Source organism: Oncorhynchus kisutch, linkage group LG30 (genome assembly GCF_002021735.2).
Source record: "Oncorhynchus kisutch isolate 150728-3 linkage group LG30, Okis_V2, whole genome shotgun sequence".
NCBI classification, from domain to species: Eukaryota; Metazoa; Chordata; class Actinopteri; order Salmoniformes; family Salmonidae; genus Oncorhynchus; species Oncorhynchus kisutch.
The window spans coordinates 14,768,936-14,839,824 of NC_034203.2; the positions used below are offsets into that span (position 1 = coordinate 14,768,936).

The 70,889-nt window shown below is 44.5% G+C and overlaps 3 protein-coding genes, 1 non-coding gene and 1 pseudogene across 10 annotated transcripts; all 5 read left to right on the forward strand.

The window, feature by feature from the left end:
- Window positions 1-2,910: 2,910 nt before the first annotated feature.
- Window positions 2,911-17,653, forward strand: LOC109874811 (protein phosphatase 1 regulatory subunit 7). The gene is made up of 10 exons (XM_020466814.2): window positions 2,911-3,492; window positions 4,276-4,371; window positions 6,982-7,037; window positions 7,130-7,195; window positions 7,367-7,497; window positions 9,039-9,201; window positions 12,622-12,738; window positions 12,927-13,031; window positions 15,261-15,347; window positions 15,511-17,653. The coding sequence occupies exons 1-10, from the start codon at window positions 3,390-3,392 to the stop codon at window positions 15,685-15,687; spliced, it is 1,101 nt and encodes a 366-aa protein (XP_020322403.2). The 5' UTR covers window positions 2,911-3,389; the 3' UTR covers window positions 15,688-17,653.
- Window positions 17,654-17,930: 277 nt separating this feature from the next.
- LOC109875016 (UBX domain-containing protein 7-like) lies at window positions 17,931-26,855 on the forward strand. The gene is made up of 11 exons (XM_020467139.2): window positions 17,931-18,084; window positions 19,111-19,267; window positions 19,457-19,524; window positions 19,654-19,719; window positions 19,858-19,970; window positions 20,173-20,319; window positions 21,725-21,815; window positions 21,910-22,043; window positions 22,226-22,763; window positions 23,071-23,150; window positions 24,691-26,855. The coding sequence occupies exons 1-11, from the start codon at window positions 17,985-17,987 to the stop codon at window positions 24,850-24,852; spliced, it is 1,656 nt and encodes a 551-aa protein (XP_020322728.1). The 5' UTR covers window positions 17,931-17,984; the 3' UTR covers window positions 24,853-26,855.
- Window positions 26,856-42,079: 15,224 nt separating this feature from the next.
- On the forward strand, window positions 42,080-69,103 carry LOC109874619 (eukaryotic translation initiation factor 4 gamma 1). Of its 7 annotated transcripts, none has more exons than XM_031809792.1 (32): window positions 42,080-42,591; window positions 44,881-44,999; window positions 45,227-45,313; window positions 45,506-45,538; window positions 46,194-46,214; window positions 46,942-47,121; window positions 47,509-47,608; window positions 54,381-54,535; window positions 55,365-55,454; window positions 56,053-56,131; window positions 56,307-57,329; window positions 57,476-57,564; window positions 58,018-58,198; window positions 58,437-58,570; window positions 58,786-58,938; window positions 59,696-60,088; window positions 61,327-61,473; window positions 61,763-61,996; window positions 62,145-62,249; window positions 62,533-62,898; window positions 63,217-63,346; window positions 63,571-63,673; window positions 63,806-64,065; window positions 64,203-64,327; window positions 64,490-64,662; window positions 64,844-64,969; window positions 65,196-65,277; window positions 65,390-65,488; window positions 66,133-66,270; window positions 66,405-66,486; window positions 66,905-67,045; window positions 67,551-69,103. In XM_031809792.1, exons 1-32 carry the CDS (start codon window positions 42,558-42,560, stop codon window positions 67,730-67,732), a joined length of 5,364 nt encoding a protein of 1,787 aa, XP_031665652.1. In that variant the 5' UTR covers window positions 42,080-42,557; the 3' UTR covers window positions 67,733-69,103. The 7 variants fall into 7 exon arrangements, with proteins under 7 accessions (XP_031665652.1, XP_031665653.1, XP_031665657.1 ...); XM_031809793.1 differs by having other exon boundaries at window positions 63,574-63,673; XM_031809797.1 differs by having other exon boundaries at window positions 42,080-42,507.
- LOC116358702 (uncharacterized) lies at window positions 66,547-66,689 on the forward strand (annotated as a pseudogene).
- LOC116358709 (small nucleolar RNA SNORA3/SNORA45 family) lies at window positions 67,113-67,243 on the forward strand. The gene has a single exon (XR_004206473.1). It is a non-coding gene; the product is annotated as a small nucleolar RNA SNORA3/SNORA45 family (small nucleolar RNA).
- Window positions 69,104-70,889: the final 1,786 nt, after the last annotated feature.

A 70,889-nucleotide genomic window follows, 5' to 3' on the forward strand; every position in this document is an offset into this window, starting at 1 on the left:
CCAACACCGTGCAGGACGTTTGGCATTTGCCAGAGAACACAAAGATTAGCAAATTCGCCACTGGCGCCCTGTGCTCTTCACAGATGAAAGCAGGTTCACACTGAGCACGTGACAGTCTGGAGAAGCCATGGAGAATGTTCTGCTGCCTGCAACATCCTCCAGCATGACCGGTTTGGTGGTGGGTCAGTCATGGTGTGTGGTGGCATTTCTTTGGGGGGCCGCACAGCCCTCCATGTGCTCGCCAGAGGTAGCCTGACTGTCTGAGATCCTCAGACCCCTTGTGAGACCATATGCTAGTGCGGTTGGCCCTGGGTTCCTCCTAATGCAAGACAATGCTAGACCTCATGTGGCTGGAGTGTGTCAGCAGTTCCTGCAAGAGGAAGGCATTGATGCTATGGACTGGCCCGCCCGTTCCCCAGACCTGAATCCAATTGAGCACATCTGGGACATCATGTCTCGCTCCATCCACCAACACCACGTTGCACCACAGACTGTCCAGGAGTTGGCGGATGCTTTAGTCCAGGTCTGGGAGGAGATCCCTCAGGAGACCATCCGCCACCTCATCAGGAGCATTCCCAGGCGTTGTAGGGAGGTCATACAGGCACGTGGAGGCTACACACACTACTGAGCCTCATTTTGACTTGTTTTAAGGACATTACATCAAAGTTGGATCAGCCTGTAGTGTGGTTTTCCACTTTCATTTTGAGTGTGACTCCAAATCCAGACCTCCATGGGTTGATACATTTGATTTCCATTGATGATTATGTTGTCAGCACATTCAACTATGTAAAGAAATTAGAATGTCATTCATTCAGATCTAGGATGTGTTATTTTAGTGTTCCCTTTTAATTTTTTTGAGCAGTGTATATTGATTGCAATTGTTCCTGAATGAGTGAGCGTTCATGTGCAAAGGATTAGCATTTCAATTGATATAATTATCACTCTGTAGTGACTTCTTAGTCGACCTCCATTTCCCCTTTAGTCTAACAAGCCGCGATGCCGGTGTAGCCCACTAGGGCACATTCTCCTATCATTTCTTGTAACCATATTTACTGTTTATCCATTTCTGTGAATTACTTAGTTAGAAATAAATGATTTAAGACAATTGATGTATGGATGACTCATAGTGAAGACTGGGTTCGTGCAGATAACCAACAATTTACGATGTTTGGAATAAGACTAACGTGAGGTAAATAATTCATTAATCAGGAGACTATGGATCAGATATGAAAATATCTGAAAGGTTATATTAGGAAATTATAACCTTGTAATCTAAATATTTTTCTTTGGTGCCCTGACTTCCTAGTTAATTACATGATTAATCAGTTGATCACGTATTACTAATTACAGAGAGTCTTTGATAACTATGTCTTCAAATTAATGATAGTAAAGACATGACACAAAGTAGCTAGCAGCTCATACAAAGAAGTGTTCACAGAGCATGATGCATGATCTAAGCGGATAGTATATTATGGTACCCATGTAATACACAGGGAGGTCATTAAAGATTGATTCCACACATGCTTCAGAGAGTTTTGCCACTGTGTGGTTCTGACGGCACTACACTGAGTTTGGTGTAAAGTAGTCCCATTCACCAGCAGTGTGTCTGAAGAGGGCCTATAAAGCCTGGTACGCAGTGGAGGGGAATATTGTTTGGGCAGTAAAGATCTCTGTCAAGATAACAAGAACAGCAGCGTCTCGGTTTCACTCCGTGCACTTTACTTCATATGGAAAACCAGCCTCACACCCTGTTGTAAATTAAAACAGAGGAGATCTAGGGTCTCCCTCTCCAAATTCACAAAGGAATGCGCGCTGTCTCTAAAGACGTTCTAAAGTGAATACTGGAACAATATTTCTCACAGAAAATGTGGGGAATGGTTAGAGGCGAGCTATGGAAAACTATTATTGGTTATTTTGGGATGTCATTAAAAATATTATAGAGGAAATACTGTAACTTAAAGTATATACACTACATGTACGAAGTCTCCGTCCTTTACGTTGTGCATGAAATATGAAAAATGATGAATGTGTTTTTGTTAGGGATGCGGTTTTTGTAGCCATAAGAGATAATTTGTTTTCAAAAACTTTGCACAGTAAGAAGCCACGCCCCGAGTGAGGTCAGAGTGTGTCAGCCTGACGGAACAGTCCCTTTTGACCAGAGTGCATAAAAGGATTGGTAAAGAAATTAACATTCAGAGCAAAGAGGTGTGTAGCTACAGGTCACGTCCAAAGGGGTTTGAACGCTGAAATCTCAACACGAGGTAGAGACAATATCACTGGTACGGCTGATTAGCTGTCCTAAGTTCAAACCATCCATCCTTATACAACTCTTCTCGAATCACTGTATTCTACTACTCTCATCACTCAATGGGAACCAATGACACGGCTGGCTAGCCTATCTTCAAAGAAGAAGAAGTGGGGGGGGGGGGGGGGGGGATCAGAGCATTACAACCAAACCCTTTCCAAGAAGGCTTGGCTTACTCCAAAAGGGAGGCGGTTCATGTGCAAAGTATATGATTACTGTGAGTAGTTTATAAATGTACCAAAGTATTATGTCTCAGTCCCTCTCTCTCTCTCTCCCCCTCTCCATGTCTTTTATAAAAAGCCTCCATATTGTGTCAGTCCGCTAGGGACCTGTTTCTAATGTATTAAGTGTGTATCTTTATCCTGTGTTATCATTTAGTTAGCTAGTAAATAAATAACTAAACCAATATGTGTAGTGCTGAATCAAATGTAAGGCTTTTGTTTTGCAGATGCAAGAGATTCTGATTGTTCAGAATGATGATATGATACAAGGTTAGGATGAACTGTTTTGACTCTTTGATGGGCGTGATTTAATTCGGGTAACTCTTTAAACAATCGCTCTCATGGTGCCCCAAATTCCTAATGAGTTAATTGTTACATGATTATTTTAATCTGGTAACAATTAAACATAGTTGATTAGATAAATAACATTCATCCGATTAATGAAAGGAAAGTCGTGACACCTACTCGGGAAGTAGATTAAGTACATCAACTCATTGTTTTAAAAATATACACCATCCACCTATAGTATGTTTCTGGTTATGGATGACCTTCCCTTAAACACTCTATTCTTATTTTATTTATCTGCCCTTGTTGAAGGGCTATGTATGTCCTCTTGTGCAGGTGTGATTGTGGCGTGCTGTTGTGCAGGAATATGTGTGATTGGCACCATCCTGTGGTCAAAAAGTGCAATTAAACTGCTCTTTGTGATTAGTGTCGCAGTTCTTATATTTTCCAGTTTAAACATTCATGTTTTGTCCATATTTTCGGGATTCAAATGTGATCTTGAATATCGCTAACAAACGGATAAATTGTCTATTGTGGTCAGTGACGCACCCCTTTTGAAGGCAGAGCCCGCATCAAACATGCAGCCTCCTGATTGGCTGAGGAGATTGTCAATTAAAAAGGGAGAGTTATCGGAAACAAATATGGCTACCCTGTCTGTTGGAGAGCCTCAAGAGATGGAAGGTGAGTGACAATTTAAAATATTGCATCACAAATAGTTTTTCATGAGGGTGGTTAAATATATATTTAACTATTTATTATTGAACCTCCCCATGCTGCAGGGGATGTTATTTTGTGCTACTTTGCCCTTCCCTCCGTGGACATGCTATCTAGCTAATGTTGTTAGCCACCAGTGGCAGTAGCTAGCTATTTCATTCAATAAGTTGTTTACGTTCGCTAGCATTTATCTAACTACTAGTACTAGCTAACATGGTTTTTCTGTACCTAGGTAAATGTCATCCTCCTATGTTTTTTGTAGATAGCTAACATTAGCTATATAACAAATAATGACCGACTCATCCACTTAAAGCAAGTTAGCCTAGCAACTGAGTGTAGTTGAAATGGGAACGTCTCATGGTGATTGGTCTATCAAGCTACTCTAGCTAGCTGGTTGGTCGGCCCTTGCTGGCCAGTCAGCTAGCGTGGAAATGTTGCTTTCAATATTGTCGGATTCTTCCAACATCTAATTCAAACTGTCAAGACAGACACATACGAAAATAACCATACTAGCTACTGTATATAGCTAACTTCAAAACAAGGTTTAGCTAAGTATAAATACGTTTCTACTTCTACTGATCAGCTAGCAGTAGTTTGCAGACAGCCATCCATAGAAAAGCGGGTCCGATCATGTGAGCCTGCTACATGGGCACTTTAGTTTTCATGACTCATCCATGGCTACAACTGGGATAATGTTCAAACTACATTGAACTGACCCAGGCTGTTCCTTCCCATCTGTTCTGTGTGCAGTGGACCGGAAGGGAGAGTCAGAGGAGTCAGGAGATGATGAGACCAGGAGGAAGAGCATCAACGGGGAGGTAGACCTGAACCAGCCTCCTGCCACAGGTGGGGCCTACCTGTACATGTCAAGGAGGCAGCTTCAATGTCCTAATTTAAAACTTAACTGAGAACCTAGCAATTAATGTTTGATCACTTAATTTGCATAAAGTCTCTTTTGCATTAGTAGGAAATGTATAGATGTATTGTGACTTTTTTTCTACTTGTTGATGAATCAATGCTGTTTTTGTTTGCTACCTTATGTGAATTTAATGTGGGAAATGCGCTCTGCAAATGAAATATTATGTTATGCAAGTATACAGGGTAAGGTTATACACAAGTAAAGTGTCAAGTCGTGCTCAGTTGGCACAAACTGAACAAAAATATTTTGATTTGAATCTGACAGAAAGCAGGAAGCACCATTGACTAGATTAATAAAAAAGTGGTTAGATGAAGCAGATTCTAAGCTACAGGACTGTTTTGCTAACCCAGACTGGAATATGTTCTGGGATTCCTCCAATGGCATTGAGGAGTATACCATATCAGTCATTGGCTTCATCAATAAGTGCATCGACGACATCGTCCCCACAGTGGCCGAACGTACATAGCCCAACCAGAAGCCATGGATTACAGGCAGCATCAGCACTGACCTAAAGACTAGAGCTGCCGCTTTCAAGGAGCGGGACTCTAACCCATTGTTATTGACTGTACGTTTGTTTATTCCATGTGTAACTCTCTTTGTGTCGCTTTGCTTTATCTTAGCCAGGTCACAGTTGTAAATGAGAACTTGTTCTCAACTGGCCTACCTGGTTAAATAAATAAAAAAATGACCCGGAAGTTAATAGGAAATCCCGCTTTGCCTTCAGACCAACCATCAAACAGGCAAAGCATCAATACAGGACTAAGATTGTATCGTACTAAACCGGCTCTGACGCTCGTCGGATGTGGCAGGGCTTGCAAACCATTACAGACTACAACGGGAAGCACAGCCGAGAGCTGCCCAGTGACACGAGCATACCAGACAAGCTAAACTATTTTAAAAAAAAAATTGTTTCACCTTTATTTAACTAGGTAGGCCAGTTGAGAACAACTGCGACCTGCCCAAGATTAACTTCTATGCTCGTTCGAGGCAAATAACACTGAAACATGCATAAGAGCCCCATCTGTTCCGGACGACTGTGCGATCACACTCTCCGCAGCCAATGTGAGCAGTAGTTTGCAGACAGCAAACGGGTCAACATTCACAAGGCCGCAGGGCCAGGCGGATTACCAGGACGTGTACTCCAAGCATGCGCTGACCAACTGGCAAGTGTCTTCACTGACAAGTTCAACTTCTCCCTGTCTGAGTCTGTAATACCAACATGTTTCAAGCAGACCACCATAGTGCCTGTTCCCAAGAACACTAAGTTAACCTGCCTAAATGACAACTGACCCGTAGCACTCACGTCTGTAGCCATGAAGTGGTTTGAAAGGCTGGTCATGGCTCACATCAACACCATTATCCCAGAAACCCTGGACCCTGATCCTCAACACAGGGGCCCATCAGGTGTGTGTTTTGTCCCCTCCTGTACTCCCTGTTCACTCATGACTGCACGACTCCAACACCATTCAATTTGCAGATGACACAACAGTGGGAGGCCCAAACAACGACGAGACGCCCTATAGGGAGGAGGTCAGAGACCTGGCCTCAATATGATCAAGACAAAGAAGGTGATTGTGGACTACTGGGTAAAAGAGGACCGAACACGCCCCCATTCTCATCGACAGGGCTGTATTGGGGCATGTTGAGCACTTCAAGTTCCTTCCTTGGTGTCCACTTCACCAACAAAATAACATGGTCCAAGCACACCAAGACAGTCATGAAGAGGGCATGACAGCACCTCTTCCCCCTCAGGAGACTGAAAAGATTTGGCATGGGTCCTCAGATCCTCAAAAGGTTCTACAGCTACACCATCGAGAGCATCCTGGTTGCATCACTGCCTAGTATGGCAACTGCTCGGCCTCCGACCACAAGGCACTACAGAGGGTAGTGCGTACGGCCCAGTACATCACTGGGGCCAAGCTTCTTGCCATCCAGGATCTCTATACCAGGCGGTGTCGGAGGAAGGCCCTAAAAATGGTCAAAGACCCCAGCCACCCTAGTCGTCATAGACTGTTCTCTCTGCTACCACATGGCAGGGGTACCGGAGCGCAAAGTCTCAGTCCAAGATGCTTGGGAGTAGAAGCTGTTTAGAAGCCATAAGTCTGCTGAACACCTAATCAAATGGCTACTCAGACTTTTTGCATTGCTCCCCCACCCCCCCCCCTTTACACCGCTTCTACTCTGTTGCATCTATACATAGTCACTTCAATAACTCTACCCACATGTACATACTACCTCAACTAACCGGTGCCACCGCACATTGACTCTGTACTGGTACCCCCTGTATATGGACTCTCTATTGTTTTACTGCTGCACTTTAATTAGTTGTTACTTTCATCTTAATCTTATCTGTATTTTTTTTTTAAACTACAAAGTTGGTTGGGGGCTTGTAAGTAAACTGTTATTAGGCGCATGTGACGAATACAATTTGATTTGAGAACATTTTGTACTTTTGTAGCTAGTACATGCTACTCTAGTTAGGCCTAGATGCTGTGTTGGAAATCACTTCTTGAAATGTCTTTTCTCTTTGTACACAGTTAAAGAGGAGTCTCCCGTTGATATGGATACCATAACCTTGGACCCAGAGGAAGAGGTGATGGAGGGATGGGAATTAGTGTTGCCATAACAATTATGAATGGCGTTCCAATTTAGTTCTCTACCTAACACATCTACCTCTCTTCACAGGATGTTGATCTTGTCCACTGTAGGATTGGGAAGATTGAGGGATTGGAGGTGTTGAGGAAGGCTAAGGTCAGTAGGTTGACTACTGTCAGTCCTTCACCCATAGAGTATGATTTCTAAAAACATCATATAGCTATTTATAGAAAACGTAGATGACAATCACCCTCGGGTAAAGGAGACTGTCTGCACAAACGAATGAATGACTAGATTAATTAACGCTGAATGTTTGCGTGTCTCCAGACGCTCTCTCTAAGGCAGAACCTGATCAAAAACATTGAGAACCTGGAGACGTTAGTGACTCTGAAGGAGCTGGATCTCTACGACAACCAAATCCGCAAACTTGAGAACCTGCAGACCCTCACAGAACTGGAGTGAGTCTGACCCATACAGTACCAGTCAAAAGTGTGGACACACTTACTAATTCCAGGGTTTTTCTTTATTTTTCCTATTTTCTATGTTGTAGAATAATACTGAAGAAATCAAAATGGCCACCCTTTGCCTTGATGACAGCTTTGCACCCTCTTGGCATTCTCTGAATGAGCTTAATGAGGTAGTCACCTGGAATGCATTTCAATGAACAGTTCCTTGTTAATTTGTCGAATTTCTTTCCTTAATGCGTTTGAGCCAATCGGTTGTGTTGTGACATGGTAAGGGGGGTATACAGAAGATGGTTCTATTTGGTAAAATACCAAGTCTATATTATGCCAAGAACAGCTCAAATAAGCAAAGAGAAACGACAGTCCATCATTACTTTAAGACATGGTCATTCAATCTTGAAATTTTCAAGAACTTTGACATTTTCTTCTGTTGCAGTCGCAAAAACCATCAAGCGCTATGATGAAGGACCACCACAGGAAAGGAAGACTCAGAGTTACCTCTGCTGCAGAGGATAAGTTCCTCAGAAATTGCAGCCCAAATAAATGCTTCAGAGTTCAAGTAACAGACAGACTGTGTGAATCAGGCCTTCGTAGTCCAATTGATGCGAAGAAACCACTACTAAAGGACACCAAGAAGAAGAGACTTGCTTGGGCCAAGAAACATGAGCAATGGACATTAGACCAGTGGAAATCTGTCCTTTGGTCTGATGAGTCCAAATTAGAGATTTTTGGTTCCAACCCCCATGTGAACGGATGATCTTGTGTGGTTCCCACCGTGAAACATCGAGGAGGTGTGATGGTGATTTTTGTGGTGACACTGTCTGAGATTTATTTAGAATTCAAAGCACACTTAACCAGCATGGCTACCACAGCATTCTGCAGCGATACATCCGATTTGGTTTGCGCTTAGTGAAACAATGACACAAAATACACCTCCAGGGTGTGTAAGGACTATTTGACCAAAAAGGACAGTGATGGAGTGCTGCATAAGATGACCTGACCTCAACCCAATTGAGATGGTTTGGGATGAGTTGGACTGCAGAGTGAAGGAAAATCAGCCAACAAGTGCTCAGCATATGTGGGAACTCCTTCAAGACAGTTGGAAAAACATCCCTCATGAAGCTGGTTGAGAGAATGCCAAGATTGTTTTAAAGCTGTCATCAAGGCAAAGAAAGGGTGGCTACTTTGAAGAATCTCAAATATATTCTGATTTGTTTAACACTTGTTAGGTTACTACATGATTCAATATGTGTTATTTCATAGTTCTGGTGTCTTCACTATTATTCTACAATGTAGGTTTGTCCAAATTTGACTGGTACTGTACATAAATGCATGCATACACACCAGTGTTTACCTTCCTATCAGCTGACCTTGCGGTTGCCTCTGACCAGCTTTTACTAACCATTAAGTGTCCTCTCCTCAGTTACACTGACAGAACTGAATTAACTTTGTTACTCCATGTGCTATTTTGCACAAAATGTTTCCTCTCAGTAAAGTTGAATTAAACCTGAATGTATTTTGACTCTGCTCTCCAGCCAGCTGGACGTGTCCTTCAATCTTCTGAGGAAGGTGGAGGGTCTGGAGCGTCTGACGGGGCTGAAGAAGCTATTCCTGCTGCACAACAAGATAAGCCACATCGCCAATTTGGACCATCTCACCGGCCTGGAGATGCTGGAGCTGGGCTCTAACCGCATCCGGGTGAGACAGAGGCCATGGGTCAGGGGTTACAGGGCTTGTGCGACCAATTACATATGCTTAGAATTTGTATGCAGAGATGCAAACTCCTTGCTTTTTGGCGATATTCTCAGTTTTGAAGAAAAAAAATACTGTTTCTGTCATCAAAATCATTGACTAAGCACAGAATGCATCTCTGTGTTCTACAAATATAATATCAAACAGTGTGATGTCATATCACGCCTCATCCAATAATCATGTGACAGCTGTGATCTTCCCGTCGCATCCGCTACCAGCCATTACTCACCTGCTTCTCTCTGTCCATTCTTTCTGCAACTGTAACTAGGCCACTCAGGAACATTCAATGTAGTCATTCAGTGTATATTTGGCCTTGTATTTTAGGTTGTCCTGCTGAAAGGTGAACTCTTCTCCCAGTGTCTGCTGGAAAGCAGACTGAAGTTTGCCTGTGCTTAGCCCTATTGTTTATTTTATCATAAACTCCCTAGTCCTTGCCAATGACAAGCATACCCATAACATAATGCAGCCACCACCATGCTTCAAAATATATAAAAATATTTTTTTTTATTTGAATTAACCTTTTTATTTAACTAGGCAAGTCCGTTAAGAACAAATTCTAATTTACAATGACGGCCTACCGGGAACAGTGGGTTAACTGCCTTGTTCAGGGGCAGAACGACAGATTTTTACCTTGTCAGCTCGGGGATTCGATCTAGCAAACTTTTGGTTACTGGCCCAACGCTCTAACCACTAGGCTACCTGCCACCCCAAAACAATTGACAGCGGTGGGATTGAATATGAAGCGTGGTACTCAGTGATGTGTTGTGGATTTGCCCCAAACATAGCGCTTTGTATTCAGGACATAAAGTGAATTTTTTTGCCACATTTTTTTGCAGTTTTACTTTAGTGCCTTATTGCAAACAGAATGCATGTTTTTGAATGTTTTATTCTGCTTCATTCTTTTTACTCTGTCAATTAGGTTAGTATTGTGGAGTAAGTACAATGTTGTTGATCTGTCCTTCATTTTTCTCTTATCAAAGCCATTAAACTCTGTAACTGTTTTAAAGTGACCATTGGCCTCATGGTGAAATCCCTGAGCGGTTTCCTTCCTCTCCTGCAACTGAGTTAGGAAGGACACCTGTATCTTTGTAGTGACTGGGTGTATTGATTCACCATCCAAAGTGTAATGAATAACTTCAACATGCTGAACGGGGACGTTCAATGTGTGCAATGTTGTGAGTCATTGGAAAACCTCCCTGGTCTTTGGTTGAATTTCACTGCTCGACTGAGGGACCTTAAAATTATCTGTATGTGTGGGGTACAGAGATGAGGTAGTCCAGTCAAATCATGTAAAACACTTATTGCACACAGTCCATGCTACTTATTATGTGACTTGTTAAGCTTTTACAAAAAAAAGCATGTAAGTTCTTAATTACACTTCGGATGGCATCCTTCCTAACTCAGTTGCCGGAAAGGAAGGAAACCGCTCAGGGATTTCACCATGAGGCCAAAACAGAGTTTAATGGCTGTGATAGGACAAAACTGATGATGGTTCAACAACATTGTAGTTACTCCACAATACTAACCTAAATGAGTAAAAATAATGAAGCCTGTACAGAATAAAAATATTCTAAAACATGCATCCTTTTTACAGTAAGGCACTAAACTGCAAGAAATGTGGCAAAGAAATTAACCTCATGTCCTGAATACAAATGTTTGGGCTAAATCCCTTAGCTCCACTCTTAATGTTCAATCGTGGTGGCTGAATCATGTCATCGGCAAGGATTGGGGAGTGTTTTATGATAAAAAGCAATGGAATAGCAATGAGCTAAGCACAGGCAAAATCCTATAGGAAAACCTTAGTTCAGTCTGCTTTCCAACAGACACTGGGCGATTAATTCACCTTTTCAGCAGGACAATAGCCTAAAACACATGGCCAAATTTACAATGTGGCCTGTTTTTATTCGGTACACCACCTTGTTCACGAAAATTGATTGCTCCTATAGTCACGTGGCCATGGCTTGCAATCGAACGTTAGAATTGGCCAAACGAATGACCTAAGCGACTTTGAACGTGGTATGATCATGTTGAACCTTGTCATGGATGGGCTGTTACGACCACACCGGGTTCAACTCCTGTCAGCTAAAAAGAAGAAGGAGCGGCTCCAGTGGGTGCGCGATCACCAACACTGGACAATTTGAGTGGAAAAACATCTCCTGGTCCGACAAATCCCGGTTTGTTTTGCGACATGCAGATGCGAGAGTCAAGTTTTGGCGTAAGTAGCATGAGTCCATGGACCCATCCTGCCTGTTGTCAACGGTACAGGCTCGTGGCTGTGGTGAATTTGTGTGTGGAATGTTTTCCTGGCACAAGTTAAGTCCCTTGATACCAATTGGGCAATGATTTGAACGCCGTGTCCCGACGTATTCCGGGCTGATCTGGCGGCAAAGGGTCCGACACAGAACTAAATGGGTGTATCTAATAAATTGGAGTTGCTTCCCAAACCAACATTGAATGTTCCTGAGTGTCCTAGTTAAAATGTTGACTTAAACCGGCTTAAATCTATGGCAAGACTTCAACAACCAACTTGACAGACCTTGAAGAATTGTAAAAATAATCTGCAAATATTGTACAATGCAGGTGTCCAAAGCTTTAAGACTTACCCAGAAAGACTCGCAGCTGTAATCGCTGCCCAATGTGATTCCATGTATTGACTCAGGGTTGAATACTTATCTAATCAAGATATTTGGATTCCACTTTTATTTTAATTTTATAAATCTTTCACTTTGACAGAGTATTTTGTAGATAATTTAATCCTACTTTGTTAAGTTACAATGTGGAAAAAATCTCTAAGGGTGTCACTTATTAAATCCCCTTCCATCAGTGTAGACGAAGGGGAGATGGGTTGAAGAAGGAATTTTAAGCCTTGTGACAATTGAGACATGAATTGTTTGTGTACAATTCGGAGGGTGAATGGGCAAGACCACAAGAGATGGGTGCCTTTGAATGGGGTATGGTAGTAGGTGCCCTGCGCACCAGTTTGTGTCAAGATCTGCAATGCTGTTGGGTTTCTCACTCAACAGTTTGCCGTGTGTATCAAGAATGGTCCAACACCTAAAGGACATTCAGCCAACTTGACACAATTGTGGGAAGCATTTGGAGTCAACATGTGCCAGCGTCCCTGTGGGACACTTTCGACACCCTGTAGAGTCCATACCCAGATGAATTGAGGCTGTTCTGAGGTGGTGTGCAGCTCAATATTAGGAAGGTGTTAATGTTTTTTACACTTATGCTCTGCTTCCTCCAAGTCTACACGTCTCTCAATTGGCAGCCACTTGGAACAGAAAGAGTCATTGTTGCTGCAAAGACTTGATTGATCTAACGTGTGTGTGTGTGTGTGTGTGTATGGCTTTTTGCGTGTTCCAGGTAATTGAGAATTTGGACTCTCTGTCCTCCTTGACGAGTCTGTTTCTGGGCACCAACAAGATCACGCAGTTTCAGCATCTGGAGGGCCTACACAATCTGACAGTACTTAGCATCCAGGTATACACACACACACACACAGTGGCTTAATAGTGTCTGCCACTTCCTCAGTCTTCAGTTTTGTGTTCAGTGGGACAACGAGTCATAGACTGCAGCATTTCTAACACGCAAATGCTTGTGTTTAGTGACCCTATTCAGTAGCGGTACAATATTGAAGACACGTGGATGTTGTGTTGTCTTTCCTCCAGAGTAACCGCATCACCAAGATGGAGGGTCTGCAGGGTCTGGTCAACCTGAAGGAGCTCTACCTGAGTCACAATGGCATCGAGGTCATAGAGGGCCTGGAGAACAACGTGAGTCAACTGCAACCTGTACGGCCATGCACGTTGCCATGGCGACCAATAAAATTAGAGCAGGAATGCAATATTTATGGATCCCTAATGAAGTAATGTGGTGGGAGTCTGCTAGATGACTTGATGTAAATGTTTAGCGGCTTCACTGCATGTAGATTATACAATGTATTTAAAAAGATGTTTTATCTAAAAAAGAATAATGTGCGATTTACATGGGGGTGTCTAAGGCACCCCGGTTTGACACCCTGGTTTGAATCCAGGCTGTATCGCAAATGGCCGTGATTGTGCGCCGCCCTATGGGACACCCAATTGGCCCAGCGCCGTCTGTTTGGCTGTTGTAGGCGTCATTGTAAATAAGAATGTGTTCTTTACTCACTTGCCTAGTTAAAGAAAAATAAATGAACATGTTGAAGTCGGAAGTTTACATACATTTAGGTTGGAGTCATTAACTCGTTTTAACCACTCCACGCGTTTCTTGTTAACAAACTAGTTTTGGCAAGTCGGTTAGGACATCTACTTTGCATGACACAAGTCATTTTTACAACAATTGTCTACAGACAGATTATTTCATTTATAATCCACTGTATAACAATTCCAGTGGGTCAGTAGTTTACATACACTAGGTTGACTGTGCCTTTAAACAGCTTGGAAAATTCCAGAAAATGTCATGGCTTTAGAAGCTTCTGATAGGCTAATTGACATAATTTGAGTCCATTGGAGGTGTACTTGTGGATGTATTTCAAGACCTACCTTCAAAGTGAGTGCCTCTTTGCTTGACATCATGTGAAAATCTAAAGAAATCAGCCAAGACCTCAGAAAAAAATGGTAGACCTCCATCTTTTTTTAAATGGTGGTTTTGGAGCAGTGGCTTCTTCCTTGCTGAGCGGCATTTCAGGTTATGTCGATATTGGACTCGTTTTACACTTTTGTACCAGTTTCCTCCAGAATCTTCTGGTTCATGCTTGGGAGCAATTTCCAAATGCCTGAAGGTACCACATTCATCTGTACAAACAATAGTACGCAAGTATAAACACCATGGGACCACGCAGCTGTCATACCGCTCGGGAAGGAGATGTGATCTGTCTCCTAGAGATGAACGTACTTGGTGCGAAAAGTGCAAATCAATCCCAGAACAAGAGCAAAGGACCTTGTGAAGATTCTGGAGGAAACTGGTACAAAAGTGTAAAACGAGTCCAATATCGACATAACCTGAAATGCCGCTCAGCAAGGAAGAAGCCACTGCTCCAAAACCACCATTTAAAAAAAGCCAGACTACGGTTTGCAACTGCGCATGGGGACAAAGATCATAGTTTTTGGAGAAATGTCCTCTGGTCTGATGAAACAAAAATAGAACTGTTTGGCCATAATGACCATCGTTATGTTTGGAGGAAAAAGGGGGAGGCTTACAAGCTGAAGAAAACCATCCCAACCGTGAAGCACAAGGGTGGCAGCATCATGTTGTGGGGATGCTTTGCTGCAGAAGGGACTGGTGCACTTCACAAAATAGATGGCATCATGAATTAGGGAAATTATGTGGATATATTGAAGCAACATCTCAAGACACCAGTCAGGAAGTTAAAGCTTGGTCGCAAATGGGTCTTCCAAATGGACAATAACCCCAAGCATACTTCCAAAGTTGTGGCAAACTGGCTTAAGGACAACAAGGTCAAGGTATTGGAGTGGCCATCACAAAGCCCTGACCTCAATCCCATATATTTTTGGGGGGTAGAACTGAAAAGGTGTGTGCGAGCAAGGAGGCCTACAAACCTGACTCCGTTACACCAGCTCTGTCAGGAGGAATGGGCCCAACTTATTGTGGGAAGCTTGTGGAAGGCTACCCAAAACATTTGACCCAAGTTAAACAATTTAAAGGCAATGCTACCAAATACTAATTGAGTGGATGTATAAACTTCTGACCCACTGGGAATGTGACAAAATAAATAAAAGCTAAAATAACTCATTCTCTCTACCATTATTCTGACATTTCACATTCTTAGGATCACCACTTTATTTTAACTGACTTAAGACGGGGAATTTTTACTAGGATTTAATGTCAGGAATTGTGAAAAACTGAGTTTACATACACCTTAGCCAAATACATTTAAACTTCCGACTTCAACTGTAGTTATTGTAAAATTATGACTTAACATGTCTGCAAACTAGTTTAATAGCAACTATTTGAAAATATTTAAAGTGGTGACTCAATTTATGCTGTTTGTCCACATACAGAAAAAGCTGACAACTCTGGACATCGCAGCCAACCGGGTGAAGAAAATTGAAAACATCAGCCATTTAACAGACCTACAGGAATTCTGGGTAAGAGGGAAGGAGAGATTGAAAGGAGGGATGTAGCATGGATGAGTCATTTTTTAAATGTAGATCACTGTCAGTTGTTTTAGAAATAGATATGTCCAAGGCTGCAGATAAAGAAGTTAAGCCATATATGAAATCTCTAACACCCCCCCCCTCCCCCTCCCAGATGAATGATAATCAGATAGAGAACTGGTCAGATCTGGATGAGCTGAAGAGCTCCAAGGCCCTGGAGACGGTGTACCTGGAGAGGAACCCCTTACAGAAGGACCCCCAATACCGCAGGAAGATCATGCTGGCGCTGCCCACCGTACGCCAGATCGATGCCACCTTCATCCGCTTCTAACCGGCCCACGCCCGCCGTGCCACATCTCGTACCCCCACCTCAGTGTCCCCCACCTCCCACTCACCGTCCTTCCCCTGCCACTGCAAAATGGATCTCGGCTTACTGCACTAATTCACCACAGACACATACTGATACACACAGACAAGGGTTCCCTTTGTATAACATGTCTACTTAAATACACACATTCTGACCATCACTTTTCTCCTTAACGTCTCACACACAAACACGTGCACGCACGCATGTACACACTCACTCACACTCATCACCTGACCGATGCTATTGTGTGACCGCTTATTAATTTATTCCCAGAATTGGACTGGAAATGGGCTGGTAGGAGTGGGGGCTGCAGGGATGTCAAAAAGACCCCATCTTTCCCCACTGTCCTCCCTCCCTCTCTCCTTCTCTCCTCCCTTTTGCATGTGGAGTAGGGAACGATTGCCCTGCCTGATTGGCCTTTGTCTGGATGATAAAAAAAAGAAGGCAGGCTGTTTTCTCTTTGTTATTGAAATTGCACTGCACTTGGCAGAGGGGGGGGGTGAGGTTATTTTTAGGAAGGTCTACTACACTCAAGATATCAAAGTCTTATTTTTTTTTATATTAAAGAATTTAAAATGATCAAATGTGTTTATAAAAATAATGTGGCCGTATGATACTAGTTTGCCATAGGGATATTTAGAGCATCACAACGTTGGACTGCTTGCATACTGCAGCTGCATTACAGACACTGCCTCATGCACGTGGTATCTTGTTCAAAGTGAAGGCTTGAACTTAATTCACGCCCTGTCACATCAAAGAAGCGCACTCTTTGTGCTCTATCTGAAACTGGTCTGTCTCAGGCCAATAAGGCAAATGTTTTGAATGCATTGTCACCCGAAGGAACAGACCAGGGTTTTTTTTCCATTGATTTCTTATAAAACATATTTGTTTTGAATGGTAATCCTTCGGTAAACATCCCCAGGAGATCGTCTGCTTTTGATTGTAAATAATCTAATTCTCTGAGACTCAACATCCTAATTCAAATGAATCTGCAGTCTGAGCTGTTAATCCATATGTCAATCTTGCTGCTGTGAAATGCAACTAACGTTCAGTGATGGTGGTATTCAGCGCTTCTTTCTTTTCAGGCCATGACCCTCAAATGTTTTAAGATAATGTAAAGACAAATATGACAATCTGTTATGGTATTGCTAAGTCAATAGCCCATGTATATACATGTATGGAGTCACCTACAGTTGAACACTTACAGGGAAAGTTTAACAGAAGTGAACCGTGTTTGTGAACAGAAATGGGCTCCTATGACCTATTAACCTGGATCAGTGGAGTGTGTCTGAGTTAAGGTATGTGGAAGGGAAGGAGTGTTTGTGGTATAAACCACTTTTAACCACATTGCTCAGGACCTTACTAGTGCCAATCAATGGACCAACGGGCTCAGAATTCGCCCCTAACCACAGATCTAGGATCAGTTAACGCTTCTGGACCCCAATCAGATTTGAACTTTAATAGTGTAATGACCCCCCCTATCAGTGGTATATCAAATGTATATTCCCACCTGCAGAGTGAAAGGTGACTCATACAACTGGGGCTTATTCAAGAGGGTGCAACATTTTAGAATGTTACAGATAAAAATGCAATGTATAGAATTTCAACTATTGACTCCCTTTGCCAGACAAGTTGGCAGTTCTATACATGACTTTTGTATCTGCCCCACTAGTCCCAGTCCCTCAGATGGGTTCATAAAACAATGCCACACAACTCACTTGTATTTTTTGCCTTGTTTTTAGTCAAGCTTGGTAGACTGTTCTTGGTCAAGCTTGGTAGACTGTTCTTAGTCAAGCTTGGTAGACTGTTCTTAGTCAAGCTTGGTAGACTGTTCTTAGTCAAGCTTGGTAGACTGTTCTTAGTCAAGCTTGGTAGACTGTTTTTGAACTGAATGTATTATAAGACTAAATAATAAAGTTACTTACATTTACATGTCCCCCCCCCCCCCACAAATGCTTACACCACTAAACTGACATTAGTAGAGATTGAAAGCTACTATTGCATGCACTGTATAAATTAGATTACATGTATTGACTAAAACTGCTGTACCATTGTGAATACTGTGACGAGAAGATAACTGTTTCACTTGAAAGGATACCCTTGTATGGGCCATTGAGCTGTGGTAGGTGCGGCCTGCTACTCAGCCAACGTAGTCAAACCAGAGATAGGGTAATGAAATACATTACCCACAATCCAACAAGTCTGTGTGACGCAGCCATCCAGGCAAAGCTCGCGAGTACAGAACGGCAGTACGCACGCGCATGATTTGTGTTGTTGTTGGTGGCGGTAAGATGGCGGCGCTCGGGGACGCATCAACTCCGGGGGTGAATGGGTTAATACAACAGTTCACATCTATTACAGGTAAAATGTGTTACCTTTTATTGTTACAATGTACATTTTTCATGAGTTAGCTTCCGAAAACAATCATGTCGCCCCAGCATCACAGAACGCTGCGCAGGAAAATCAGACGGGGCATCAGTGCTTACTTACTGCCCCCTCTTGTCACACAAGGGGAAAAAATAACTGGAGATAGCTACGACCGTCAAGTGTGTGGTCACCAGAATGGAACATATAACTTTTAAACATAAAATTACCCCCAGGAAAGACTACTTAGAATTGTCTTGGGATGATGTCTGACACAAAATGGCTTTCTAGAGTTTCCCCAAAAGTCATTTTGAGTATCTAGAGGTGCAATAACTCGCCTTATTTCCTCTCATTTCTGTGGAATGGACGTTGGGTGCAACATTTTCCTCTTGTCGAGCTAACCTAGCCTAGGCTCCACCTTACAATGGCTGAAACATCTCCCGCCTGTCATGTTCAAGCGATCGGAACGGAAGCACCACACCAGCCTCCCTCTGCTAACGTTACTGTTACACAAAGTTTGCATTAAAATTGTAATTTAACGATGCTACGTTTAATGCTATATATATGTAGATGGCAATTTGGCCGAATCATCCCATTTTTTTGTGTGATCGTATCATGTTCTGTCGAGAAGACATGAAAAGTGAAACAGACATGCGCAGTAAACATGACAAACTCTAACCATCTATATATGCAGACATTTTTGCATGCAAGTTTAGATTGCTTGTAAATTGCACATGTCACACAGTTCTTGATTACCATGCATGGAGATAAAACGTATATACATAGTGAAAGTGCCATTATCCTTCTGCCAGTGCGTTCAGCTCAAACAAGAACCGCGCATGCGCATGAGTCCGTTTAAAAAAAAAAGCTTGATCCTAGTTGGTGTACAGATCTCGTGAAACATTTAATAACATGGATTATGTCAACCAATTAAGAAATGATTCAATGCAACAAAATATATTTCAGATGTAATACATCTGGTCGTGTGTGTGTGTGTGTGTGATATTTGTTACATTTCCCCAGGTGCCACAGAGAGTGTGGGGAAGCATATGCTAGAAGCATGCAACAACAATCTAGAAATGGCAGTGACCATGTTCCTGGACGGAGGGGGGATTGCAGAGGAGCCCAGCACCAGCTCCAGTTCAGCAGGGGCATCCAGCAGCAAAGCTCCCCCCGCAGAGTAAGTCAATGGCCTGTTCCACCACACCAACAATTGCAGGGTCATAAGAGATGGGGCCTGTGATGAAACAAACCCAAACTTCGAGAGATCGCCAATCCTGGTCTTGTTGTTTTTCATTTAAAGCACATTCATGAGAAAAAGATCTGCACTCCTGGAATTAAAGTTGAATATTGTCTGTCTGTTTTGCAGTGACGAAGTGCGGGCGCCCATCCCTCAGAAGCAGGACATACTGGTGGAGCCAGAGCCTATGTTTGGAGGTACAGTACTGCAGAGTAACCCCATAATTTAGCCTACCTCACTACAACTTGTAGCTCCCTCTGTCTCCCCCTCTCTGTCTCAGTCCATCTAACAGTCTCTCACTCTCTCTCCATCTATCACTCTCGCAGCGCCAAAGCGACGAAGACCTGCCCGCTCCATATTTGACGGTTTTAGGGACTTCCAAACAGAAACCAGTAAGTTGCCCACATGTGTATGTGTTTGCATATCAAATAGTGCCACCCAGCCTTCAGGCATCTGGCAAAGCACTACTTGTGTTGTGATCTTGGTCAGGTTGTGGTATATACGCTAAAGGCTTCTCTGCCCTCTTTAAGTCCGCCAGGAGCAGGAGCTGAGGAACGGTAGTGCGGCGGACAAAAAACTCAGCACCCTGGCGGATCTGTTCCGGCCCCCCGTCGAGCTCATGCACAAAGGCAGCTTTGAGACGGTGAGGATCCCCCCTCCCCCTGGACACCCAAGCTCCCTTGACCCGGAGGACTGTCAGTCGACCCTCATCCAAACCATTCTGAGCTGAAAGGATTGAATAGGCCTCTAAGCAATATGGTAACAATTCCACCTAGCCTGCCAGAGGGCAAGGTGGAGCTATTACCATATAGCTTAATAGCTATCTGGCTCCTTTCTCTCTCTAGGCAAAGGACTGTGGTCAGCTGGAGAACAAGTGGCTGATGATCAACATCCAGAATGTGCAGGACTTTGCCTGCCAGTGTCTCAACAGAGACGTGTGGAGCAACGACGCGGTCCGGACCATCATCAGGGAGCACTTCATATTCTGGCAGGTACGAATGTGCACTCACACATGAAATGTCACCTTCCCATTCAGAAATAAATACTTTGTTTCAGTAGCTAGGTTTCCATCTAGTTTGCAGCAGATATTCATGCAAATATTATCAAATCTGCATAAAACATATTTTTCCCACCAGAGATGTTTTATATCAGACTTTTTGAGGATAAAAGATTGTGCGTGAAAAAACTTATATTCCCATGTATCGAATGAAAAATTCAAGTTAAATGGGTTTCAGCTCATTTTCAACTCTATTGATGGTTTTGTCATAAACTGTTTTATAGCAAATGTGCCCATTCTGGTCTTGGTACATGTGCTCTGGCCAACAGCTCACAGTTACTGTGTGGGTAGTCTACTTACATTATGTGATTATTATGGACAAGAGCAATATTATTTGTAGTTGTAAAACGGCAGCCAAGCATCGATCAACACCAGACTAAGACCCTCTATATTTATTGGAAATGAGCGTCAAGCTTTTTACCGAGCACTTTCACCACCTTGAAGTTCGTCATGACTTATCTGTAACCTAACAAACTGCATGTTTATTAGGACCACACAACATATCTTGGCGTGACTCCCAAGTTTACTTGGATATGAAGGCTATTATATAAATATCTGCGCATAAAGTAGTTTCCACCGCCATTTATCTCATTTTAAAAACATTCCACCATGTCGAACGAACATTTTGTCTGTCGGGCATTTATAAAATTGTACCGCCATTTCATGTTTCCATCAGCCCGGTTGTGTTTTTTTTTTCGTGTGTCAGGTAATTCATCTGCATGAAATGGTCGGGTGGAAATGTGGTTACTGTGACCATTTTTCTCCTTGTTATAAAATCAAATCAAAGTTTATTTGTCACGTGCGCCGAATACAGCCGTATAGTGAAATGCTTACTTACAGGCTCTAACCAATAGTGCAAAAAAGGTATTAGGTGAACAGTAGGTAGGTAAAGAAATAAAACAACAGTAAAAAGACAGGCTATATACAGTAGCAAGGCTACATACAGACACCGGTTAGTCAGGCTGATTGAGGTAGTATGTAAATGTAGATATGGTTAAAGTGACTATGCATATATGATGAACAGATAGTAGCAGTAGCGTAAAAGAGGGGTTGGTGGGTGGTGGGACACAATGCAGATAGCCCGGTTAGCCAATGTGTGGGAGCGCTGGTTGGTCGGCCCAATTTAGGTAGTATGAACATGAATTTATGGTGGTCTGCTTGAAACATGTTGGTATTACAGACTCAATCAGGGACACGTTGAAAATGTCAGTGAAGACACCTGCCAGTTGGTCTGTCATGCATACACAGTACATACGCTGTCACTTCCACACACACACACTGTGTGCCATAGAGGCGTGTTGAGGGGAGCTGACCTGCTGTGTGTGTGTTTGCGTTGACAGGTTTACCACGACAGTGAAGAGGGACAGAGGTATATCCAGTTCTACAAGCTCAACAAGTTTCCCTATATCTCCATTTTGGACCCCCGGACTGGTGAGGCCTGCTCTGGGTTTCTGAGTGCTTGATCAGTTACTAACACTAAAAAGGTTTTGGAAAGTCTTGCTGACTATGTTTGACCGTTCTGCAGGTCAGAAGATGGTGGAGTGGAACCAGTTGGACGTGGCTTCGTTTCTTGAACAGGTGACGGGCTTCCTGACGGAACATGGCCAGCTAGACGGCCCGGCATCCAGCCACCCGCCACCTGCCAAACGCGCCCGCTCTGTGAGTCACCTCCTACTCTCCTTTTTCAGCTTTCTCTTTGTGTTTTCTTAAATAAGATCCATATTGCTAATTCCAATCACACTGTAACTTTATTCTCTCAATCTGTTCAATCTTTCTCTCTTCATCACTTCTATCTCTCTTTCACACCTCTGTTTGATTTATTCTCCACATCTCTCTCTCAGGAGAGTCTGATAGATGCCAGTGAGGACAGCCAGTTGGAGGCAGCCATCCGAGCCTCTCTCCAGGAGACCCATTATGAGTCGTCCTCCGCCCCCGATCTCCCTGACTCCCCCCACTCTGCAGATGCAGACTCGGATGGAGACTCCGAAGCAGAACCCTTCTCTGACAGCGAGGGCCTAATCTCTGTTGACGGCTCGGACAACGAGACAACAGAACCCCGGGAGGGCAGCTCCTACTCCATGGGCGGACACACCCCTCCAGGACCAGCCCCTCCCACTTCTGCAGCCGCAGCCCCCCAGCCCCCGCCACGGCCGGACAGTCCCCCAGCCCGTCACAGGAAGTCCCCCCACAAAGAGAACAGCCACAGGAAAGAGGAGAGCAAAAAGAACCACTTGGAGCCTCCGGCGGCCACCCCAGCCCGCTCCCAAGCCGACCCAGACTCAGAGCATCGTTCTGGGGAGAACCATCGCACCTCAGCTGGCCAAAGCTCCAGATCTGTTAAGACGGAAACCTCCGACCTCGACTGCCTTGATGACAATGGTATTAAAACTACTGTGTTATTGCGCATCGTGTTTAAGTGTGTGGCTGTGATTGCTACTCTGAGATTGTAGTCTAGCAGGTAGCCTAGCAGTTAAGAGCATTGGGCCAGTAACAAAAAGGTTGCTGGTTCGACTAGGTGAAAAATCGGTCAATGGGCCCTTGAGCAAAACACCTGACCCTAATTGCTCCTGTAAATCGCTCTGGATAAGAGCCTTTGCTAAATGACCAAATGTAAATTGTGTGTATCTACGACTACGTCTTCCTCCATCTCTACCCTGACTGCATTCTTCCTGTATTGTATCGTCAGGTCCCAAGGCCAGACTGATGCTGCGCTATCCAGATGGCCAGAGAGAGCAGATCGCCCTATCGTTCAAGGCTAAGCTTATGGTGAGACTGGACTCTTGTGTTAGGTCTTCGGTTCAATTCATGAGGTGAATTAAGTCCACATAGAAAGTCCTGGTTAGTTTTCAGTTCAATAATTGATTTTCAATTAATCCTGAGTTGAAATGCAACTGACCCAAACTCCCTGGGACATTAACATATAGGACATTATAAAGGATCTTCCATGCCTATAACTACAGTGGCAACAAAAAGTATGTGAACCCTTTAGAATTGCCTGGACTTCTGCATAAATTGGTCATACAATTTGATCTGATCTTCATCTAAGTCACAACAATAGACATGCACAGTTTGCTTGAACTAATAACACAGATGTATTGTATTCAATATAGACACACAAAAAATTGAGAAATTTCAGCACTGTTGCTACTCTCCCTAGGAGTGGCCGACCTGCAAAGATGACTGCAAGAGCACAGCGCAGAATGCTCAATGAAGTTAAGAAGAATCTTAGTGTCAGCTAAAGACTTACAGAAATCTCTGGAACATGTTAACATCTCTGTTGACGAGTCTACGATAGGTAAAACGCTAAATAAGAATGGTGTTCATGGGAGGACAACACGGAAGAAGCCACTGCTGTCCCCAAAAAATATTGCTGCATGTTTGAAGTTCACAAAAGAGCACCTGGATGTTCCACAGCGCTACTGGCAAAATATTCTGTAGACAGATGGAACTACAGTTGAGCTCTTTGGAAGGAACACACAACACTATGTATGGAGAAAATAAGGCACAGCACACCAACATCAAAACCTCATCCCAACTGTAAAGTATGGTGGAGGGAGCATCATGGTTTGGAGCTGCTTTGCTGCCTCAGGGCCTGGACAGCTTGCTATCATGGACAGAAAAACTTGGGAATTAATTTATCAAGACATTTTGCAGAAGAATGGAAGACTATCTGTCGGCCAATTGAAGCTCAACAGAAGTTGGGTGATGCAACAAGACAACAACCCAAAACACAGAAGTAAATCAACAGAATGGCTTCAACAGAAGAAAATACGACTTCTGGAGTGGCCCAGTCAGAGTCCTGACCTCAACGCGAGATTGAGATGCTGTGGCATGACCTCAAGAGAACGGTTCACACCAGACATCCCAAGAATATTGCTAAACTGAAACAGTTTTGTAAAGAGGAATGGTCCAAAATTCCTTCTGACCGTTGTGCAGGTCTGATCCGCAACTACAGAAAACGTTTGGTTGAGGTTATTGTGGCCAAAGGAGGGTCAACCAGTTATTAAATCCAAGAGTTCATATACTTTTTCCACTCTGCACTGTGAATATTTACTCGGTGTGTTCAATAAAGACATGAAAACGGAAAATTGTTTGTGTGTTATTAGTTTAAGCAGGCTTTGTTTGTCTATTGTTGTGACTTAGATGAAGATCAGATCAAATTTTATGACCAATTTATGCAGAAATCCAGGTAATTCTAAAGGGTTCACATACTTTTTCTTGCCACTGTAGTTATCAAGCCGTTATTTAGTAAGCTGTTACCATGACTTGTTACTTAACTTCTTCCTCTGTCCTCCACCCCATCCAGGCTCTGGTGAGACACGTCCAGTCGAAGGGTTACCCCAATGAACGCTTCGAGCTCGTCACAAACTTCCCCCGGCGGAAGCTGGCCCACTTGGACTATGACATCACACTGCAGGAGGCGGGGCTATGTCCACAGGAGACTGTATTTGTGCAGGAGAGGAACTAAGCCCCTGTCTTTTCTATCTCTTCAGGCCACACCCATATCACCAATTCCCCAGGAGGACGTTACAGACTGCAACCTTTTTGTTCTTTTGGAACAGTGGATGGACTCCATTATCCATCATTCGACTGGGACGAAGCTGCTGGCTATGTACTCTGTTAGAGGGCATTTTGTTCACCGTCAATTACCGAAGGCATTCTATTCTGATTTTAGTTTTATTCTGAGGTAATAAACCAATCGGAGTAGAATACATTAGAGATACAGTTAGACATAAGCTGAGGGCCCGGATAATGATCAGAGCTGGCATCAGAGTTAGCAGACAAAATACTTTTATCCCCTGAGTTGTTAATACTTATTTTTTTGAGTCATGGACACCTACAGCCAGGTAAAGGAGGGGCTTGAACTCTGACCCTGAGCGCCGATGGGTCCCAAATTTGCTCTTCTCCGCGTTGTTTGGGCGAGGAGCTTTTGCAGTAGTGACCGTGAGAAAGGGGGTGACTTTGAATATGGGAATCAATGAGGGGGGGGGGGGGTGAGGGATTTTTGGGGAGGGGGTGAGGTGTCCTTAACTGTCAACCTGCACTGTACAGGGGTGGTGTAGCGATTGACATGTAGTCTAGTTTTTTTCTTATTTCATTAATTTTTTTATATGCTGCCCCATTTCCAAGAAAAGATGCTGATGCTTAAATATAATCATCAAAACAAAGGGAACTTTGGCTTGTTTGTTCTATTCAATTTCTACCATGATGTGTATCTGCAATCTGTCTAAATTGTGACCACGAGCTCAGAAGTATAGTTTTGGTGATGATGCATTGAAAATGGCCACAAAGAACCCCAAATTGACCCCTTGAATCTACAATATCACTCAGGTATTTCTTGGTACCCCCGCCCCAATGACCTGAAGGATCTTGTGTAAACAATGGGATGTGGTATTATCACTCTTTCTAGCCCAGAGCTGTTAATTGTTGGTCCTGTAGGGCCAAAACACTTCTGCTTTTCATCCTTTCCTTCTGATCAGGGACTAATTCAGACCTGGGACACCAGAGTGGTATACTTAAGCAATAAGGCACCTCGGGGGTTTGTGATATATGGCAATATACCACGGCTAAGAGTTGTTCTCTGTCCGACACAACGCTGTGTGCCAGGACACAGCCCTGAGCTGTGGTATATTGGCCATATACCACATATGCCGGAGGTGCCTTATTCGTATTATAAACTGGTTACCAACGTGATTAGAGCAGTAAAAATACATGTTTTGTCATACCCGTTGTATATGTCTGATATACCACTGTCAGCCAGTCAGCATTCAGGGCTCAAACCACCCAGGTTATAGTACAAAGCAAGCTAGATCTACTCAGGCTTTTTAAAAGCTAGCCAGCTTCAGTTTGTTTCACATTCAAGGTCAGGCTTTATCCGTACTGCGAAGGTGGATATTTCTCGTCAGCCTCGCACGTGGATAGTCGAACGCTGAACTCTTCATTGAGACAATGTTGAAACATCGATTCATCGGCGAGTCAGTGCCACATTTGACATTTTGTGGCGCAATGAAAGAAAAGTCATCTTGTGAATTCAGCAGGCTATGGTGTGAAATAGGCTTTTAGAAGTGATGTCTTTATTTTATGGACATCTTTGGTGTGCTTATCAATGCACAAGCACCTTTTCCCCACTCCAATCACTCCTTCTGTCTGTGGAACAGCTTGTTGCATTGTGGCCATAGACATATAATCCATAGAAGGGTTTTTGAACCTCTAACCCTGCCAGTTTGACTGTTAAACTCATGGGTACACTAGCAATGGCTGCCAGTCTTGACTTGAATGGGTACTGCCATCCTATGGATTTTATGTCTATGGTTAGTTGTGGCTTTGGCAGATTTTTAAATCCAATCGGGCAGAAAAACGTACAGTTTGGAAACCAAATGCTGTCATTACTAAATGTGTAATGTGATAGGTATTTTAATAGTAAAAACAATTTTTAACACAACATTTGATTAATAAAATATTTAATCAGTTGTCTTTCTCAAAAGAAAGGGATGATAACACAATATTTGCGCGAGGGAGGGTATCTAATTTCATTGGTACTCAAGTTATGGCTCAGACACTACTAAGGATCGATTGAGTTAGCCTGCCCCAGAACAGGTTGGTTCTAAAAGGTTTGTTGCCTTTGAAATTTACCTGGCTACAACGTGAGCCACTTTCCTGGTATCGGTTATCCCGAGTTGAATTTAGCCAGATAACTTTGGTCAATTCTAGCTCCTCTAACCTGATTCATAGTATAGGACTCAGTTGCACTCACCTATCTATCAGGTAGTATGATCTAGCCCAGTGGATGGTTAGCGAGGGGGAGCTGTTACAACAACTAATATCTATGTAGTCTAGTCAGATATTAGAGGGAGAGATAACAAGTAGTTTGGGATTGGGACCATGTACAATATTGCTAATCTAACTTTGACCCTTATTCATAGTTTGGATTTGTCTGTCACAGGGTTCCTCAACTTTGCAGTAAGCTAAGAATCTTAACAGTGGGGGAGATATCAATCTGTTGAGTTCTGATCTGAGTCAGTAGTTCAACATGGGGTCTTGTTGCATACAACTGTCTTGAATAAATGTTGGCGTATTTGTATGGTGATTTCTAGATTCCCAGAACCAATGAATCCATTTAATTTCATCCAAATCGTCTGGAGCTTCATGAAATGGGTTTCCATGGCAGAGCAGCCGCCGACAACATAAGATCACCATGCGCAATGCCAAGCGTCGGCTGGAGTGGTGTAAAGCTTTCCGCCATTGGACTCAAGCAGCGAAAACGCATTCTCTGGAGTGATGCATCACACTTCTCCATCTGGCAGTCTGACAGACTAATCTGGGTTTGGCGGATGCCAGGAGAACGCTACCTGCCCCAATGCATAGTGCCAACTGTAAAGTTTGGTGGAGGGGGAATAATGGTCTGGGGCTGTTTTTCATGGTTCAGGCCTCTTAGTTCTAGTGAAGGGAAATCTTAACGCTATAGCCTACAATGACATTCTAGACGATTCTGTGCTTCCAACTTTGTGGCAACAGTTTGGGGAAGGCCCTTTCCTGTTTCAGCATGACAATGCCCCCGTGCACAAAGCGTCGTCCAAACAGAAATGGTTTGTCGAGATCGGTGTGGAAGAACTTGACTTGCCTGCACAGAGCCCTGACCTCGACCCCATCGAACACCTTTGGGATGAATTGGAACGTCGACTGCGAGCCAGGCCTAATCGCCCAACATCAATGCCCGACCTCACTAATGCTCGTGGCTGAATGGAAGCAAGTCCCTGCAGCAATGTTCCGATATCTAGTGGAAAACCTTCCCAGAAGAGTGGAGACTGTTATAGCAGCAAAGGCGGGACCAACTCCAAATTATTGCCCATGATGTTCGAGGAGCAAGTGTCAACATACTTTTGGTCATGTAGTGTATATATACAGTGGGCTCTAAAATTACTGGCACCCCTGACCGGCAATGCACAAACAATACTTAAAAAAATATAAACAATATAATTATAGAGAACTCAGAATACAAACATGTGAGAAATACTGTACTTTCAATGTTTCGATGGAACCAAACAAAATGATTTAATTAAAAATCAATGTCCTCCAAATCAATGTTTCACAAGTAATGGCACCCTTAAAGGTTATTGTAAATAACATTCCAAAATTAAACCAGGAATTAAATTCCACTTATTTAAGTTTATCTAAGTCTTAAGGAACTATATTGAGCCATTACATCACTGTTTCACTAGTGTATAAAAATGAGGTAACACGCATGCAATATCCCTTTGTCATTCAACACCATGAAGAAAACAAAAAAACTGGCAGTTCAAAAGAGACAGATGGTCGTAGACCTTCATAAATCTGGTAGTGGCTACAAGAAGATCCACAAACTATTGAATATACCACTGAGCACTGTCAGGGCAATTATTAAAAAGATATGGAACAGTTGTAAACCTCACGGGCAGAGAAAGCATTTTGCACCCCAGGATAGGGAGGAGGATGGTGAGAGAAGCAACCACATCCCCAAGAATCACTGAAGGAATTGCAGGCCACAACCACGGGCTCTTTTGAAGGGTTGCCAGAAGAAAGCCCTTTCAGACCCCAAGACACAGACGCAAGCGCTTGGAGTTTGCCAAACGTCATTTAAATTATGACTGGTAGAAGGTGCTCTGGTCAGATGAGACACAAATGGAACGTTTTGACCAGATACAGCGTCGAAACAGAGATGCATACAAGGAGAGGCAGAGGTGGTTGCACTAAGTACTAAATGAGGAGTGCCAATAATTATGAAACCTTTATTTTGGTGAAAGGATTTTGGTTGGTTCCATCCTAACCTTAACCGTTAGGGGGATAGTATTCCACATCAGCGGCAAGGGTCAATTTAGTTATACGTTCAGTGCAAGGCAATCAGAGTGATTTGCATGAAGTAGGTAGAGGTTACAAACTCCGGTTTCAGTGTTGACAAGCCATGCACTACACTCGAGCAAAAGGCTAGCTTTTGGCTCGCACCTTCGGGAATCTCGTCTTTTGCTCCAGGTCCTCGCTTACGGGACATGCAGGTGTCTCCCCATGGCCTTTCATCGGCAAACAGTCCCACATTTTCCTGAGAGAAATGGACAGGTGAACACTGTTAGGGTAAAAGGTCAATGAAGTGCATCACATGTAACATGCTTTCCACAAACTCGTGGCTGTATGGTGTCTATGTTATTGATATCTATTTGCCAAGAATAGCAGAAGGATATACTACAAAGCAGCATCAAGGAGACTAGCTAACTTGCCTAAATATTCTCCTATTACTTAAAAAAAATGGAAAAACAAGCTGGAAATGGGCATGGCCTAATTGATTAAACAAACAAGAACTCATATTTAATTTGAGCTTTAACCAGAACATCCGTAGTTATTTCTGGTTGCTTATCAAATTAAGCTGGCTAACTCATGATCTTGCTCTGTAGTAGACCCCTCTGGTGCGGTTCGCCTTGCTGAATACACAGTATGGCTGGCATTTGCATTATCATAACATGCATACAGCACTCCCGACATCGATCACAATATATCTTTGCTGATAAGCATATACGGTTCTGCACAGTCAGAAAGGCCTAGTTGATCCATACTGTTAGACCCTCCTCTCCCACTCTGCCTAATAGTTAACCAGTGGGATGATGCAGAAATTACCCTTCATTATTTGCACATGGACATGAACCAAAAGTTGGTGTAGATGAAGAATAAGAAGGAAGCCAGTGAATCCTTCAGTGAAACTCGAGTTCTGTATATGGTGAGGCTGTTCTCCATATTGACCCAGAGCACCAATTAATGCTGTGAACTTGTGCAACTTGGCCCAGTAACTAACATAAGTCTTTATTGCTGGATGTGTACCAGGAGCTGTCACTGCACTCTGACACTGCTGACTCAGAGGTCACAGGGTCAACGTTCACATGATACTGTGTGTGTCAGAGAGAGAGTGTGTGGATGTGTGTTTCCAGCTGTGATTATGCATTTGACCAGCCACTTGGTTCAAATCAATGGTCATGTCCTTGTCAGAATGTTTATAGTTTCCGAGTGTTTCTTTCTCAGCGTGCACTGCAGACAATGTCATCCCAACCCCTGAGACACACCCATGGAAAGGTTGGCGCACAAGGTCAGTTGCAGTGCAGCGCGCATAGTGCAGTTTTGGCCCTTCGCATTTAGGATTTAAACTAGCAAACCTCAGATTGCTTGCTCTAAATTTTAGGCTACCTACCTTGGACTGAAGATCCCTGGATGTCTCTAATTTCATGGTAGACATAGGGAATGGGTAAATAAATACAGTATCTGTGGCCACTGGCCACTTTTGAATATTGAGAAGCCAGAATGGAAAGCCCTGTCCCATTTCAGCTGCCCATAGGTTGCTGATCTAGGATCAGGTACCCCCCTGTCCATATAATCCTAAAATGCTAAACTGATCTTATATCAGCACTCCTACTCAGAGACTCTTTTTGATTACAGGGCCATAAGTTGTTTTGGTGAGGGGGTTGTTTGTTTTGTTGGATTTTTTGGCAGCAGACTTGGAGATTCCAAAATGTCACCACTTGCTGCTCATCCATCCCCTCCCAATACACTCCAACACTTTCTTATGATAAAGATCTAGGAAATAACGGCACTTCCAGTCAGGGGAGGCTACAATAAAACTGACCTGTTGTGAAATAATGCTTGATTTTAATAAGTAACAAGTGATTTGACTGGTGCAGGCCGTCAAAACAAAGGCACTTCGTCCATATAGTCATTTTTTGACGAAAATGAAAACGTGTCAGTTTGTAACCTTCACGAGGTTGGAGTAAAAACATGTTCAACTACTTAAGACATTGGCTCGAATCTAGATTGTGTCTTTAGGTTTCGAGACAATTAACAGCAAAGGAAGAATTTTTCACTTTTCTCATTGACTTCTCAAACCCGACCTTGTCTGTTTCGCAAGCTCTTCCGGAAGTCACACAATGATGCGCCTCTGGGTTTAGGAACTCCATGGTAGGGGTCGGGGTTTTTAGGGTATGGAGGGCCCAAAGTATTCCGGATAGGCCGACCATTTCTTCTGTCCTCAGCTACAGCGTAGGCTGCCCCAGCTGAAGGAAAGTCGAAATGGTGTTGAAAATTTGGACCACGAGCTGAAGACATGCAATGACTTTTGCAATAGCAGCTTGTTTCATTTATGCATTTCATAGTTGACATATTCTTTTGAGGGATACTTCCTTGGAGTTAGGGCAAAGGTTCCAATTAGCCACAGGAATAATTATTTTCAGCCCAGCACCAGTTGAGATGCTTGCTTAAAATAAACGACAATGTGAGGCGCACATCTAGCGTTCTTTCTCTCTCCCTCACTTTCTCACTCAACGTCTCTCTCTCTCTGTCTCTGCCAGGCAGGTGAGGCCGATGCCATCACTCGTGATGGAGGAGCCAAGACCGAGCTTAGCCACGAAAAAGACTATTAAATTAGTTGATTATCGAAAGGATCTTTGGTTTGTAAGTGAAGTGCTCTGAACCTAACTAGGATTTTGTTGATTATCGAAAGGATCTTTGGTTTGTAAGTGAAGTGCTCTGAACCTAACTAGGATTTTGTTTCCCCTTTCTTGAACCGGCCAAGTGCCATTCTTTGAACGTAAAATATTTCATTAGGATTTTTACAACTTAAAAAGCCGACTCGTCCTCCTCCTACTCTTCCACCCCACGCTACCACATAGATTTGAACCCCTCTGAACCGATCACGTATGTTTCTTTCTTCCTTCCTTCCTTCCTTCCTTCCTTCCTTCCTTCATATGTTGTTTCCCTCCTCCCCACAACGTAAGAGGCAGCTGCGATGGATAGTGGGGAGATGTTCACTGCTGGAAAATGTGGTCTGGTCCCTGCCAAGGTGGAACAGTATGACGCAGGTATCACACACACAAACAATACTTTCCTAGATGTTCTTCTCCCTTTCTATCCCTCTGCTCTGCCTCCACTGTTTACGTGCAGCATTCCTCTTTGTCTCCTCACAGGTCTGTGGAGCTTCCCTGGGGGTAAGTACACTTGTTTAAATCTACTCCCTCACAAAACATCCACCATGCTACAGTATTGCTAAGGTAACATAGTATAAAGTATTAATATACAATTTTAGTACTGCTGTCTTAAACCTCTTCCTTTTGTGTCTGTGTGTCCCCTCAGAGGTGTCATCGTACCATGTGGTGGCGGTAGTGAGGAAGGACTCTGGATCTGTTTTGTTACATCCCTTACCCAGCTCAACTGTTACCTTCTCAAAATGTTCATCGGCTTCTCCGGTCAGTGCTCACTACCTGTATATCGATGGGCGGTGGTGGACAGAACCCCTAGATAACGTTCTAGTTCTGAAAACTCAGCTCACACAGAACTGGTTGGGGTATTCATTCAGACACACACCTCTTTCACACTGGAGCTAGTCCCCTGACAGCTCTCATTCACTCCGTAGTTAATAGTGATAAGAGATATTATCTAAATCCTCTTACTATCCAAATTTCAATCCTCAGCTTATTATCCACATTTCAAATCAGCTTAACACGTCCTTTCCACACTCACACAGCTCTCACATCCCCATTCACTTAGTACTATTCCCAAACGCACTCAGTAATCTCCCTTATTACCATCTCTGTGCATTTTCAACGATTCTCGTCGTTACTTGCTATACATATAAAATAATATCACGTGCTCAATAACACCTTGTGCTATTTGTAGTGGCTGCAGACCACGTAGACACTTCAATAAAGGCCTACAGACAGCTGTCAGCGGGACTTTCCATGGTACCGTTACTCGCCCTCGCTCTAGTCTTCTCACCATAAGACTAGTTAATAGCCTTCTCATTAGACTATGGGTACCTTTTTATTGTTCAATTTAGTTGGTTTTATGATATACAGTACCAGTAGAAAGTTTGGACACACCTACTCCTTCAAGGGTTTTTCTTTATCTTTACTATTTTCTACATTGTAGAATAATGTATGCTGGGCACTTGTTGACTGCTTTTCCTTTACTCTGCGGTCCAACCCATCCCAAACCATCTCAATTGGGTTGAGGTCGGGTAATTGTGAAGGCCAGGTCATCTGATGCAGCACTCCATCACTCTCCTTCTTGGTCAAATAGCCCGTATACAGCCTTGAGATGTGTTGGGTCATTGGCCTGTTAAAAAACAAATGATAGTCCAACTAAGCACAAACCAGATGGGATGGCGTATCGCTGCAGAATGCTGTGGTAGCCATGCTGGTTAAGTGTGGCTTGAATTCTAAGTAAATCACTGACAGTGTCATCACCAAAGCACCCACACCTTCATGCTTCACGGTGGGAACCACACGTGCGGAGATCATCCATTCGTTCACCTACTCTGAGTCTCACAAAGACACGGCGGTTGGAACCAAAAATCTAAAATTTGGACTCATCAGACCAAAGGACAGATTTCCACGATCTAATGTCCATTGCTTGGGTTTCTTTGCCCAAGCAAGTCACAACTTATTGGTATCCTGTAGTGGTTTCTTTGCAGCAATTCAACCATGAAGGCCTGATTCACAGTCTCCTCTGAACAGTTGATGTTGAGATGTGTCTGTTACTTGAACTCTGAAGCATTTATTTGGGCTGCAATTTCTGAGGCTGGTAACTCTAATGAACTTCTGCAGCAGAGCTAACTCTGCGTCTTCATTTCCTGTGGCGGCCCTCATGAGAGCTAGTTTCATCCTAGCGCTTGATTGTTTTTGAGACTGCTTTTGAAGAAACTTTCAAAGTTCTTGAAATGTTCCGCATTGAATGACCTTCATATGTCTTGAAGTATTGGACTGATGTTTCTCTTTGCTTATTTGAGCTGTTCTTACCAAATAGGGCCATTTTCTGTATACCATCCCCACCTTCTCACAACACAACTGATTGGCTCAAACGCATTGAGTAAAGAAATTATACAAATGAACTTTTAAAAGGCACACCTGTTCATTGAAATGGGTTCCAGGTGACTACCTCATGAAGCTGGTTGAGAGAATGCCAAGAGTGTGCAAAGCTGTCATCAAGGCAAAGGGTGGCTGTAAAGTAGACACTGGGAGTTAAGAAGCAGCTGGTACATTTAATATAACAAGTACCATTGACCAATACAATGTAGGAGTAGAGTCTAGACATGAACAACAGAAAAATGACTGCCTGGGAAAGGAACCTAAGGGAGTGCCAGATAAAGGGGAGGTAATGGAGTCCAGGTGTGCTTAATGATGAAGCGCAAGTGCACGTAATGATGAAAGCCAGGTGCGCGTAAGGACTGGTCCCAGGATCCGAGATTAGTAAACCAGCGACGTCAAACGTCGGCGGGGAAGAGCGGGAGTACACATGACAGTGGCTGCTTTGAAGAATCGCAAATATATTTGTTTAACACATTTTTGGTCACTGCATGATTCCATGTGTTTTAAAAACCCTGGAATAAGTAGGTGTCAACTTGACTGATACTGGATATTTATCAAGTAATATATTTTGTTTGTCAGACATGGTACCCAGCTATGGTTTCTCAATATTAATTTAATCTTGTCATGATTCATTTAATTTTATACACATGTGACCAAATAAATAAACCCATAACAAAATGCACATTTAAAGATGCCCTAACTAGGGATGCTTCTACATTAATATCGTAATAATTTTTTACCTTGGTTTCATCTGGCTGTGAACACATTGGACAATATTGCATACAGAGTCATTGTGCCTTGGATGTTTTTCAACTACTGCCAACCTCACTTGGATTTACTCTTTTGGAATCTCCCGCGACCCATTGTAACACTTGCCACCCACCCAACTTTCCACCGGCCTGTACAGGAAACTACATCCCCTCCAAGGTTCTTCTCTCCTGGCTGTCATACTGGTTATCCGCTGTTTTGATGGGCCCCTGCATTTCAATGCATTGAGTAAGTCACCGCCCTCTCCTTGCTGTTATGCTGGTGAGTTTTGTGCTTTGGTTGAGTTTGTGTCCTAGTGCTGGCTGGATTCTAGTCTGTGGTTTTGTTCTGCCTTGCTGCCAATAACTGTGGTGAGCCTACAAACTGTGATTCAATCTAACTATCACACTGTGTGCATTGATTTACTTGTCTGATTCCTCACCAACTTATTTTATTTGCGTGGATTTTAACAGAAAAAGAAAATGCTGTCTACCAATTTCCACCATAATGTCACGTTGTGTAATGATCGGAGACAATTGCAGGAAGAGTTATTACTCCACCCAAAAATACAAGTCATGGAAAAGGCATGGGGACAAAGCCCAAAACAAACACGTATATATAATACACAGGAATGTAACCCCCCAAAAAGAGCGAGGTTTAAACCTCTAATAATTACACGGGACGAGACCCGTAATAACGACTACACAATACACGCAGCACGAAAGCCGAAACAAAGCACAGGTACTCACAAGACCAATGGAAATGGGAACAATAACCGACAATGGGGAACAGAGGTTACATATATAACATACTAATCAGGGGGGAATGGGAATCAGGTGTGCATAATGAGACAAGACAGCCCGGGGATGGTGGTAATGAATCCAGCTCAGTGACGCCTAGAAAGCCGGTGAAGCAGACCTCCAGAGATGGTGATTGGAATGAGCAGCAGTATGGGGATCCGTGACAAATAAGGTGAAACTGTCTTCTTCCAGATTGGCAGCAATGGGTCCTCTGTCCTTCATCTCTCGTTGGTCCTCAAGGAGGCTCAGAAAAGGCCAGACGTCCACAGCCACTCACCTTCCTCCAACCACTCACCATTGGTAGTTCCATGGTGAGCCACATCTTGGTCCCTGGAGCAAATACCCTGTGCAACCCGGGGGCTACGGTGAAGGATATCACAGTGCTTTTAGTTCAAGTTTCAAGTTTTAATGTCATATGCACAAGTACAGTGAAATGCATTTATTGCGAACTCAAAACCCAACAATTCCATAATCAATAACAATGTAATACTAGGGAAAATAACATGAGAAATATGAAGAAATATGAAGAACACAGCAAGTAAGCATACCGGTACTATATACAGGGTCAGTTCCAAAACCATATTTACAGTGTGCAGGGATACTGGAGTGACAGAGGTAGTGATGTAAGGGGGTAAGGTGACTAGGCAACAGGATATAAGATAAACAGAGTACCAGCAGCTTGTATGTGAGTGGGTGTGTGTAGAGTCAGTATACATGTATGTGAGTGGGTGTGTGTAGAGTCAGTATACACGTATGTGCATATAATGTGTGAGTAAGCAGATGATGGTGTGAGGTTGTGTATGAGTGTGTAGGGCCCTATGTGTGTGTAGGGCCCCATGAGTGTGTAGGGGCCTATGAGTGTGTAGGGCCCTATGAGTGTGCATAGACACAGTGCAAAATCAATAAAGATACAAGATTACCTCAGTCCGTGTAGCTATTTCTTTGTAGCTATTTATCAGTCTTATTGCTTGGGGATAGAAGCTGTTCAAGAGTCTGTTGGTGCCAGGCTTGATGCACGGGTACCGCTTGCCGTGCAGAAGCAGAGGGAGTAGTCTATGGCGTGGGTGGTTAGAGTCTTTAATGATTTTTCGGGCCATTCTACCACACCGCCTGATATAAATGTCCTGGATGGCAGGGAGCTTGGCCCCAGTGATGTACTGTGCTGTCCACACCACCATCTATAGCGCCATGCGATCGAGAGCGGTGCTATTACCATACCAGGCAGTGATGCAGAAAGTCAAAATTCTCTCAATGGTAGAGCTGTCAAACTTTTTGAGGATTTGAGGGGCAATGCCAAACAATTTCAACCTCCTGAGGGGGAAGAGGCACTGTTGTGCCTTCTTCATGACTGTGCGCCTGTGTTTGGACCCATTTAAGTATTTTTTTATTTGGACACCGAGGAACTTGAAGCTTTTGACCTGTGGATGGGGGCGTGCTCTCCCCCTGTTTCCTGTAGTCCACGATCAGCTCCTTGCTCTTACTAATGTTGAGGGAGAGGTTGTGAATTCCAAAACCCCCTCGGGTTTCAAATCACGTAGGTGGATTGGGCTGTTGCATGATAGCAACCAAAGCCCGTGCAAGTAAATGTATAGCATTCCATCATTGGTTACTCTGAAAGTTCCTCATATTGACATTGGCTGCGGCCTCAGGCCCTATGGTGCTAACCTTGGAAAAGTAATTCAATTTTCTTCTCCTTCCTTTATTACTAATAGAGATAGACCAAATGGTGCAGCTCTATGCAATCTTATAGCCATACCAACTAGATCAATATCAACCATCAGACAGGGCCTGCAACCACCTATTGAACAAACCTAACTCGTTTGAGTTTCCATGTGACTTTGAAAATCATAAAGATCTTGGGTTGATGCAATTGCACGTTAGGAGCTTACTTCCTAAACTGGATTACATCAAGATCTGGGCTATGCAGATGAATCCGGATATTCTGGTATCGACTGAAACTTGGCTCTCTGGGGACGTTCTGGTCTCTGATATTAATATTGAGGGCTATCATGTGTTCAGAGCTGACAGACAGGGTAGAGGTGGTGGAGTGGCTATATTTATTTAAAATAATTTCTCTATCTCTTTACTGGAATCCATTTCCCTTGCCCCAAAAAATATATAACTGCTATCTTTAAGCTTTTCTCTGGGCAAACATTTATCCATAATTGTTACAGGGGTCTTACCATCCTCCATCGGCTAACCTTTTATGCACTCAAGGAGTTAACTAGCTTGTTGTCTTCTTTTACTAAATCAGAAGTTATTATCCTGGGTGACCTAAATTATGATTGGGAAATGCAGGCTTCAGACAATCTAAAATACATGTGTAAGGATCTAAACCTAAACCAGCTCTGGTGACTAAGCCTACATGGCCCAAACCTAGAGATCCTTAAATGTAATCTCTGATTGAACTTATTTTAACGAATAAACCAGAGAAATATGTTTCTACCGGTGTCTTCGCCCAAGATATTAGTGACCATTGCCCAGTTGTTTGTGTTGGAGATGTGAGAATACAAAAATCGAAGCCTCTTGTCATCACAAAGATTATCTTTTATTTTAGTGACCCTGATTTGTATTTCAGTTATCCCTGAACTTGATTTATCTTTGACCCTTTTTACAGATGTCTTGAATACTATTGTGGATAAACACGCTCCCTTTAAAAAATTAAGGGTTAAATGTAGATTGAATGCTTGGTACACTCCGGAATGATCAGAAGTCATTCACCCAAGAGATGATGCTTTGGTCAAGGCCAGGAACACAGACTTAGGCCCAGACTGGCAAGCTTTTAAGCAACTGAGGAATCATTGTAAAACAAATGAGAAAGGCTAAATCTTCTAATTATGTAACTGCTCTTTCAGATTGTAATGAGAACCTGGCTAAATTCTGGAAAACTGTCAAATCCTTGAAGGGTTCTACTTCCTCCTCTCTGCCACAACAAATGAATTCAGACATTGGCCTCATTATGGGGGAAAAATGCCATCATTTATGCATTTAATCACCATTTTATATCTGCAGGCTATCTCTTTGAAATAACTTCTAACCTATTCACAATGATATTGGGCTGGATGCTGACACAGGAAACTTGATGAATGATCAGAGAAATAATAGTCAAAGCTTTTCTTTAAGGCTATTTACAGAAAAATAAGTCCTGGATGCTTGGCTAGCAATAGACAACAAGGGGCAAACAAATTGCATCCTGGTCTGCTTAAGTGTTCCGCGCCCATCATTGATACCTCAATAACCCACATTTTTTATTTAACATTGTTATCAGGAAATATTCCAAAAGTATGGAAATCATCTTGTGCTGCCTGCCACTCCTTAAGGACAGGGATAGTAGACATCTTGTCACGTTCTGACCTTAGTTCCTTTGTTTTGTTTTTTTGTTTTAGTATGGTCAGGGCGTGAGTTGGGTGGGTTGTCTATGTTAGTTTTTCTATGATTTTCTATTTCTGTGTTTGGCCTGGTCTGGTTCTCAATCAGAGGTAGCTGTCAATCGTTGTCCCTGATTGAGAACCATATTTAGGTAGCCTGTTTTCGATTATGTTTTGTGGGTGGTTGTTTTCAGTCTTTGTGTGTCTGTACCAGACAGCACTGTTCCGGTTGTGTTTTTGTTGTTTTGTTATTCAGTGTTCAGTTTTCATTAAATAAGATGAACACTTACCACGCTGCGCTTTGGTCCTCACCTTCTTCCCGCGACAGCCATTACAGATCTTAATAACGATAATCCCATTTCAAGGCTTCATTGTTTCTTGAATCCTTGGTAAATGTACAAATTTGCTCTTATTTTTTGTGTGTGAATCAATCAGGGTTTATGCCTGGGCATACCACTATTTCAGAAACCACTTCAGTTGTTAATGATCTCGTCAATGCTTTAGACAATAAAATGAAATGTGCTCCTCTTTTTGTGGACCTGTCCAAAGCTTTTGATACTGTTGATGATGCTATTTTATTGAGTAAGTTGTCCTCGATAGGCCTGAGTTCTAACACCTGTTCATGGTTTCATGATTATCTTCGTGACAGAACTCAGGCCTTCATGATGGATGGGGTTAAGTCTGAATTTCCTGAAGTACATAAAGGTGTACCACAGGGGTCCATTTTGGGACCTGCTCTCTTCACTATTTATATAAACACCATTGGTCAATCTGTTAAATAAGAAATGTCATCTGTATTTGGTTGATACTATTATGTATGCTATTGCCCTGACTGTTGATCTGGCTGTGTCAAAACTCTAGTCAAATTGTAGAGCAATGCAGGAATCCCTTGCTGATTTAAAACTTGTGCTTAATACAGGCTAAACGAAAGACGTGTTGTTTTTAAACTCTTGTAAGAATGTTTCCGATGAATTACATGTTCACTCATTAGATGGTTCTCCAATCTAACGTGTTCCCCCATATAAATACTTCAGCATTTGGATTGATATGGATTTGATGTTTAAAAAATATATTGATGAGCTGGTTAAGGTAAGCTTTAAAGTTGGCTTTTTCTACAGAAACAGAATGTGCCTTTCTCTAATCAGTAGGAAGCAGATTATTCAGTCAACCTTTTTATCTGCTCTTAATTATGGCGATATTATTCATCAAAGTGCAGCTGCTACTACTCTTAAACCTTTGGTTCCCCTCTACCATAGTGCCCTTGGTTTTGTTACCGGTTACAATTTTGATACTCATCACTGTATCCTATATCAAAAGCTTGGCTGGACTTCGCTAAAGACCCGCAGATCTGTACATTACTCCCTTTTTTTTCACGGCCCGACTCCATAACCTTCCGTCTTATCTAACTTTGCTGTGGAAGGGAAAACACCGGACATGCCTAACCCGTTCACAGGATTGGTTAACTCTTGAGGTTCCTAGGGTCTCCACTGAGCTAGGTAACTCTGCTTTTAGTTTTAATGCACGGTATTGCTGGAACAAAATTCTAAATACATTTCTTCTTGGTGTTCTGGTGCCGTTTGGGCAATTTATAGTATTGATTGGGGATTTATTTGTGGATGAATGTAACAGTTTTTCTGGGTAATTTGTGATGTTTTATTTGTGCTTACCATGACTGTGTTTTTGTATTCTAATGTGTATATATATTTGTATTTATTGATTTTGTGTTTAATGTGTATTTTATATTGTATTATACAGGGCGCATTTGGAAAAGAAACCTAGGTCTCAATATGTCTTCCCTGTCAAAATAAATAATACCAATCTGACTCATAATCTCTGAACGTTGAACAAGTTCCTCTGAAGATGATGAATGTGATTGTGACTGAAGAACCAAACCTGTATGGGTGTCTCAAGAACTGTTGTGTGTGCTCTGGGGCCATATGGGGCAGCAGGGTAGCCTAGTGGTTGGAGCGTTGGACTAGTAACCGGAAGGTTGCAAGGTCAAATCCCCGAGCTGACAAGGTACAACTCTGTCGTTCTGCCCCCGAACAGGCAGTTAACCCACTGTTCCTAGGCCGTCATTGAAAATAAGAATTTGTTCTTAACTGACTTGCCTAGTTAAATAAAGGTAAAAAATTAAAATATTTATCAAGTCTGTCAATGAAGGAATGCCTTTTAGATTCATCCACAATTAATAAGATTACATGGACAAGGGGATACATGATCCTAGATCAGTGCTCCTATTCTGAGACACTTTGATACATACAGCTTCTGGTGTTTCTCACGTGTTTGAAGCACCATGCTCCAATCCACTGAGCCATTCGAGAGCACAGTATGAGAGGAAATCATTTTAAAATCTTCAGGTCAAAAGCAACTAGGCAAGTGCTACTTATTTTGTTCTCCAGAGGCTAAGTGGGTACAGTCAAGTTAAATGACCTTTATTATTTCAATACTGCAGTTGGAAATCCATTTGGCTTCACAGGTTTGTGTGACCCCTGAGAAAGATTGAAGGATACACATCAACCACCATTCATTGACACATTCTTATCACTATTTACTTCTGCATTGTGCCACCTCTTCATTGAAAAACTCCTGTATTATATCAATTAATAACGTATTGATTGACTAAATGACATATTCTTATAGAATGTATCAGACATGTCAAGTTATTGGCCTTGATCAATTACAAACAAATGTCTACTCTTGAGATTGTCATTTCCTTGTTTTCTCACAATAATCTAGGGAGTGTAAGTGACAAAAGAATACAACATTATGCAAAAATAGCTCTTAAAAATAATTTATACAACACGCATATGAAGTTTGTGTACAGAAGCGGAAAAACGCTAATGTTCGTGTCCACTGTCACATGACGGAGGATGCGTCATCAAATAATGATTTTCCCGGAAGTACCCATGCGACTTACCAGGCGCACCGTCCGGCCGGCTCCAGCGGACGAGAATGCATCGCAACATGGCCTCGCTGTAAACCGAACGAAACCCCAGTAGATTGTGTATTTGACCGGCAATCCGTCACCATCGGCGCCTTGATCATGGACCTCCGGTCCAGAGGCTTTTTCCGGAGGCATTGGAGTTGTGAATAATAATCTTCAAGTGCTATATTAATACATTTTATGCCCTACTCACTTTTGCACGCTCCATGGATTTAAAGAACAAGTGACAGCAATAGCACTCACCCCAATAAGGGCACCACTTTCCATTTGGAGGAGAGGACAAGAAACTACACTCCAATTTTTAAGTAACGGACGATCGGGTGTAATATATATTTTCCACTGTTGATTCCAGTCTTCGCTCATATCCCTCACAGACACAATTCATAACCGGTAAGAATCCAGTGTGCGCTACCTGCTATCGATCTTTGAAAGACAATTGGATGAAGGCCCTGCTCTTGTCAGTCCATTTACAAGGTTAGCTAACCTAGCTAGCTAGTTTAGAAGAGTAGCTAATGTTAGCTAGCTACATGTAAAACCGCTGGCTAGCTAAAATTGAATATTGGCTTTGGCTGTCTGTGCTCGTCAAAACGAACTTGATAAGCTAACCTTTTGAGTTTAAACTAATGCCAGTTCATATCGGTGTTTTTAAGTGGGTGAAGGTATTGGTAAATTAGTTAGCGAGCTAACGCTAGCCTGGAATGTTTCTAGCTTTCTAATCTTCCCTCTTTTGAACGTTCAATATGACAGTTCCCATCGAAACAAAGTGACTAACTATCTAAACCATTTCGTTAACCTGTGTTTTACTTCAATGCCGGTCTGGCGATTTACTCTTGAGTTTCTTAAATCACACTTTTAAAATATCTAACGTTGGTTAATCCGACCTGTCAACATAGCTAAATCTAGGTAAGGCAATTGTCATGCTGGTTTTTCTATGTGTGAGGCTTGGTTGGGCCTACAACGAATTAATTCTGATCGCAAGACTAGCATACCAATTAACATATGAAAGTGTATCAACTATTTCAATTGGATACCAAGAAAGTAATGTCTTTAATATTGCGATGCAGAAATGATGTGTCGACATGTCACTGCAGAATGTATCAGTCACTCGACATTACTATGAGAGACACGTAGAACTACCACACAGGCTAGCTAGCTAGCGTGCGTTAGCTAGTGGGGTGTGTTTGACATCCACCATCATTGGCATGCTAGAAGGCCTTCCCTGCAATTTGACCCATCAGTAATGTTAGTTGTACCGAATCAAACCACAAACCGATCGTGTTATCATAGGGTTATTTCATGGTCTTTATTTGTATTTAGTGCCTAAAATGTGTTTAATAAATAATGAGCTAGCCACAGATGGGATAACATGGCTAACACCGGGTACTTGCTAGCTAGTAGTTAGCTAGCCATATGACACGTCTTCCTAATGTGGGATCGCCTCTTTAGACCATGTGATAACAGTTTGACACTACTTCTTTTCATGCTTGAATTAATGGCAACACTGTAGCAATAAGTAATGGGAATTTGCGGAACCTCTTACATGTCTCAGTAGACCCATTCCTGTCTACAACCCACACCACTCAAATGTGGAATATATTGCTTAACAGTAAAAGTATACAGAAAATATAGAGAATCTCAAACATTGTAACCACTAACCAGCACATATCTATAAAAAAAAAATGGGGAAAATCTGTTACAATCAGAGGCTACTGGCAAGTGAACTTTGACCAGAAACAATACATTCTCTGAAACTAGCTAACCAGTTAGTTCAATTGAGCATGAGTGAATGTACCAGCTCAGGCCAGCGTGAGCCTAATCCCCAAGAACGGATGCAGAGAAGTGAATATATATTTTAGATTTTTATTTAACCTTTATTTAACAAGGCACGTTAAGAACAAATTCTTATTTCACAATGACTGCCTACCCCGGCTAAACCCTTCCCGAACCTGGAAGACGCTGGGCTAATTGTGTACCGCCCAATGGGACTCCCGATCACGTCCTCTAGCACTGAGATGCAGTGCCTTATAGACCGCTGCGCCACTCGGACCCCATGACCCCATTAACTGTTTTTTCTCCATTTCTAATCTGCATCCATGTGTCATGTCAAATTCATCTCCCCATCATTATGTGAGTTGACGATAGTCATGGTGCAACGTGTTTTTTTATTGTTATCATCTGCCAGGAGGATCAATAGATGGTTCAACTGCCCCTAAAGTGGAGATATGGTAATTACCTGTAACCCAATTCAAACCCAGGAGGGATGTGATCTCTCTTGTTTCAGGCCTAAATAGCGGTTAAGAGGTATATGCAACTTTCCCCAGCTGAAATAGGCTAAACCTAGAAGACTAAGTGGAAAGTGAAGGAGGGATATAGGGAGGTGAAAATACGTGTGTATTGGCGCAAGGGTACAGGGAGGAGGCATTACTGTTATCAGGGCAGGGTCAGTAAACACCACCCTTGCTGCTTGGCGGGACAACCTTTCTATAGCGCAGACAAACCCACTAACCCATTTCCAATTTTGGAACTCGCCTCAACAACAATGCTGTCACAAGTTCTGACATCCCTGTTAGTGGAAGCCCATGAACTTCATAGGGAGTTAACTTGAGGCTGCTCGATCACCGGTCAGTGGGCATGGTGTCCAGGTTATTATTGTATATCTAGTCTACTCACCCTAGTCTGACCTACCCAGTATCAAAATGTAGATTGTAGTCTTCCATGATTTTTGTTGTTGTTGTTTTGCTAACTCTTCCTCTTTCTCCTCAGATCGGCTGGCAAGTCAGCGCCACCCTAATGCAGAACCAAGTGAAATGAACAAACCACCGCAGCCTATAACGGGACCCACCTCTGTCCCACACCCCTCCCCCTCCCCTGGACTGACACAGGTGAGAGCCATTGACAAGACCCAGTGTGTGCTGACTGGTCAGGGTAGCGTTCATTAGGACAAAAACACGTGAGAACGTTTTGAAACTGGGACATTGCTACCTGAACTTGTCCAATAAGGATGCACATTTTTGTTTTATTACATTGTACCCTATTGAACACAACCCATCTCTGGCAGGAAATTATCTAACTAACGCAGTTGTGTTTCTCTCCCTCCCTTCTCTCCCAGGCTGCCTATGCCCCAGGTCAGCCCCCTTCTCTCGTCTTCGCCACCCCACCACCTCAACAAATGAACTCTTCACCGCAACCGCGACAGGTATTGCCCTCTCCATCTCTCTCATTCTATTTCCTGCTCTTTTGCTCGCGCTCTCTAAATGTCCAAGCTTCTGTTACGCTGTTAACTCCAACTCTTGCTCAACTGTAACGCTTTGGTCCAACCTGTTTGTGTTTAAGTGTCTCTGGCTACCAACCTTGATCTCTTGCTCTCTTTTGCTGTCCTCCCTCCCAGTTCGCCGCAGGGCCTCGTGCTTTACACCAACAGGTACTAACTCCCCTCACCTTCCCCAAAATGTCTGTCATCTCGACCTGAAAGTAGACCGCTGTGCGTGAATGCAATTTAACTTCAGAGAAAGATGAGGCTAAACAGCCATTCTAGTTCTGATCAGACCCAGCGGTAACTAGATGTAAAACCACCTGATTTTGAGTGAAATAAGTATCAATTCAGGCCATGAGTAGAGTGCCGTGCTATAATCCTCAGCCCCTTTGTGGCTCTCCAGGACCAAGGATTCCAGTAGTGATGTGTTCAGGCTGCTAATTACATAGGTTGCCCTTGGTTACACCTGATTCCACCCACTGTAGGACTATACGGTAAAGTTCCTAGGCACCAGGGTCCATCGGTTTTTACATTTCACCTGTTCATGTATAAATTAGTTTCCCTAATCAGGCAAAGTGCCAGCCAACCCATCAGCCAGGCCTACGATCAACGGTAGTTCCTTGTGGATTTCACTCTCTAGCTTTATTTTTCCTTGATGGCTTCATATTTTCTGGTAGTCAGCAGCAAACTGTTAGTGGCTGAGTGATATACTGCTTCTTCTCATTCTCTCGTTCCTTCTGCTCTCTCTTCTCTTGTCCTCCTCCTCTCACCCCCCCCCCCCCCCCTCTCTCTTGCTCTCTGCCCGTGTGTTGTGCGGCTGAAGGGCGGATACAGGGCACTGCAGGTAACAGCTTCTTTTCCTTCTCACCCTCCTCTCGGTCCGTCGAACCTAGCCGTAGTTTAGTCTGAGTCTATAGAACTAACGTCCAAAAGTTGACTCTCGACCCTTGCCCGAGGGCTGACAATAATCAGTGATCATTGGCAAAATACTTTTGTTGGGTAGGTGCTAGCTATGATCATTGTCGAAACTTGTAGCTGATCCTGCTTCAGTTTAATCCTGCTCCGTCCTATTATAGCCTAGTTCCCAGTTTGACCACCTTTTGAAATACTAACCAGAGCCTGTGTCCACAAAGTGTCTTTTGACTAGGAGTCCTGATCTAGGATTTGTCCATAGAATTGTATTCAATATTATTGAAAAAGCCAAACGGATCCTAAATCAGCACTCCTACTCTGAGACGCTTTGGAAATACTGGGCCAGGATGGATATAGCGCCTCCCTGTTAGTCATGGGGGATTCTCATACTCGCTACTCTATGAACATGCACCCATGAGGTGTCCAGTAATTCACAACACAGGCTTGTAAATCCCAAACTAAACCCCCCCCCCATGGCAGTCATCGTGTGTGCAGTGTGTTCAGCTCTCTGGAGTCTCGACCGACCTCCATCATCTGACAGTTTCAACATGTGACATTTTAACACAGCAGTACACACAGCTCACCATTTCGCTCATACACACACTCAAATATACTGTAGAAATATACTGACAGTTTCTCTCTCCCCTCCATCTCTCTAGCCCTACTATGCCAACAGGGCCACCATGTCCACCAGTGCCCCCCGGGTCCAGACCAGCAGCGGGCCTCGTCCGGTGGGTCCCACCCACGTCTACCAGCCCAGCTCCCAGATGATGATGATCCCTGGGCAGCAGCTGTCCTTTGCTGGCTCCCCTCAGGGCTACTTCATCCCCCCTGGACAGGTGCCACAACCGGTCATGATGACTTTATGTTAATGGTTAACTTCACTTGAATATAGGGTTGCAAGATTCCATAAAATTCACAGCTTTCTGGAATGTCGTGGAAGTTTTGGGAATTTTAAAATGTAAATCGTATAACACCTCTCGTTAAGTATTCCAGCACAAAAAAGTCTAAAATCAACATAGTGTTGTAGCTATACCGAAACGCAGCAAACAAGAAGCTTGACCCCTTTAGGACAGGTAACTCAGTCCTATACCTTTAAACAAACAAGAAGCCTGACCCCTTTAGGACAGGTAACTCACAGTCCTATACCTTTAAACAGTTCTAAGTGTCCAGTCTGCCCCCCCCCCCCCCCCCCCCCCTCTCTCTCTCTCTCTCTCTCTCTGTAGTACCGGGCTCCCTACATGCCACCCAGTCCACAATACCCCGTGACCAGTGGCACGGCAGGCTTCTACCCAGGAACCAGCCCGGCTGAATACCCCACCTATGGTAAGGGGCTCCACTCTGGGCCATGGCCCAACAGCCAAGCACAACCATGACCACAACCACAATTTGGATTTGAACCACAGGCACGACTGGATCAGCAGTTGGAACTCGAACAAAAACCTAGTGTTGAACTGCAATCAGATGCTCTTTGTCATGGCATAAATGTAACTTTTTGGTCCACCAGCCACTGTGGCAGGTAGATTAAAAAAAACAATACATTTTACCAGCCAAAATATTTTTGGGCCTGCTAAAATTACACCAGCAAAACACAAAAACGAACAAGCATGCTTTGTAATGTTTCTAGAACAATACATACAACAATACAATACATTACTAGTAGGGATGCAACGGACAGTGGGCCCACGGTACGGTTTCGGTATCTTTATATTTAAGAAACATAACACAGCACCGTTTAAACAATGAACTCTTTATTTTGCCTATAGACAAATAGAACTTTCCATTGGGAAAAATGGCAGCATGACTGACTAGGCCTGGTTTCTGTCTCTACTGTATGAAGTCAAGGGGAGAAAAACCTTCACATTAAAATAGCTTCTTAGCTTTGACGACCTGTAGGTTCTTTGCCTTCTCTATTTTAAATAAACAGGGTACATACTTGTATAGGCAATATTTAAAAGTAAAAATAACAAAGTGCAACATCAAGTTGGTACCCTGTATGAGATAGAGGTGGAGAAAACGCTCTCACTTACAACAGAGGTTCCTGGGACACCGAGACTGTTGTGCAAGTTTTGTAACATGGGGGAACTTTGACTGGTTTGTTTTCCACCACACAAAAGGATCAGCATCCACATGAAGGAAATCTGCAGCCTTGTATGAGGTTACCACCTCAATCAATTTGGGAAAGGGCTTGGTCTGTTCCTCTGCTTTGAAAAGCTCCCCAGATAACTCTGCCATGGCGATCTTCTTTTGAGGAGGGGATAATGATGGATGTTCTTCCTCTGTGGATGGCCCTGCTTGAAACTGCAAGAAAAATGGCTAGTAATAATAATACAATTATTATTAAGTGACACATATCTCATCACATTAACGCACATAATAAAAGCAATATCATGAGAAATCGTTTAAAAATAGATCAAATACCTGATGTTTATGCGTCACAATTTCTTTGAGGACCTTGTCGACTCTGTCGCAGCAGGCTGGGCAGGGGTTTAAACCTTGGATCAAGGGCTGTAGATCTTTGAAGGTAGTCCAGAGGATCCCGGTCTGTGTATCTTCTCTCCAAGTCCTGAGTGATGGCTGCCTTGGTCCTCCCTGATGGTTGCACTGTCCTCAGGACCCGGTGCCATGGATTTGATAATCATTGTCTTTAGAGGGATCATTGATGAGGTTTCACTGCTCATGAGAGTTGTCATTGTTTTCAGGGGGTTGAGTAGCCAAAATGAGTTCTTCTGCCAGCTTCAGTTCAACGTCAGTCAGCATGGTTCACTGTCAGTCAGTCTTTGACCGACTTCTTCACCGCCTACTCCAATACAGCAGAGTAGCTGGCCGGTTGCTGTTCCACAACGTTCCAGCATGTCATGAATGGTATTCCAACGGGTTGTCATGGATTCATTTGTGCTTTGGTATATCTAGCATCTCTTGCTTGACTGTCAACTTGGTGAGCGGTGGTGTTTTTGTGACCTTCCCCAGGAGGCGGGACACTGCCTTGGGAGAGAGACTGCCCTCTTGGCTGCAAGGTTCAGGATGTGTGCAAAACATCCAATGTGGGGGCCCAAACCCATCAGCTTCATGGATGGCATTCACTATCTGTTGTGCGTTATCTGTAGTGGCTGGGATTGTGCTATTTGGTCTTTCTTGCTTCCACTCTGTCACAGCGTTCAGTAGTTCAAGGGCTACCCCTTCGTCAACCCAATCCAGTACATAGTGAACCGTCACAGTGAGGTAGCCTTGAGTTGCTCTGGAAGTCCAACTATCAGTGGAGAGAGTTAGATAGGGTCTGTCAATTCCTATCCAATTTCTCTCTGATGATTCATGGAGTTTGGGAATTACTTTGCTGCTGAAAAATGTGTGGGAGGGGACATTTTTCATCAGGTGATGAAGTCTCGAGTCAGTAACTACGAAATAGAGCTGCAATCTTTGGCTGTGAATACTCCCACTGCTTTCGTTATTTCTTTATTTTTCTGAATTTGTCGCAAATTGTTGTTGGAAGGCAGCAGCAAGAGGTTGTTGTGTTTTCACTAACGAGTGGACTCTCCTTGCTCCAGCTCCACCTGCAAGGGATACTGCCGGGTGATGGCGACTTAAATTACTCATGTTAGAAGTGTTTCCACTCGAGTCGCCGACAGTGGCAAGGCAATGCTTGCGGATTGTACTTTGTTTACGGTCTTCTTACCCCCATCATTGTATTGAACGCCAAAATGTTCCCACACAGCGGATTTGAAAGACTGCTGTGCCTCTTCAAATTTGCTTCTCTCTGTTTCGCTAGCGCTCGCCATTGTCACATTGGAGCTGAGAGAATATTTGTTTTTAATTTCCTCTCTCTTCATGGGGCCGCTTTAGGGAGGTTTCCTACTGAGATGTCATTGCAAATCGTCCATTGGTTGTTTTAAGGGGGGGGGGGGGTTGCGGTCACTACGGTTGCCACATTTTGAGCCATTGCTGTGAGGTAAAGTTTGTCAGCCCTCAGAGGTCCCCTAATGTCCTGTGGCCCCAATAATTTACCTGCCAAGCCTGTTCTCAAGTTGTGCATCTGGTTCTGTGGATCTAAATGTACAACGTGCATGTAGTCTGCAGCGCAATAATTACATTTGGAAATTATAGGAAAATGACAGGCATATCGTAATTCTGCGGTTCACGTGTGCCTATTGAACTGTAGGGGGTGTACTGAACGGTTCGACAACATACTGTCTCATTGCATCCCTAATTACTAGTAAAAAGTAACTAATGTGGTATATTAAATAATATTTTGTCACCTGAGCCCTTAATTTTCCCCCTGGAACATGACCCGTCAAACCGCACTTGTTAACACCCGCTCGCTTGACCCGGAAGCCAGCAGCACCAATGTGTCGGAGGAAACACCTTTCAACTGGTGACCGAAGTCAGCTTGCAGGCGCCCGGCCTGCCACAAGGAGTCGCTAGAGCGTCTTGAGCCATGTAAAGCCAAACACTCCCCTAACCCGGACGATGGTGAGCCAATTGTGTGCCACCCTATGGGACTTCAGGTCACAGCTGGTAATGACACAGCCTGGGATCGAACCCCAGGCTGTAGTGATGCCGCAACACTGCAATGTGGTGCATTAGACCGCTGTGCCGCTCGGGAGCCTGTGACCCGAGTCTTAACCAAAATACTGTATCACAGATGAGACAAATGCTCACATGCCCCTTTAAGGGTGGGAGGTTACTGTGGTAGCGCAACTCGTCATGTTTGTGCCTGTGAGATTGAGTCTGACTAGTAGAAGCGTTTTCTCTTCCCTAGCAGTTGAAACTCAAAGAGAGAGAAACAACCTAGCTTGTGAAGAAACAAGGGCATTCTCACTTCGGTGGACTTTAGTTTCAAGTAAATTAGACCCATTTTTATGCCTGTGGGTAGGCTTCTAAAAATGAATCTTTGACTCAGATCTTCACATGCACAGAGGGCCACAGCAAGGCTGTGTTGCAGCGCAAGTGGAATGAGCTTCAGTTGACATCGGAAGTTTACATACACCATAGCCAAATACATTTAAACTCAGTTTTTCACAATTCCTGACATTTAATCCTAGTATGAATTCCCTGTCTTAGGTCAGTTTGGATCACCACTTTATTTTAAGAATGTGAAATGTCAATAACAGTAGAGTGATTTATTTCAGCTTTTTATTTCTTTCATCACATTCCCAGTGGGTCAGAAGTTTACATGCACTCAATTAGTATTTGGTAGCATTGCCTTTAAATTGATTAACTTGGGTCAAACATTTCAGGTAGCCTTCCACAAGCTTCCCACAATAAGTTGGGGGAATTTTGGCACATTCCTCCTTTACAGAGCTGGTGTAGCTGAGTCAGATTTGTAGGCCTCTCTGTTCACACACGCTTTTTCAGTTTTGCTCACAAATTTTCTATAGGATTGAGGTCAGGGCTTTGTGATGGCCACTCCAATACCTTGACTTTGTTGTCCTTAAGCCATTTTGCAACAACTTTGGAAGTATGCTTGTGGTCATTGTACATTTGGAAGACCCATTTGCGACCAAGCTTTAACTTCCTGACTGATGTCTTGAGATGTTGCTCATGATGCCATCTATTTTGTGAAGTGCACCAGTCCCTCCTGCAGCAAAGCACCCCCACAACATGATGCTTCCACCCCCGTGCTTCACGTTTGGGATGGTTTTCTTCGGCTTGCAAGCATCCCCCTTTTTCCTCCAAACATAACGATGGTCATTATGGCCAAACAGTTCTATTTTTGTTTCATCAGACCAGAGGACATTTCTCCAAAAAGTACGAACTTTGTCCCCATGTGCAGCTGCAAACTGTAGTCGGGTGTTTTTGGAGCAGTGGCTTCTTCCTTGCTGAGTGGTTCAGGTTCTATCGAAATAGGACTCGTGGATATAGATAGTTTTGTGCCGGTTTCCTCCAGCATCTTCACAAGGTCCTTCGCTGTTCTGGGATTGATTTGCACTTTTTGCATCACAGTATGTTCATTTCTAGGAGACGGAACGTGTCTCCTTTCTGAGCGGTATGACGGCTGCGTGGTCCCATGGTGTTTATTTGCATACAGATGAACGTGGTACCTTCAGGCGTTTGGAAATTGCTCTCAAGGATGAACCAGAATTGTGGAGGTCTACCATTTTTGTTTGGGACTGCTGATTTCTTTTGATTTTCACATGATGTCAAGCAAAGAGGTACTGAGTTTGAAGGTAGGCTTTGAAATACATCCACATGTACACCTCTAATTGACTCAAATTATGTCAATTAGCCTATCAGAAGCTTCTAAATTCATGACATTTTTGGGAATTTCCCAAGCTGTTTAAATGCACAGTCAACTTAGTGTATGTAAACTTCTGACCCACTGGAGTTGTGATACAGTGAATTATAAGTGAAATAATCTGTCTGTAAACAATTGTTGGAACAATTACTTGTGTCATGCACAAAGTAGATGTCCTAACCGACTTGCCAAAACTATAGTTTGTTAACAAGAAATTTCTGGAGTGGTTGAAAAACGAGTTTTAATGACTCCTACCTAAGTGAATGTAAACTTCCGACTTCAACTGTATATAGGCTTCGTCGTTCTTTGACTTTGTGCGATTACATTTTCCAGCTATAGTTTGAAAACAACAGTTACAGCAGAATTAATTTCACTATAAAAGTTTTCACACTTGACTATATTTGTTAACAAATGCGAGTGAAATGCTTGCACTGTTGAGCCCTGACCAACGTTGCTGGTGGAGTCTTACCTGCCAATGCCGAACTCTACCCGCATTTGGCAGGTGGCGAGTGTTAATTTTAGGGCCTGATCTTAGTTGATCTTCCAGTTGGTCAGTCAGTTGATCTTAGGTTCTTTACCGTATGGCTTTGCTGGTTGTTTGTAGTGGTTTTGCCTGGCAGGTGTTTGTGTGTATGGTGGTCTTTGTTTCTCTTAGGACCAAGCCTGTGTGTGTGTTTTTTCTGGCTTTGGTTCGGCTCTATCAGTCTGTGTTCTGTCTTCTCACCTACTGCCTTAACACCCTGCTTACCTCTGGTTCCCTTCTCATTCACTCACTCTGCATCTCTCTTCCTGTCCTCTCTCTCTCTCTCCTTTTTCTCTCTTCCCTTCCCTCGCTTCCTTCCTCTCCTCCCCCTGTCATGTTCAGAGCCCTCTCTGGCTGCGAGGGAAAGGCGGGGGGGTGGGGGGAGAGGGGGCGGGCGAGAGAACGGGCGTCTCTCTCTCCACGGCGCTCCTCTCACCTCCCAGCGCTACCCTGGTGAGTAAGTGTGTGTTGCACGGTGTGTGCGGGGCTGCATCTTTATCTGCATGTATGGTTTGTAGTTTTGTGTGTTTGGTTTGTAGCTGCCCCCTTATGTATACATAGTTTTATTTTGCTCCGGGTGCATGTGGGTCAGGGCTTGAAACAAACCTTTTGGTCCCCCAGCCACTTAACCCCCCTCCCCCCCAAACCTGGAGGAGCATGCTTTGTAATGTTTCTCAAACAAATGTATTACTAGTAATCAGTGATGTGGTATATTGCTCAATGCTATTTCATTATTTGTGGCATCGGCTACATCTTAAAATATCTCGGGTCTTCGCTAGCAGTTGAAGCAGACACATTGGAAACAACCTGGCTTGTGAACATTGAACATTGTAATAGCCAAGGAACACAGTCTCACTGTAGTAGACTTTAGAGTGAATTAGACCAACATTTATGCCTGTGCTCAGCGCTTCTAAAAATCAGTCTTACTTCAGCACTTCAATCCCAGTGCGCACAGCTCCCCAGCCAGGCAGTGTGGGAGCTGGCATGTTTTAGGGTTGGTCGTTCTTTGTGCGATTTAGCTGCCAGCTCTTTATATTGCTGTAAATGTGCTCGTTCTTCACTTCTAACTCTCTTCTTATTCGCAAATGCGAGTGAAGTGCTTGCACTGCCAACGTGGCTGGGGAAATAGACGTCTTACCCACCAATGCCAATCTACCCGCATCTGGCGGTTTTTATTTATTTTAGGCCCTGTTGTGGTTATTTTAACATGTTCTATTTCAGTGTGTGGTTATTTCAATGCTTGTTTAGTCTGTATGGTATGTTTGTGGTCATTTTAGTGTGTGATTGTGTGTTGCTTTTCGTGCTGTGTTTGACTTGCCTCCCTCCTCTCCCCCCCCCTACAGCAGGTGCCTACTACCCAGCCCAGCCGCAGTACAGCCACACACCCCCTGTCCAAACGGCGCCTGTCATGATAAGCCCCGCCCAGCCCCAGCAACAGGCCCTGCCCCCTCAGCCGCCGCCGAGCCAACCACTGGCACCCAAGAGGGAGCGCATAGCGGTACTGTACCACAAACTAATCTTGTTTTTCCACTTTAAGACTGTACCCCTGGTGTTTGGCCTGAAGACGCAGGCTTTTGACCCTGACATGGGGCCAGACTGTGACTTGGGGCGTGAACATGGCAAAGGTTAACTGTTAGCATATAAATTGGGCCTGTTCCTTATAAAAAGCAACTGTTCAGGGGATTCAGAAGTTGTTGATGCTGCTTTTAACAAGTCGTTAGTGTCAGCCCACACTGTTGAGAACACTTTCTCTAGTATAATACCAGGGTATATATTAGGAGTGGAAAAGCCCTATAAAGGTCAGAGGGCAGCTGGTATACTATGACCTCGCTGCTGAGGTCAATGCAGTGCAGGAGTAGTACATCTTGCCCCTTAGCGCTTATACGGGGTCAGACACGGATACCTTCTCTCCCTCCCCCCCTTATGGTTAAAGATAGAATCAGGGGGATGGTAATCTGTTCCTATATCAGAATTGGACTTGGGGTAATGTGACCCTAGAAATGTGATTAAAGGCAACTAACCTCATGACACAGATGGAGATTGAACAGCGGGCAAGAAGTATAGATTAGTTTAGATGGTAGGAGGGATGACTGGAGAAGAGAAAAGGGGACTATCATTTATTTAGGCCTATTTGAACTAGGGTTGTATTCATCAGTATATACCGTAGCAAAACGTTTTGCAATGGGGAAAAGAAAACGGATAGCCAGTCCCTCCCGGTTTCGGTGCGTTTTTCATCTGTTGGCGTCTAGTGAATACTGCCCAGGCTAGTCGATTTTTAATGTGAAGTAGTCTGACTGTCGGTTGTTCAACTTCCTCCTTCTCTTCAGATCAGAATACGAGACCCCAACCAGGGGGGCCGCGATATCACAGAGGAGATCATGTCCGGGGGAAGGGCCACCTCCACCCCCCCATCACAGGTATGCCTCGCTACCCACTGGGGCCTGCCTGTTCAGGACAATGTAACCTCACAGACCATTCAGAAACGTTGTTGTCCAATGATTAAAACTCTATTGCTGTTCACATCCTGAAACTTTGTGATTGGTATTTATCATATGAGGACATCAAATAAACTATGGGGGGGGGGGGGTTTATCATGTAGAACAGATACGAATGTTTCAGACAGAGCCGTGTCAGCTCTATACATTCTAGTTCTATACATTCAACTCTAAATGTTTCGCATCCCTCAATACATCCCCTGGTTTCGCCACCTCCTTGAGATCGTTCCCAGTGATGAGCTCACAATGCAAGTTTGGAATCTTGTGTCTTTGAGATGATTCCACAGAGATGATGTCATAGAAGAGACCAGGAAGTTTGGAATGGAAGCCAACTGTTCCAGAACGGTTCCATTCAGTTAGTGTTTACTTTTAGGTTGTTGTGTCTAGTCTCCAACTCGACTGGTTTTGATCAAGGCAATAGGATAGCGTTAGAAAACACTGTACAACATATTTGTGATTATTATTTTTTAAATCTAGTGTACGCTAGTTTTTTACGGTGCTCCTCGTTTTCTGCCACTAGTCCTCCACTACAGAGGGAGAAGGTCTTTCCCAGACCAACGGAGAAGTTACAAAGCCCGTCACCATGATGACGAGAACAGGTGAGTGTCCTCCCAGGTCTTGTGGTACTACAATGTCTTTACATGGTTATATTTGCCACATTACATAGAGAGTAGGACAGCATGAAGTAAATGATGAACTTGATCTTCAATGATTGAATGATATTACGTAATAGTTCCAAAACGGTTCTGAACTGATTATTGTGTATTTTTTCAGATGATAACACGGAACCTGCAGAAACAATGGCCGCCATGACCCCGCCTCCTGCGTTGGTGACCCCAGAGCCTGCCACCGCCACCGTCTCAACTGAGGCCAAGCAGGAAAAAGATAGCCAGGCAGCCCCACCTACCAAACAGGTCGTCAGCCAATCGACTGTCCCCACGGCTGCGGGGAAGGCCGAGGAAGCCATTCCGCCAGAGGAAGACCAGGCCCCTCCCCCATCCCCCTCGCCCCCGGCAGCTCCTACCTCCCCTCCCCCTGCAGAGGTGCAGACACCACCCCCCATCACCACCATCGCTCAGGTCAGTGACACGGTGGATGCCGGTGTGACCCTGGCGGGAAAGGCAGTGACTCCTGAAGCTCCTCCCATTGAGGAAGAGCCTTCGGCCGCCCTAGCAGCCGTCGAGAAGCCTCCTGCTCTGGTAGCGGAGAAAGAGGAGGCAGAGAATAAAAAGGAAGAAGTAGTGGTGGAGGAGGAGATTGTAGAGAAGGTAAAGGAGGAGCCTGTGCTTACCACCAAGCCAGAGGTAGTGGCGCCTGTTACGGTGGCGGTCGCTAAAGAACACACTAAGCCCGCACCACGACCTTTGACCCCCGTTGCCACAGCAACGATCAAACACTCTGCCCCGGCTGTGAAGCCGGTGGTGTCTGTGGAAGCTCCCACTAAAACTGAGAGCGTGGTCGAGCCGACAGCGCCGAAACAGGAAACTGCTGTGCCCGTGTCTGCCCCCGTTCCTGCCGTCACTCCCTCTGTCCCGGAGGCAGAGCCCGCCATGGCCCAGAAGAGCGAGGCGCAGACGCCCCTGTCCAACGGCCTCCCCCAGGAGTACCCCGACGAGGTAGACGCCCCCGTGCCCGCACAAGAGCGAACTGCAATGCCCAACACCGAGCCTGCCGTTCCCACACCTCAGGAAACTGCTACCCTTGCAGATGCTGCCGTGGCAGAGGAGGGGGAGAAAGAGGAAGATGCAGCCACGGTGCCCTTGGCCAGTAGCCCTTCAGAGGACACGTCTATGCAAGGTGAGAGGGGAAGGTTTTTACTGGTCGGGATCACTTGGTCAGGAAGTACTGTGTGCACCAAGGGTTTGGCTGGTGCAGACGGGTTCTGGATGGTGTGGCTTCAGGTTTTGACGTAACAACTTCTGGATGTAACCCTCATCTCCTAGCTGCTGTGTCTGTGCCAAAGAAGAAGAGGAACATGAAGGAGCTGAACAAGAAGGAGGCCATAGGAGACATGCTGGATGCCTTCAAAGAGGTGCGTTTGTATCTACTCATGTGCCTGCTTGCATAGAGCAGAGTGGCCTTCTAAAGTCATGAGCTATTCTGAACAGTTGTCTGTGACCACTTGAAGGTGCACCAGTGGTAAACCTTGAAAAACGTGTAAGATTGTTACTCCCAGCACTGCAGTCCAGCTGCTACTCCGGGTTTGGTCAGTGCAAGAGCAACTTTGCATATGGCACCGTTGGTCTTTGTGCCTGGAGTCCTGGTATATCTGTCGAGACAATCATTTCACTTTCCAGCCAGTTTTCGTCAAACTTCCCGTAATGCGAATTTGAAACTTGTATTCTCTCACAACAACAAAATAAAATGTAGCAAAAAAGATTGTCACCCAAAATCCTGACGGCATTATAGGGGTCTCAAATTCCTTCTACTCCGTCTTACCCCTCCAATTGTCCTGTCCCTTCTCCCAACTCTCTCATCCATACAGGAGAAGGAGGCGGCGGCTGCCCCCGAGCCCTTGTCCACTCTGGCGGAGCCCAGCCCTGTGGCCCCTCCCTCTTTGGTGACTGCCGACGCGCCAGACGAGACGTGGGAGGAGAAGGAGGACAAGCAGAATGCAGACACGCCCCCGCTCAAACCAGGCGACCTCAAGTACCAGTACAAAGGAGGTGGGTGGCCCCCTAGAAATAAATTTGTCTGTAGGTGACCCAATTCATCTTTGTTGACGCCGACTATTTGAATGGTCAACGACCCCATTATGCAGGTGTATGGCCAGCGTTATCTCTCCCGAAATGTATGTCTCTTCAGGAGCAGTCTGATAGATTTGTCCCAGCAACGGTTAAGCAGTATGAAAGAGTCCGTCGCCCGTTCAAACTCTCCCACTCCTCCACCCTTTCCTCCCAACAGAGCAATGGAAGCCTATCGACCCGGAGGATAAGAAGAGGTACGACAGGGAGTTCCTGCTGGGCTTCCGGTACATTGGTGCCAGCATGAACAAGCCCGAAGGCCTGCCTCTTATCTGCGATGTGGTGTTGGATAAGGTAAACTATGTCATTGAAGGAAAGAAATAACAATTTAATGAGCCAATATGGGTATATATATATATTTTTTTTATAGGCATCCAGTTTGAAGTGTATTATTCACAACTAAGTGACGTGATTATGCTCCCGTAGTTCATTCGTGTGCTTTTCGAGTCTGTCCCGAATACTAATTTCAATGTCAAATTCATAGGTTCTTAATCCTCTCCTCTCTGTAGGCCAATAAGACCCCCATGCGCCCAGCGGAGCCGGGTCGCAACATGATGAACGCCGGGCCAGACTTCACCCCCGCCTTCATGGGTAACCTGGGCAGACAGTCCTCCGGAGGTGGGGGAGGGGGACCACGGGGCCCTGGAAGGGACCATATGGGAGTGAGTATCGCAGTGTGGGTCCGTGTATGGAGTTATATAGTGGACACTTCAAAAAATATATTAATTTTTTTATGGGGTAGATCATATTTAATATGGCAGATGGATGGAGGCTTAAGTGGAAAAATTGGTCTCCATTTCCAATCCCCCATATTTTGTTCTTTGTAAATATATATATTATTTTGAATACACTATATATATATATATATATATATATACACACATACACACACACACACACACACACAAAGGTATGTGGATTCGGCTATTTCAGCCACACCCATTGCTGACAGGTGTATAAAACCGAGCACACATCTTTGCTAAAACGGGTTATATCCATCCAGATGCCTCTGTAAGTTTTTGGTCACGTGTGGGCTGTTGTCTCTTGGAAAGCATTAGTCACAGTTCAAAGTATGTCATTACCTCACTCTCCACATGATATAAATCAATCATTTGTCACACGTTGCTTGAAAACAAATGGTTTAATTGGTCGACAACCAGTAATTTATTGTGAGCATTTAAAGATGACCATTGAATAGTGTTCTAAGACTTCCATTGAGTGGAACTGGTGCTGCTCTCTACCTTGTTTATGTCTAAAGCTGGGCTCAAGTTGTGAATAGATTGACAGCCCAGTTTGTTTGAAGTTCATAGACATCATTTCCCTCTTATCTGCTCTACATGATGTTCTTTCTCTGTTTTATCCCTCTACCCCTCACCCATCTTGCTTTCCCCCCTTCGCTCTCTCTCCTCCCCCCCCCAGCCCCCAGGACCCCGGCGCTCCCAGCAGGGCCAGCGCAAGGAGCCCCGAAAGATCATCATCTCCTCATCGCTAGGCGGCGACGTGGAGCTCAACAAGGCAGAGAAGGCCTGGAAGCCCGCGGTGAAGATGGCGGGGAGCCGCGGGACCGGCCCCGAGGAGGAGGAGAGCGACGACCCCGAGCAGGCCAAGACCCAGGAGCTGTTCAAGAGGGTCCGCTCCATCCTCAACAAGCTGACCCCTCAGATGTTCCAGCAGCTGATGAAACAGGTCACAGAGCTGACCATCGACACGGAGGAGCGGCTGAAGGGAGTGATCGACCTCATCTTTGAGAAGGCCATCTCCGAGCCCAACTTCTCCGTGGCCTACGCCAACATGTGCCGCTGTCTTATGGGGGTGAGTGACGTGACTGACGACGTTTGGGAATTTTGTGTTTGTCTTTTTTTTCTTTCGTTCTCTCTGCCTCTACTTTGAGCCATGTGTTTGGACCAGTGCAGTAGGGAGGTAACGCGTCACCAGTACGCGTTGGTACCTGATTCAAATGTTAAAGATACAAGTGCATCAGTCAGAAAGTTGATTGAACCGTTATGAATCGCCGGTTAACAAAAATAAATGTTGCTCATTACATTCTGCCTGCTGAAAATACCTCCATAGTTTGTGACAACCGAGTTGTGCTGTTCATTGGCTATGTCATCGCTCATTTTGTAAACGATAACTATTGATACATTACTAGCTCAAACAGTTAATGTGCAAAAAATACATGACAAGTTCTTGTAGTGGGGGGTGGTAGATGCCTTATCTCCTTTATGGCTCAGATCAGGTGCCTACGTACATCATTACACACACACACACACACACACACAGACACAGAAGTCAGCTCAGACCGGTCCAGTTGAGAGGCCCAGCTCATGAGCTCCATCAGCAGCAGACTTTTACGTCCTCCGAAACATGACCCGACTAGCCGCTCTTCTTAACACCCTTCTGCTTCACCCGGAAGCCAGCTGCACCAATGTGCCTTAGGAAACACCGTTCAACTGATTACCGAAGTCAGCCTGCAGGCGCTCGGGCCCGCAGCAAGGAGTCGCCAGAGCGCTATGAGCCAAGTAAAGCCCCCCCCCCCCCGGCCAAACACTCCCCTAACACGGACAACGCCGGGCCAATTGTATGCTGCCCTATGGGACTCCCGGTCACGGTCGGTTGTGTGACAGCCTGGGATCAAAGCCGGGTCTGTAGTGACACCTCAAGCAATATGATACATTGCCTTCCACTGCTGCGCCACTCGGGAGGCCCTAGCAGATTTGAATTTAGAATGGAAAATTAATGTTAGTGCATCAAACTGAATCACACAGGATCGTTTCAAACTAAAAATGTATCATTTCGGGGCCCATGTATCTAGGTGTGTGTGGTGTCGTCTTGAAAGGGAAAGATGCACATCCATACACTGCAGTATAGGGATGGAAATGAAGAACTCGAGGAGCTGAGAAGCCCTCTTTCGTTCCTTTTCTCCCCCTCTGTTTTAATTCTGTCTTCATCCATTTGTTTGAGTGTACTTTTCTAAGCCACTGAACATAAACTAAACTGACCTTGAACTAAACATGACTTGTTCCTTGTTTCCTTTCCTTGTGTCCTCCCAGTTGAAAGTGCCCACCACAGACAAGCCGGGAGTGACTGTGAACTTCCGTAAGCTGCTGCTGAACCGCTGTCAGAAGGAGTTTGAGAAGGACCAGGACGACGACGTGATCTTTGAGGCCAAACAGAAGGAGATGGAGGCCGCAAAAGAGGTACGACATCACATCCTGTCTACACAACAGATGCGTTCTGTTATATTCATATCCAACCCTTGTTCATATTGCCAATATCACAAGATTGGTCTGTATCCTCATAAATTCTAAATCCATGTATTTGACTATTCATTTGACTTGCTGTTTTTCACTTTTGCCGAGGTCTGTGGTTGAACTAGCAAAGATGGAATCACATTCTGTTCCGTCCCGAACCCTCAAAGAGCAGGTGCATTTTGGGCAATAGAGCTTTCTTTACTTTCAAATGACCTTTTGACCTCTCGCCTCCCAGGAGGAGAAAGCCGGTCTGAAGGCGGAGCTGGAGGAGGCGAAGGACAAGGCGCGCCGGCGGTCGCTGGGTAACATCAAGTTCATCGGCGAGCTGTTCAAGCTGAAGATGCTGACGGAGGCCATCATGCACGACTGCATCGTCAAGCTGCTGAAGAACCACGACGAGGAATCGCTGGAGTGCCTCTGTAGACTGCTGTCCACCATCGGCAAGGACCTGGACTTTGAGAAGGCCAAGGTATGCAGAGAGAGAGATACAGGCACATAAAGGCATGTACGCATGCCAATGCACAGGGACACACATACTGATACCAGACATTTTCTCTGCAGAAATGTGAATGGCCACACACACACCAGTCTGAGTGTCCCTCTGTTTGTCCCTACAGCCCCGTATGGACCAGTACTTTGCCCAGATGGACAAGATCATCAAGGAGAAGAAGACCTCGTCCAGGATCCGCTTCATGCTGCAGGACGTCATCGACCTCAGACGGGTACAACTACACCTCCCTCCATCCCTCTCTGTGCAATGTTTTCTAATTTTTCTCTCCCTCCATCTTTCTGTATCTTCCTCTCTCTTTCTGTCCTTCACGCCATCCCCTCCTCTCTCTCTCTCCTCTTCAGCGCTCTCTTTCACTTCTTCTTTCCTCTCTGTCTTCTCTGCAATAGTATCATTACAGTCATGGCGTCACAGTAATGACCGTACTCTAATTCATCATATGGCTCTAAAGCCTTTGCTAATTCTTAAACTTTAAAAGAGTTCTCTCCCTCCACCAGAGTGGCTGGGTGCCCCGGCGAGGGGAGCAAGGCCCGAAGACCATAGACCAGATCCACAAGGACGCTGAGCGAGAGGAGCAAATGCAGCTGGTCAAGGTCCAACAGCAGTTTATGTCAAGGAATGACAGTGGTGGTGGTGGAGGAGGTGGTGGTGGTGGAAGAGGAGGTGGTGGTGGTGGTGGTGGAGGAAGAGACGGCAGGGGGGGAGACCGAGACAGAGGAGGAAGGGATCAGGGGGGCCGTGGGGGCCAGCACGGCGGCCAGGGGGCTAGGGGCAGCCAGCCCCAGGACGAAGGCTGGAACACAGTGCCTATCTCCACCAAGAACAGACCCATCGATACCAGCCGGCTCAGCAAGATCACCAAGGTAAGCGGTGGTTTTAAAGTTCGCAACTAACAAAGGAACGGTTTTTTAATTACTAAACCAACACAAATCGGTTTCCTAATTATGAGGGGGAAGGTAAGCAATAGTGTGTATTGATTGTATTTCAGTAGCTCATAAGGATGCTTTTTTGCGATCACATGACCAGGTGAAGAGTTTGTGTTCTCAGGGATTTCACTTGTCACTTAAGTAGCCATTTTTCGTCATTTTGTTTTACCAAGTCGAGTCCCCATTGAGATGGATATACTTATGTCATCACCTCTGCTCTCAAACTTTTAACCTTTTGACCTCTCCGCCCACTAGCCTGGTGCTCTGGACTTCAACAACCAGCTCCTTGCGCCCCAGCTCGGGGGTAAGGGCATGTGGGGCAGCTGGGGCAAGGGCAGCAGTGGAGGCACCACAGGAGCCAAGCCTGCCGCCGGAGCTGAACCGGGTAGGGCCACATATGATGGCGCGTGCCGAACACAGGGAGTTGGGTAGAAGCCTACTTCATACAAACACACACCGACATCCCTCACACAAGTGCAAAATACCCAACAAATGTGTCACACTGTACTATACACACTTATAGTACACACTGTACTATACACACTTGGCATTTGTGTGATATGCGTGTATTGATCTCTCGCTCATTCCTTCCTTCCTTTTGTTCTCTAGCAGCGGAGACTGGCCGTCCGGCCACTGGCAACCGTTTCTCTGCCTTGCAGCAGTCTGTTCCACCAGCGTCGTCCTCGGACGCTGACCGCAGGGTACCCCAGAGGTCAGTACATCTGTTGCTGTTTTGCTTTCCGTTTCCCCCTCATTCTTCCTGATCTTTCTCTCTGCCCCCCGACTCTCACTTACACACCTTAATTTTCTACCCGCTCTCCAATATCGCTCTCCTTCTCTGTAGGTCCAGCTCCAGTCGTGACCGCGGCGGGGACCGGGACAGGTTTGACCGCTTCGAGCGGCGCGACAGTAGTCGCGACGCCCGCCCGCCTGTCACCAAGCGCAGCTTCAGCCGCGAGACAGAGGAGCGTAGGAGTGATAGTCGCACCCCTACGGAACCCCCCGTCCGGCGCGTAGCCAGCATGTCTGACGACCGGAACAGAGGCAGCCGTGACCGGGGAGGCAGCGGTAGCCGGGACAGGGCTCCTAGCAAGGAGGCTGTTGGTAAGAGACTACACACACACACTTCTACTGCCAACACATGCATCATTCACACACACGCTGGATACATGTGCACACACCGTAGTGTAATATGTTTTTGTGTACAATAGTGTGTGTGTAACTGTGTTGTATCTGTACAGTGAAGCGTGAGACAGGCCCCACCCTTCCCCCCGCTGCTCCGGCCAAACCGGCCATGACCGAGGAGGAGCTGGACAAGAAGTCCAGCGCCATCATCGAGGAGTATCTCCATCTCAACGACATGAAGGTACACACAGGCCACATCGACAACATGAAGATGCACACAAAGACACACACACACACACACCATCAGTTTTGTGTCCATGACAAAGGTACACACACACAGAGGCGATTGCATAGCTGACTGCTGTAATAGTAAACCCCTGTCCTTCCCCCTCCGGCCCTGTAGGAGGCGCTGCAGTGTGTAGGGGAGCTGAACAGCGCCCCGCTGCTCTTTGTGTTTGTGCGGAACGGCCTGGAGGACACTCTGGAGCGCAGCGCCATCGCCAGGGAACGGATGGGCCTGCTGCTGCACCAACTCCTCAAGGCCGGCACCCTGCCCACAACACAGTACTACAAGGGGTGAGAGGCAGAGAGAGTAGTGCCCTAAAGACCAGGTTGTGTGCGTTTCTCAAATGGTGAAAGAAAGTGTGTGTTTTGAGGAAGCACGCAATCCTGTCCACAAGATAGTGATTACTTTGCCTTGTTTTGTGGGTGAGAGAGCACTGAATAAGGTCTTTACCTGGTTATGTTTTAATCAAAGGCTCCAGGAGATCCTGGAGGTGGCTGAGGATATGGCCATAGACATCCCCCACATCTGGCAATACCTGGCCGAGCTCATCACCCCCATGCTCCATGACGGAGGCATCCCCATGGGACAGCTCTTCAGGTGAGGCCCAGGCTCTATATAGGTTGCATAGGCCCCAACTCCCGGCAGTCACTTGCATGTAACCGCGTTGGTTCCAGAAAGGCTTTGACTGACGCTTGACTTTGTGGATGAATAGTGAAGAAGTGCTAGTCAAGAAAATATACAGTTTGAGACGGATGTAAAGAATGAATGAGAAGTTTAAAGGAACGCTCGGTAACCTTTTGCTACTGTGTGTGTGTTTCTCCAGGGAGATCTCCAAGCCCCTGGTTCCCCTGGGTAAGGCTGGTCTGCTGCTGGTGCAGATTCTCAACTTACTCTGCAAAGGAATGGTAAGTGTCTCTGTGCAAGCAGCTCTTTGGGGTTTGTGTATGTCCATAAAATATTTTGGGTGTGTGTAAATTAATTGTGTATTAATTATTTGTAAAAATGAATGATTTTCAGACCCATAAGAAGGTGGGTGGTCTGTGGACGGAAGCAGGGCTCAACTGGAGAGACTTCCTGCCAGAGGATGAGGACGTCAATAAGTTTGTGACTGAACAGGTCAGTGTGGGAGAAGGGGTTAAACTTTACAAAAAATAATAATCATATTTTTTTTTGTGCCACTCGATCTGAATGCCATGTAAGATTTAAGATCGATGGACTGAACATGCGACTGCCCTAAATAAATGAGAAGATTTTGTTGTTTGTTGTTTTGGTGAAGGGGGTTTGCTTTCTCGTTCTATAGGTGTGTTTAGCAACGAAACCGATGTGTGCAAAACGGACCTTGTTGGCTTAGAATCAAAGGATCATTGACAACAGCGTGAACTATATTTTGTCTCCAAATGTTTATTGAAAACATACAAAAAGATTGCACAATAAGCATTGGTTGACTCCAATTGCGTTGTCACAGTTGTTGGTTAGCTAGCTAATTTGAGCCATATTTGCATAGACGTGACATAAGTCCTAACACCTCGAGACGCGATCTCAAGAACAAGACACAACTAACTGAAACAAGCCACCTACGGTTCCCCACACGGCCACCTCTTATCATTGTAGATGGCTATTTGACCTTTCAGAATCATAACACGCTGCCTCTGCAACGCGCGCGTATCAATTTTCGTGACGTGGTCAGGCAACCTGAGGGATCGGAGTGTGCCTTCTGTAGAGTTCCTAATGTAATTCTATGGTGTGTTCGCTCTTTCCAGAAAATGGAGTTTACCCTGGGGGAGGAGTCGGATGAGACCAATCAGAAGAAGCCCATGAGCGGGGAGGAGCTTAGCAAAAATCTGGACAGACTGATCCAGGACAGGGCTAACAACCAGCGCATCAGAGACTGGGTCGAGGTGTGTGTGATGTGCATATGCAACTTTGTGTATCAGCAGGTCAATTGAAAGTTTAAACACGCTATCTACATGTAACTTTTGGGAAAGCAGGCTCTGTGTGGTAACTACTTATTTATTTACCCTCTCACTTACAGGCCAACCTGGACGAACAGCAGGCGGCTGCCAACCAGTTTGTGCGCGCTCTGATGACCTCCATTTGCCAGTCAGCTGTTATATGTGAGTACCGCGAAGCCCATATCTGTCCCTTCTGTTTGCATACCTTAAAGATGCTTCCAACCTCCTTTCTTGGCATGCTGTTGCCGTGTGTGTGTGTGTGTGTGTGTGTGTGTGTGTGATGGAGAGAAACCAAGGACAGTGCTATGTATTCGGTGCCAGAATGTTCCCGACTTCTGGTTCTATGCTCAATCGCTGGTACATTCTGATATCTGTCTGATTGGCAATGTGGGCATCATGTTGGGTGTAGAATGAGTGTTGGTCGTTTGGTGCTACTCTAGGTTTATGGGTCTGGGTTAATTTTCCTATGAATCGGGTTGGAGACTACGTTGTAAGAAGAATGAGGGTGGAACATGTATCCATCTTTTCTCTCTCCGCCTTCACTCACTCTAACACGCTCTCCCTCCTTCCCTCCGTCCAGGTGAGAACCCGTACAAGGTGGATGTGGAGCAGATTACCCAGAGGGCCAAGCTGCTGCAGCGGTACCTGAGTGACGAGCATAGGGAGCTGCAGGCCCTTTACGCCCTCCAGGCCCTCATGGTGCACATGGAGCAACCGGCCAGTGAGTACAGTACTGTGGTGTGTGTGTGTTTCGCCTCAGTTCTGTGAGGTTGTGTATGATTGTGGGTAGCGAGGCTAGAGTCACGCCTTTACAACCTCATTGTCCTGGTGTGCTAGAGTGCTCGCAGAGTAAACCTCTTTGCCTATTCATTGGCTGTAGTCTCTTGTGGCCCAGCCAATCACCAGCTCAGATACAGAACCTCCGTTTTGATGTTTCTTTTTGTCGTGAACATCCACAGCACTGCAGTTGATTCCCATTCCGTGTAGATTTTGTGATTGTCGTTCACATTCTGCCCCACTGGCATTGTCTTCTGTCTCGCAAAAAAAAAAAATGATGTAAGATGAACTTGATTGTTGGTGTGAATTAAAATGTTTGCTGAAGGCGTATGTATTTATCCACATTTCTCTATCAGATGGTGTTGTGGCTAGATTCATAGTTCAGGAATCATGATTATGGCTGTGCATCTTAACTACCCTCTCTGACTGTGGCATCTTCCCTTCGCCAGATCTGCTGCGGATGTTCTTTGACGCACTGTACGACGAGGACGTGATCAAAGAGGAGGCCTTCTACAGGTGGGAGTCCAGCAAAGACCCCGCAGAGCAGACCGGCAAGGGCGTGGCCCTTAAGTCGGTCACCGCCTTCTTCACCTGGCTCCGCGAGGCCGAAGAGGAGTCCGACAAGGACTAAATGTCCTCTCTAAAACCACCACCGCCCTCTATGGCTAGGGAGGTGTATTGCAAGGGGAGCCCGAGGAGAGAATTGGACTCTGTGGCCCTTTTTTTTTAATGTGGCGGACTGATATCGATCCTCAACAAGGCTTTTTAGAGAGGGACCTGACATGCAATCACTTTCTCTCTTCTCTCTCTCTCTCTCGCTCACTTCCTCATTCTCTTTTCCCTCTTTTGTGATGGCGTGTGTCCGCCGAAAATGAAATAAATGATTGAGACGGATTTTGCTTGTGTAAACGCGTGGAATAACTACTACGGTCACTGCGTATAAAACCCTTTTGACTTGTTGTTCTTGAGAAAACAATGACAAACCAACACGCTGCTCTTTGTGGTTGTAGACAAAATTATATTATGCAACATACTATATGACACGCAAACGCATAGGAGACAAGGTGTCATGTAGCATGTTTTTCCCTTGGAGTGGGGTATCATGCCATGCGTGTGTGTGACGTCCGATCGAACACAGAGCTCTGTCTTCTCTTTTTTTGTGTGTGTGTGCGCAGCATGGTTGAAGTGTGTTTCTTTTAATGATGTAGACGAGGTATGTTTGCTGACCAGCTGACATCAAGCGTATGTTGCCGACTATAGAGGCTCTGAATGGCTTTCTGAGCGACGGTTCTTTTCCTTATTTCCACTTCCTGTTTACCGCAGTACTGGGACTTTGAGGACAGAGAAACAAGATGGGGGATGGATTGTGACCTTTGACCATTAGCCTCTGACCTTGGCTACTGGAGGACGGTGGGGGTCTTCTATATGCTTCCTTAAAGCCTACCTTTCACTTCCTCCCCCAGTAGTCAATCCTGACTGAGATACTGCGTCTTTTACCTCTCCTGTAGTTACATGATGAACTGTTGGGTGCGTTCTCTCTCGACCCCTGTCGAATGAGAAAACAAACCCCATAACTAGAGGACTCCTTAATGACAAAAATCACCATTAAAACTTGAAACCTACAGAAATCAACTTGATGAAATAAGAAAAACAGAAATGATCCGAAAGCCTTTTCTACTCTAAGTGGAATCACATTTCAGGAGCGTTCTGTACATATATATTAAAGTTGTTTTTTTGGTCAGTTTTATTTTTCAGAAATAATAAAAAATAAATGACTGATGTAATGTAAACTATAAAATGCTGTATCATTTTCCAACAGAAGTGGCAGTTTGTCCAGATGCAGAGAGGGGGGCTTTAGGTCATCCATTGATTTAGTTTTATTGGACTTTTGTAAATATTTTGTTGCTTTCTTTATTATTTAAGGAATTACTGCTTCTTTTTGCATCATAAACTGGAAAAGATGAGGAAACCGAAAATTGCAAATAAAAGACTTATCAAGTTGCTGAGCGGAGTTTGTACATGCGTGTCCCAGGTCTTGCGTTAAGGGTAGTGCAGGGCTTTTCAAACTTTTCTTGCCCTGGTAAAGTCGGCAACCCAGGGACCCCCATCATATGATAGCAACAAAAATAATGACTTGTATTATCAGGGGTATGAGAATGGCAGGTAGAAGTAATCCATTTCAAAATGAATAGATTTGATAGACCGTTTCATTATTTTCACCTTCTCACAGTTCATTGGAAGAGGAAGTGTTAACTCTAACAGCCTGTTAGCTAGAAGGGTATATTGGTGGTGAAGAGAATTTTGCTGTTGTAAATCAAATTTTCAGCAATGAAAGATTGTTGAGCTGAGAGAAGTTTGCAGTTTTGAAGCAAGCTATCTGTAATTCTATGCATGTTGTCATGGCTGTTATTTGAGTGTTAGTCCTCAAAGATGGTATCGTTTTAAAATATGTAGTTCAATATTGTTTCTGCATGCTTTTCTTCTGGTGTTGGTCGTTTCAGTTCACATAAACTGTTTATCTATCCTGAACATTACCACAGCCTTATACAGAAAAAATGTTTTTTGTTCCAATTACTAATTTCCGCCATTATTAATTTCTAACCTGTTGGTGCTTGTATACATAGGCTTTATTACACCTACAACCCTTATGACATCCTTATGTCACATGAACATTTATGAATTTAAACAGGTGTCCATGTGCAATTCAGGCACTGTGTTTGGATGAGGATTTCTACTTTTAATGAGACGGACATACTGCTCATCCCGGACCAGGCACAAAGCCTTGACACACGAAAAGAGACGAGACCGGCGTGTAGAATACCGGACGAGACTACGTTGGCGAGTGGATAAACCGCCTCTACCCTCCGTTCTATTGGCGGACGTGCAATCACTGGAGAATAAACGGGACAATCTCTGTTCAAGACTGTCCTAACAATGTGATCATGGAAAATTTAATTCTAGCTCTGTTTTTCTATACATCGGCAGGACAGAACGGTAGCGTCGGATAAACTCAAGGAGGGGTGGTGGGTCTCTGCGCACCAGCTATTAACAATCTCTAATATTAAGGAAGTCCTGAGGTTCTGCTTGCCTGAGTTAGCATACCTCATGATAAGCTGAAGACCATACTATTTACCAAGAGGGTTTTCATCTATGATTTGTAGCTGTCTATAGAACCCCACAGTGGAGGTGTCATAACACCCATAAAACTTAGCGGTCAAACGGAAATGATTCCAATCATTTTTCCACCATAAATTTTTCCCTTGGAATTTTAGATACACTTAAATAAGGGTTATATTTCGTGCAAGCTTACCCTGGGGTGATGTTTTGGTAACCATGTAAATCTCTCAGACAATGACTTTTAGTTAATTGACTACAGGTCAGTGATCAACTCCATAGTGCCCTCCAAACTCATCACAAAGCTAAGGAGCCTGGGACTGAACACCTCCCTCTGCAACTGGATCCTGAACTTCCTGACGGGCCTCCCGAGGTGGTGAGGTTAGGCAACAACACATCTGCCACGCTGACACAAAACACGGGGGCCCCTCAGGGGTGCATACTTAGTCCCCTTCTGTACTCCCTGTTCACCCATGATTGCGTTGCCAGGTACGACTCCCAACACCATAAAGTTTGCCAACGACACGACGGTGGTAGGCCTGATCACTGATGACGATGAGACAGCCTATAGGGAGGAGGTCAGAGACCTGGCAGCAACGTCAACGAGACAAAATAACTTATCGTGGACTACAGGAAATGGAGGGCTGAGCACGCCCCCGTTCACATCGACGGGG

Excerpts from the sequence above, each read along its gene's own strand:
- LOC109874811 (XM_020466814.2), top strand. The coding sequence starts at position 3,390 with ATGCAGCCTCCTGATTGGCTGAGGAGATTGTCAATTAAAAAGGGAGAG. Across the intron at positions 9,202-12,621 it reads TGGGCTCTAACCGCATCCGG|GTAATTGAGAATTTGGACTC; the intron begins GTGAGACAGAGG and ends TGCGTGTTCCAG. Across the intron at positions 12,739-12,926 it reads TGACAGTACTTAGCATCCAG|AGTAACCGCATCACCAAGAT; the intron begins GTATACACACAC and ends TCTTTCCTCCAG.
- LOC109874619 (XM_031809792.1), top strand. The coding sequence starts at position 42,558 with ATGAAGGCCCTGCTCTTGTCAGTCCATTTACAAG. Across the intron at positions 62,899-63,216 it reads GGCTCAGCAAGATCACCAAG|CCTGGTGCTCTGGACTTCAA; the intron begins GTAAGCGGTGGT and ends TCCGCCCACTAG. Across the intron at positions 67,046-67,550 it reads GCACATGGAGCAACCGGCCA|ATCTGCTGCGGATGTTCTTT; the intron begins GTGAGTACAGTA and ends TCCCTTCGCCAG.
- LOC109875016 (XM_020467139.2), top strand. The coding sequence starts at position 17,985 with ATGATTTGTGTTGTTGTTGGTGGCGGTAAGATGGCGGCGCTCGGGGAC. Across the intron at positions 18,085-19,110 it reads ACAGTTCACATCTATTACAG|GTGCCACAGAGAGTGTGGGG; the intron begins GTAAAATGTGTT and ends ACATTTCCCCAG. Across the intron at positions 23,151-24,690 it reads CGTTCAAGGCTAAGCTTATG|GCTCTGGTGAGACACGTCCA; the intron begins GTGAGACTGGAC and ends CACCCCATCCAG.